Raw genomic sequence first — 60,948 nt, 5'->3', positions numbered from 1 at the left:
GTAATTATAAATAACCAAATTTTGTACAACCAAAATAAGGCTATATTAATATTTTGATATATTAATTATAGGGATGTAATCAATTGCTAACTAATTACCAATCCCAAATTGAGACCAATTTCCAACCATTAGATTAGAAGATCTTGTGGTTAATATGATGCCAAGTGTAATACTCCCTCGTCCCATTAGAAATGAAACGTTTTCCTTTTTGGTATGTCCCATTAAAAATGAAACGTTTCTAAAAATGGTAACAATACTCTCTCTACTTTTTCTTCTCTCTTACTTTACTCTCTCTTCACTAACTCACAAAACAACACTACATAAAATCCCGTGCCGAAAATCAAATGTTGCATATTTAATGGGACGGAGGGAGTATATTTTAAATTTAAATAATTATTAATTAAATTAAAAGGATATTAATGTCAAATCCTATATGTAGTATTTATAACTAACTACTTTCTCTCTCCTCATAATCATCTCAAATCTTTAAATTTACGTAACTCTCTCAATTTAAATTATTTTTTCGCAAAAAATATATCAAATTAAAGATAATTTAATAAGGATTCCAACGAGATCTCAATTGCATATGTTCCGACGATGTTCGGGTGATGAAATTTGATAAATTATATTTCAATTTTCGTACATGTTGATAAGCAGCTATTTTCAACAAATGCAACAAAAAATCTCAATATATTGTAGGCAAAATCTCAATATTATGCATGTCCAATCTCAATAAAAATGTGTTGATATTCCAATGTCATATTGTTGATATTTGTAATACACAATGTTGATATAAAAAAACACTCACGAAAATTATCATATGATAACATAATGACGATATTACCCTTTTGTTGATATTTTGTCTACTATTTATTGAGATTTGTGAGCTTTAATCTCATCCACTCATTTTAAAATCCAAGGGTGTAGATTTAGTCTTGATTTTGGATTAGGGTGCTAAAAGCATTAGAATAGGACCCATTAATTATATATTAAAATAATAAATATAGTAAGTAGACAAGTTAAAAAGACTTATTAGTCTTCAACCTTATTTTTTATTTTTATATTTGAATTTCCTTCTTATTTTTTTTAAAATTTGAATAAAAATATGCACTAGTTATATTTATAGTTCTAAACAAATAAAAAAAATTATATACAAATCATAAATATATGACCATAATATTATACACTTTCCATGTACTATATATACATTCATATACTTTAATTAAATATATAAATAATTTTCTTTTAAATAAATTAATTTTTAATTGTATAAAATTTGGTCACATAAATTTGTTGTTATAAAAAACTATATAAGTGATCCATGAATCGGGGCGCAAATAAATTAATTGTAGTTTAGTAGTAGTACAATATCGTCACATACCGGTCTGCTGAATCATACGCTTAGTGCACCAGATTCCACCACGTGGCAAACGGGCAGCCTCCTTCCATTTGATCTGCCTTTGGATAAAGAAACAGAGCAGGGTATGGATGTTTCCTTGCCGACCACACTTAACTATCTCTTTGAAAATACAAGAGATTTTAGATAATGTGGTGACGTTGACTTCTCTATACTACTGTATAACTATAAATTTATTTTTCGTCCACTAGTATTCCAACACATACATTGTTTCTTGTGGGCAAGTTCTTATGAATTTATTTAACCTATTATGGTGCATTTCTATTAGTACTATAAAAAAGGAGTATAGAGGGTGTGGAATCCAGATGCGCTAAGATAGAATTTTAGTATACTTGTAACAAAAATCTACAAGAAATAGTGGGCTTTCAAAATGGGCTTCATAGTACTTGTTTTAGATTATTTTTTATTTGAGACTATTGGGCATCTACTCACCTGATAACTACAGCGGGGTTGACCCAATTCTTATTGGGCTTAGCTTTTAAGCAGTAAGTGGATCTGTTAAAAATATGTGGGCTTGATTCGAATTGCATTTTTTAACGGGCTGGTAATTGGAAATGAAATGCAATGACAATAAAATGCAAAGACAATGAAATGCAAAGACAATAATAAAAGAAAGAAGAAAGTAACACCCTTGGCATGCATCGTAGATAAAAATTACTCTTTCTTACTTTACTCCCTCTTATTTTATTATCTCTACTTTATTCACTTTTTACTTTATTCTCTCTACCTTTTTCTTTTTCTTACTTTATTTATTTATTTATTTAATATACTCAATATTTCTTTCTTAAATTTCATGCCGAAAAGTTTTGCCTCAACTATGAAGGAATGGAGGAAGTGCTACTACTATGAAGAATTAAATAAAGCTACTAGTAAGTAATTTACCATGGCTGGACAATGGACATGGATCCAATACATTGGAGCGTTGGAGGAATTATGGTGACGAGTGATCGAACTTGAAGCACACGACATCAGTCTTGGACCAAAATAGAGCAATGGTAGTAATACCAGTGGATTGTGATTTTCATGTTACAAAATAAAGAATTTAAAAAAAAATTATTTTTAAGAGGGACTATAATTTTTAGTTTTAAGGAACGAAGAGAGGGAAGGTAGTAGTATTGATTTAAGAGATTGAAACATTGGACATTATTTATCCAAATTTTACTACTCCTATTAATTAGTAATGAGATATTATTAACAATGTTTTTTATTTTATAATCAAATAAATAATTAGACTAACATGATAAAACTAAGAAAGAATTCTCTTGTATACAAAATTATGATGGTTAAAAAATTCCCTTAAACATGAGATGACGTCATTACTAGAGGCGAAAGGCGAAATAAAAAATTATGCGTGAATTCACACACTCACACTCGCCCACACCGGAAATCATGGTGTCGTCAATTTCTGGCAAATTGGTGTTCCTCCTGGTCCTGGCCATCAATTCATTACTATGCATCCCACATTTAGCTCACTCCTCTACCTGCACAAATCCTCCAATCATCTTCAATTTCGGCGATTCCAACTCCGACACCGGCGGACTCCTCGCCGGCCTCGGTATCCCTATCAGGTTTCCCAATGGCCGTGCTTTCTTCCGCCGATCCACGGGTCGCCTCTCCGATGGACGCCTCCTAATCGATTTTCTCTGTAAGTGATGCTGAATCTGTCATTGTCGATATTTCAATGTTTCCCGGCGATTGTGCGAATTACTTGCTTAGTTTTCAGTAAAGTGCTGTTGCAAACATGTGGTACCCCACTCTACTGCCTGCTAATAATTTAATTTACTTTAATCTAATTTAGAATATGTCAATTAAAGGTAGACTATTGTCAAGACATACTCGATCTTATCGCAACGCAAATTAATGCACTTGTGTCATCCTGCTCAATTATGGGCCGAATGATTATATAATGCCAATAATCATATTATTACTACATTGTCCTAAATTGTTTCATGCCGAGTAACAGAATAAAAAATATAATGTCTAGTGAAATAATGAATTAATTATAATTTTTAAAAAAAATAGGAGTAGGAGATAAGAGTAACACGAGGGACTAAAAAGATTAATTTTCATTAAAATAGAAAATTTCTCACTTATCTTGGAACATCCAAAACATGAATAAAAATGTGTACAAAAAGAATATTTGTAATTAAAGAACATGGATAAATTGTTAAATAGATTTCCAACCCGGTTTCATTCTATAGTAGTAGTACAAAAGTATACTCCTATTGTAGTACTAGTATATTATAGTCGTCAATATGTACATATTTATTTACGAACCAAATAATTTAATTTGACGCAGTAAGTAAATAGTACTAGTAATGCAATAGTTACATCAAAAATATTTCAGGATCCGGCATAACTATAAATTTTAGAAACTTATGACATGAACACAGTGAAACCTATGGGGTTTACTAAATATTATGCAACTGCTCACTAATTATGCTGATTATAAACTTTGTTTTTGCTACTATGATTCAACCACAACTTTGAGGAGCATGCACTTTTTTCCTTGATTTCCATCTTTCAATTTTGAAGATATAATTGAAGAGGATCTAAAAGATGAAAAGCATCCATTCATTTTTTTGCTATTCTACATGGTTATTTTGGATTGGAGGTTTTCCATGTAGATAGTTAACCTATGTTTGAATCTTGATTCTCTAAACTAATTCAGTTAATTGTACTGCTTTTCTGGGCTGTGAACTCAGTACCGTCACGTTGAGTGATGAGAAAGATTCTTATTAAATTTGCAGGCCAAAGTGTAAATGCAAGCCTTTTAAGGCCATATCTGGATTCTCTAGGATCCAGCTTTTCAAATGGGGCAAACTTTGCTATTGCAGGGTCAACCACGCTACCCAGAAATGTGCCGTTTGCATTGCATGTTCAGGTCATGCAGTTCAAGCATTTTAAGGATCTCTCAGCTGAACTTGCTAGTACAGGTAGTCCAGTTAATATCCAGAGAATATACATAAATTTCACAGACTAGTATCTGCTGTCATGCTCAAGTCGATCTGTCGATGTATGCTATATGCAAAAATGGAGATGAAAGAAGTAGCTAGAATCCACTATCATACATATACACTTCCCAGTGTACATACTAGTAATACATTTTGAAGTAATTATTTTTATTTTTTTGCGTACAGGTGTCAATGGTTTGGTAAGTTATGATAAATTTAGGGATGCTCTGTACATGATTGATATTGGACAAAACGACATTGCTGATTCATTTGCTCATGGCCTGTCCTATGCACAAGTGGTTAAAAAGATTCCTTCAGTATTGGCGGAAATCAAGAACGCTATTGAGGTAAATTCACAGGACTAATCTTGCATGGAATGCAGTGGCAGAGTTAGGCCCGGAGAATACAAGGGGCAAGATTTAGTTTCATTTTGCCCCTATTTTTACACCATTAAACCATGTGGCTCTGCCACTGATAGGATGTAAGAATTCCTTTATGCTTGAGAGCGGCCTCAGTATGATGAAAATCATAGAGTACTTGCTTAATTTATACATCACTTCATTATTCGGTCACGTTTGGTATGTAAATAAAGTACAGTCACACACATACATGCACACTCTAACTGTTATTCTGCAATGCTCAGGAAATACATGATCAAGGAGGCAGAAAATTTTGGGTTCACAACACTGGTCCTTTGGGCTGTTTACCCCAAAAACTTGCTTTAGCGCAAAACATCTCACAAAATCTTGATTCCGTTGGATGTATTTCAAGTTATAATGCAGCTGCAAAGTTGTTCAATGAAGGCCTGCTTCATATGTGCACGGAGTTAAGATCAGAGATAAAAGATGCAAGCATCGTGTATGTTGATGTATTTTCCATCAAGTTTGATCTGATAGCCAATTCAACGTCGTATGGTAAGAATCATTAGCTTATAGCCCTCTTTTAGTAAAAAAAAATAGTCAGAGAGTAGGGGAAAACAAACAATAAAATATGATTTGGTTTTAATTGTTTCTGCAAAACACTCCATCCCATCCCATGAGATTGTTGTGTGTATAACATTTGTTAAATGAAAAAATCTCACATGGTCGATGACTGATACAGGTTTTTCAAACCCTGTGACGGCATGTTGTGGGGCGGGAGGGCCACCATACAACTACGAGAGGAGGGTGGGTTGTGGGTATCCAGGGTATCAAGTATGTGATGAAGGAAGTCGATTTGTGAGCTGGGACGGTGTCCACTATACTGAAGCAGCGAATTCCGTTATAGCCTCTAAGATACTCTCCACAGATTATTCAACACCACCTCTTGCCTTTGACTTCTTCTGTCAGTGATTATATATACATATACTACTACTCTTGTGCTCAGCCATAACTCTATGGTTTGCCATAACCTAGTAAGTATGGTATGTATCATGAGTTTGCCTTATCTTATCGCTCAGGCTTTGTCTTTACTACATCTATGATGTTACAGATTTAAGATGATTAAATCTAACTTTTACTTCAGAAAAACGATGATGCTTCTCTATGTATTTGAGAGTGAATTGATATATTGAAACTAGAGTTGGATTTGATTGAATTCTTACACCAGCTGTGAATTGTGATACTCCAAGTATGGATAGTAAGTGATCCCAAAATCAGTTATTGGCAAGAGAAAAATGAGTGCCAAGTTATAATAGTAAGCAGTTGAAAAAATTGAAAGTGAGGTAATGATGTAATAGTGAAGAAGGCGTGTAGTGATTAATTGAATATAGTGTTGTTGGGACTGAGTGGGAATGCAAAGTTTGTGGGAATAGCCTATCTATAGCCGACCCATCACTCAAGTCTTTTTTTAGCACAACCTTCATTTGGAATTTCATATTCCTTTTCAGATTGGACCTAGATCAGTTTGTGGATTCATGTGTTTTACTTCACAAATTACAATTCCAATAGGATTTATGATAGCAGAGAAAGTTAATGGTCTAAAGCATAAAATACTCATGCTCTCAATAGTTTTAATTTTGAAGTACAAAAAACTTGATAGCATTGTTCTCTAGGCAAATTTTTTGAAATGATATCTTTATTTTCATGCCCTCCAGCTACTTTATCGCCTACTTTGATTTTACGTTTCTGTGAAATATATACACGAATCATAGTAGATGTCACACTTTCCTTTTATGTTTATCCCACAAAAAATGTCACATTTCCTCTTTTGAAAATAGTTTCTTCTCATATCAATTATAAAATTATATTTTCTCTCATCACTTAACACACAAAATAATATCTCCTAAAATCCGGTGGCTCGTGCCATCTCCCAAGTGTGACATCTACTTGGGACAGAGGGAGTATCATTTTTTACAAAATGAGTGCGTAAAAGTGACCGGGACTCTTAATGGCAGTCGGAAGGGAAGGGAGTAATATTTTTGGGTTAGGATAATAAAATTAGGCATGTGGTGGTAGCTAGGTCATAACTTTCCGTACCACTTATTGGAGGATAAGCAGTAATTAATTAATAGTGTAGTGCGAGAATCTTATAAATGGGCCGGTCCGGTCGCATTAGAGTTAAACATAGTTTAGTTAGATTTTTAATTTACGTGAGCCTATATTACTAAAAAATGTGAGGAGCCGAGTTTTGGATTGCATTGCAATGAGTTTGATCCCATGCGATTGTAATTAATTAAATAAAAATTATGGGATGATAATAAATCAAAATTGGATGCTGAGATTGAGAATATTTAGTCAAAAGTGTAGATGCGCCCGTGCAGGTGCAAGCATCCTTTGTCATCACGCATTTTTGTTGCAGTGAGAGTGAGATTAGATTCAATGATTAGTGAAGGAAGCGCCGCCCTTTCCACTTGTTTGTCTTTGCCTTCCCTTTTTCCGCTAAAGTCTTCTCCTTTTGATTGCTACACTCAAACTTTACAAGTATTCGTTTTTAAACTGCCTTAGATTTTTAGTAAGTGGAGTATTGAATTTTGTGTGAGAACAATCTGTGACAAGTGACAACATTCATTCCGGTCACATATAAATATAAGTCAAGGACAAAATTCATTTCTATTGATGAGATCTCTTGCTATTATTCAATTCAAGAACAACCTCACTTTAGACGTAAAACAAGGGTACTTCAAACATCTTAAATGGATTATGTTTTATTTAAAACGAAAAGCGTGGATGTTTAAAAAAAACAAATTTACGTGATTCCACGTACGCTTCAAAGGTAGATATCGTATTCAATTGGCTGGTAACTGAATTAAATCCAAAATTTGTGGCATGGAATTGGGTTTTTATTCTTTGCTTCAATAATACTATTAGATACGAGAATGTCACCTACTTTGTACTTTCATATAACTTGTGATTGTAATGTTAATGTGTCCAATAATCATTCCACTAATTATAAGATACTCATGTACTGTACCTATAAAGCTTCTTATATCCATGTACATTCACGTTACAGATTAGTCAATATTCCACCAATTAATTTACTCATTCGTAAAATTCATGATGAACACAAATTGACTCTTCGCTTTCTAGTGCTCAAATTTTCAGTTATATGTATATTAATTATATGTATCATGTCATCTACATATAAATTGCAACTAATTAAGTTAGTTCTATATACTTTTTTTTAATCTTAAAGATAATCACTATTAATAGTTACTCCCTAATGTCCCATTAATTGTCTTTGTTTAGTCATTTTTGTCATATCCTTATTAATTATTCTAGTTCATGTTTACTATTTTTCATATATGTTTCCCACATTCCAATAAATGCATTCCACGTATAAAATTAATATAGTAGTATAAAAGTAGATTCAAATTTCACTACATTTTCTCTCTTATTTTTTTAATAAAGTCAAATAATTTTTTAAAATCTTCACCAATCACCTATGAGACCAATTAATAGGAATCGGAGAGTATTACAAAATGGATCGTGGGTGAAAATGTAAATAATATGACTATTTTACAGACGGTGGAACATGTCACAAGAGAGTAATGAATACAAAGTTTTGTCTGATATACAGATTGCAAGGCAAGTAAAGATTCAACATAAGACGAATATTCCTTCACTAGTAGTCCAGACCCTATTAGAAAACCGAAGTGCTGAACTAATGTTCTCCACAAATCCAATTGCTTCGTCTAAAATAATCGTCTTTTCCTTATCCAACTATGCCAATAAAGTTCACCCACTAGTATATTAAAAGTTGATTTATAAATCTCCTAATTTCAATTATGATGTTAGCAAACAAGTTACAATACTCTCAAGTCTATACCTCAAGATCTTAGTGTTAAAATCAAAATTGTAAAATTAAAAGGTGGTATTTTTTTATAATCACATTTCTGTATTACAATGATGTTTCAATTATTAATAAGAAAAATAATAAGAATTCTGAAAAAAATGTGCAATTTTTAGAAGCCTGAATCATACTTTCTACATACCTTCTCTTAGTTCTTGAGTAATGGAAAGCCAGGTAAATATAGTGTCTCTAATTCTCTATTATTGCAATCTGAGAGATATCAATTCAAGGGACATGGAGTAATAGTTAAAGCGACACTTTGTTTGTTCATTAAGGTTGCAAGACCATGATAAATACATGCATGGTTGATCACATAATGCTGCCATTCTGGTTCAACACATATATACCTTCACTCTATATAGATAAGGATGCTAACACCGATCCACGTCGTTGGTCGGCAACGTGAGCGGATTACCCTGCATCAAGCAGAAGAGCGGCGGAATGGTAAAGTCAGCGACGGCTCCATATGCATTCCAGCAGTAAGGGTCGAGCATCCTCTGCCCCTGCGCAGGAAGCAGCTCCACATCCGTCACCGTCAGATTGGTGCACGGCACCGCGTCGCTGCAGGCCAGGTGCATCGCCGGCGACCTCACGTCGTACGTGCCCTTGATGCCGCTGTACGAGACCCCGCTGATGTACACCGCCGCCGTCTGGTTGGCGCATGACTTGCTGCTGCAGTAGTACTGGTCGATCATTATCGGGTTCCTCACGCTCTCCATCACGATGTTGCTGTACCACACCTCTGACACCATCCCGTACCCTCCCTGCCACGTCTTGATCCGCACCCCGTTGTCCGAGTGCTTGATCACCGAGTCCCGCACCGTTACGTTCGTCACGCACGCCCTCGTGTTCCTCGGCCCCAGGCTGCCGATGCTGTGGAAACCATATATCTCCAAATTACTTTTCTTTTTTTTTCAGAATAAATAAAATAATAGTATATTTGATTAATTTAGTGTGGGTGAATGTACCTTATTCCATGTCCAGGACCACAGGTGATGTTCCTTATGTCTACGTTGAACGTGCCAGCGCCGATTGAGACGCAGTCGTCCCCTGCGATTAACAAATGGGACTTAGAAGAGTCAGGATCACCAATTTGTCGATATGAAACATAAAGGGGGTTTGAATGATGAGATTAAAATAATGGGGAATTAATTAAGTACCGTTAGCGATGACAGAGTTGTATATGTTGACATTGTTGGTGTTCTCGACGTGAATTCCATCGGTGTTGGGACTGGAAGAGGGTGCTTTGATGTAAAGGGAATCGATGTGGACGTGGTGGCAGCTGTCGAACCGGAAATGGAACTGCGGGCTGTTCTTTATCTTGATTCCTTTCACCATCAAGTTTGAGCTCCAGAAAAACCTTAGTGCCTACATAGTAATACTTTCAGTGATGCAGGTTCTTAGTACTCCTATAACTTAATTACCAGTATACATGTTTATTTAAATTACCACTGGGCTATCGCAGGGGCCAGGTAGAGTAGTTCCATTCACGCCCTGTGAATATCAAACAATAAGCTCCCGTTGACAAAAAAATGAATATATATTGGAGAAGTGATTTAGTTAGTTAGTTAGTTACTCTGTGAGGTTTGCATGGAAGGTCCCACCATTTCTGGCCTCTTCCATCTATGAGGCCACTGCCTTGTATCGACATTCCATCTATCCTGTAAAACACTAGCCACTGTCGCTTGCTGTTGTTTTTCGGCCAAGAATCCGGACCATCCGGCGCCAATATACTTCCGTCAATCTGTAATCACTAACACTGTCACCTTTCACGAACAACAGACAAAAACTATTGCATTCAATAAATAGTTACCTGAAAAGTAAGTTCGTTTCTACAGGGGCCAGAGAAGATGGCCGACTGGATCATGAAACTATAATGCCTGGGGACGAGGATGACAGCGGGGTCCTCGGCTTGGCAAGCGGCGTCCCAAGCCATTTTGAACGACTGTGTGTCGTCAGCCACGCCATCGCCTACCGCTCCATATGACAGCACACTGAAAACCGGAAGCAGGCTGGATGGTGCAAGAGAAGGCGGTGCGGAGATTTGAGATAGGATGCGATGTTGAGCTGAGAGAGTGAAGGAGCATAATGTGATAGAAAGAAGCAGAGCAAAATGTAGATTCGTGGAATCCATCATCTTACTATTGCTATAACTATTGCTATAAATTGGAGTTTAAATAGGAGGGGGGGATAATAAGCAAGTTGGGGCGCATGCAATGAAAATTTGAAAAAATGAGATGAATTTGAGAGTGAAGGAGAGGAGAAGGAATTTCAGGGTAGCATAGGTGTAGTAGAGTTTGAGAGTTGGGGCAGTATGTGACCACTGGATGAACAAGTTGTTTGAAATGGAGTTGAGTTATATACTGGGAATTGGGAGTGGAAGTAGCTCTGCTTTTTGTATTTCTTAGGTCGGTATTCGGTTATTATTATTATTATAGTAGCACCCCATTCAAAACCGCCCAATTCCATTTGGGGAATGTTAATGGATTTTCTGGTGAGTAGAGCTCCCACTCACAAAATCAAACCTCTCACGTCACTCATATTATTATATGCCCAAACTAAGTAGGAGTAGTAATGTGTACCAACTACCAATGTAATGAAAAGATCGATCAAGTAATTGAATCTATTCAATTATATTGTATTGAGTTTAGGACTTGTAGTTAATAAAACGGTTGTTTAAGTTTAGATCCTCTTTTTTTTTCTCTACGAAATTCCATAACGCACTATTATTAAATTTTCTATAATACAAACAATCATTCGTGTGTAAACAAACAATTTATTTTTGACACGTAGGAAAGCACCAGTGTTACGTATGCAAATTGGATCATTAGCTATTTCCAATCAACAATTAGAAAATCTGCGATTTGGGGACATGAAACTCACCATTTATTCAACTCCACAATGTTACAACAAAAACTACATAAAGAAGTACTACAAAAGTTCAAACTAGAGACAAGAGAGACAACAAACAGAAGCAGAGAAGCTTATTCAGAGAGACGGCGAGCATGTCACGATAACTGATTAGGCAGCAAGCGTGGTGGGCTCACAACCATCATGCACACAAGCTAACACATCTCTGTAGTCCCTTGAGATGGTGAAGGAGTCATACACCTCCCCATCACTGCTCCTCTTGTACTCAAAAAGAAGGGAGCTACGGTTGAACGCCGTCATCTTCACAAATCCAAAGTCTAGGTCCTTGTAGATGCTCCAGAACGTATCAATGGTAGTGAAATCCGATAGGTGGCTTCCTCCTCCTCCAACTACAACGTGGATGGTTCCATTCACCGTGCCAGAATAATGTGATTTCTCTGAGTTCACACATTGATTCTGCAAATACCAGATAAGATTTGTGTAAATAGAATACCTAGGTTTATACATATATATGGACAGCAAGGCACCTCACCTGGTAAATAGGGCAGATCCTTTCATAGTTATGCACATGACCATAGAAAGCAATGTCTACTTTGTACTTCTGCCACAGCTTCTGCAAACTCTCCCGCCCCATAGGCTCTTCGAAAGACCCTTCTAAGCCATACCAGCTGTTAGACGAGTAGCCAAGAACACGATGAGCTACGAAAATCAACCAAGGTTGTTTTTGCCTGTCTGCAGATGCCAGACATTTTTCAATGAACTTGTACTGCTCGGATCCTTCCCTCCAATCATGCTCCGAATCTGCAATGCAGAAATGGAACATGCCATAGTCCGTTTCGTACCTGCAAGGAAAAACTCCCTTGTTTAAAATCGGAGCGCTACAATGCTAAACCACCAAAGCAAGGTAGCCATTTAGTTTGCATCTATGCTCCTATACTACAGCAATGGCTCAAGTGAACGGCCACGAGAAAGTTAACTGGAATGAATTTTACCAGAACTTGGCTCTATTTTCTGCAGGAACGTAGTACATGGTCTCAGCAGGCACACCACATTCCCCACCAGAGTCGTCAGTGTCGTAAAAAGAACCTGAATTTGGCCAATCACGCTCATGATTGCCGCTGCAAGAAATATCATTTATGTTTCCGGATTTACAGTGGGGAAAACAATACACACACACACACACACACACACACGTGCGGAGAGACAAAATATTGAAAAACTGAAGATGAAGTAGGCATGGAAGACCAACCTTGCAATCATATAAGGCTTTGCCGATTGTATAGGATCCACTTGTGCAGTAAACTGATCCCACTGAGAAATGTAACCATTCGCATATGGGAGATCTCCAATGTGGAAAACTATGTCATAGTTATCAAGGTCTTCAATAAGACGATCAGTGGTATTGAGTGAGCCTGGCTGATAATCAGCATATTCATTGGAACCATCGCGCTCCGCCTGAAAGTTTGCATCATCCGGTTGTGATTCATATCGATTATTTGAATTACTTATTACAGAATGGAAAGGACATTGAAATAATTTAGTTTCCTCACAACATGGAAAATTACTACCTTTCCCATGTCACCAAATATTATAACGCGCTGCAATGATTCTTGTCCGGGATATGGTGATGACTTGAAAGAATATAATTTGCTCCAAACATATGAACCATTAGATAATATGTGACCCATCCTATAGGTGTACCTGGAGTATACAGGATTGCAAATTGAGAAAGAGTGATAGCTAAACTTAATGCTTGCGGAGGACAATAAAATTGGAGGGAAAGAGAGAAACGAACACAGTGTTAGGCCACAAATCCTTTAAGAAACTTGTGTGGAAGAAGCCTGGATCACGCCAACCAACTGTACGAGCAGGTCCACCTAAAACCAGTTTTAGAAACTCCGTGAGCTACAGTCCCGTATGCTCTTAGCGTTTGCATGGAACAAGTGCCTCATCTTTTCTCTATTCTACAGGATTCAAAGCTATTCCCACATAACATGATCAAGAGGAGCTATAAATCTATTCTACAGCAAAACATGTCAACCAGCTTCCATGTTGTGCAATGTTAACTTTTTGTTCACAAACTTGACTTGAACCACGCAGTAGAAACATGGAGTGAAGTTCACAATCATCTTTACCAACACTAGAAAGATCTGTCATTCAAAATATTACTAGGATGATAAATTTATTATTTATATGAGGGACTCTAACGTATTTGAGGAACACAAGTTGAAATATTCAGCCTGATTTACTTCACCTCTCCAATTTATACACAACAAAGTGAGCAAAATCTTTAACCATAAGCATTTTTGCTTGAACTATCCAAAAACCAATTGCATTTAATCTAGCGATAGGAACATAGAGCCTCCACAAAATTCTCTTAGTTCATGTTTGTCACAAGAAGTTGACTTAACTGGCATATTTTGATAACTTGCTAATAAGAGATTCTAGTATCATCCTTATTTTGAGGTTAGAACCAAGTAGGCTTACCGCACAAGCTTCCTCGAGAAAATGTCAGTGTCCCAGCCGGGGAACGTACTTGAGTGTGTCCCTTCCAGCCCCATTCAACAAAAGGAACGGCTTCATCAATATTGTAGCCGCTGGTCCAGGTAACTGTCATCTGCAGAAAGCAACAAAAAGAGGAATGATAATGCCAACATTTTATCAAAAATAAGACAACTGTTTAGACTATCAATAGAAGAACCAGTGCAACGGCAGGCCAGATTAGCTTACAACGTCCCAAGATTTTCCATGAGCAAGCCGTGGGTATAGAGGCGCCTTTGGATTTGCAAATGATATATGATTTGAAACTGCCACCAGTTTTGGCTGCATGCCATGAAATTCTCATCAGCAAATATAAGCGTAATCAAAATATGTCTGAGGATCTATTAGCTCTATACTGTCTAACATGAAGAATCATCAGAGGGTAAGTGTTGAAACTTGTACAACCAACCTAATGAGACAAATAAGCTTTGAGTCTTACATTATCCAGTCCACCAGTAAAGAGCGCAAAGGAGAAATCAGCGCGCTGATTGATCAATTGGAACTTCAAGGTAGTTTTTCCAGTTTTGGTGTATTTGATGTTGGAGAAATTGGCATATTTGTACTGAATCAAACGCAACAAGAGAGTATAAAATATTGGGGATTAGATCGATCGAATTAGATTATAAACAAAGAAACAACCTTGATCGGGGCTGCGCATAAATATGGAGCTTCGCCTTCATCGAGAGCACCTGGTTCCGGCTCACAGATTGATTCACTATCGCACAAATTGAATGAGAAATACTACCAGTCATATTGTAAACAGCGGAGATAAAATATGAATGCAGAGAATGAAATATACTTGAATTTAGCTGGAGAAAAAACTCCAACCCAATCATCTTCAGAGGGTTCAGCATTTTGCAGACGAACTTCCACCCATTCAGTGTCCTCGCCCTGAATCAAAACTCTATTTTGTTAACGAATGATCAAAATCTTTCCTCAGTTTACTGTTACTTTATCAGTATTAACTCATTTTTTACTTTAGGGCTGAAATTGCAGTATTAACTCATTTTCTATAAATTAAGATGTATATTAAAGAGATATTGTAGTAGTGGTAGTCGTCGTCGTCGTCTTCTCGATAGGAAAGACTAAAGAACGACTTGGGATTATTGATTGGACCTGGGTGGGTAATGTGTAATTTTGATATATGTAAGGTGCAGAAATGTAAAAAGTGGATGTATAAAGAATATTCTTCTTTTCGAATATGTATTTGAATTTTTATTGAAGCTCAAATATTGTACTTGCAAGTGTTAGGTATATTTCATTACTCAATATAGGACACATGTACAGTACTAAAGTGTCTTTAGTTTGCAAGATTCTATCTGTTTAGTTTGCAAGATTCTATCTGAGATTAAATTTGTAGTGTGTTTGGTTTATGAGATTCAATCTCACAACTCAATTTTAGATGAATAATCATGAGATAATTAGTCATAGCTAACCCCTATGACTAAAATAATCTCACAACACAATCCTAGATTGTATCTTGATATTATTTTATCTTGGAAACCGAACACCACTTAAGAGACTAAGTTAGACTATGTCACTGTATCAACGTGGGATACGTATATATAGTACTATAAGAAACTAAGTTAGACTACGTCACTATATCAACGTGGGATACTAATATACTATTCCCTCCGTCCTATAATACTCCCTCCGTCCCACTTTAAGAATCCCGATTGAGTTCGGCACGGGTTTTAAGAAATACAAAGGAAAGTTGGTGAAAAAAGATAGTGAAATGTGAGTCCTACTTTTATATATTAGTTTTATAATAAAATGTGAGTGGAAAAAAGTGAATGGAATGTAGGGCCTATTACCAATAATGGAATATTCCAACCGGGACTCCTAAAGTGGGACACCCAAAAGTAGTAAAACGGGACTCCTAAAATGAGACGGAGGGAGTAGATGTTATACTTTCCTTTTTAATTTGTCCTACAAAAAGGATGTCATATTTTCATTTTTGGAAAAAGTTCCTTCTCACATTAATATAAAAATTATATTTTTTCTCTCCATTTAACACACAAAATAAAACCTCCTAAAATGTGGTGTTATCCCACAAGTATGACATCTTTTATAGGACGGAGGAAGTACTACCTAACAGTAAGATAATACTTACATTGTACAATTAAAAATGAAATATTTTTCTTTTTAGGTTATCCCATTAAAAATGAAACGTTTCATAAAATAAAAACATCATGTTTATTATTTCTCTTACTTTATTATCTCCTTGTTAACTTACAAAACAATACTTCCTCTGTCCCATAGAAATAGGTTCTTTAGGGTTGACATGAGTTTTAACGTATAATTGGTAAATTAGGAGAGAAAGAGAAAAAGTAATTGAAATTGTGTAGAGGGTGGTGGACCATAAATGATAAAGTAAAAGAGAAAAAGAAAAAAGTTACCATGAATGGATATGGACTATTTGTATGAGACAGATAAAAACGGAAATATGACCTATTTCTTTAGGACTAAGGGAGTACTATGTAAAATCTTGTACCGAAAAATAAGTGTTTTATTTCTAGTGGGATGGAGGTAGTACATAGTTAAACAAAATAAGTGTGCAATGTGCATATTTATTTCTGCCCGTCCATCTCCGTTCAGATTTAGACACCCCATTTCCCTTTTAACAAGTTAACGCAGCCAACTTGGGTGATATAAATCCAAAAAAAAAGGATAAATAAATTAAAGAGTCATGTGATTCAAATTGCATACCAGCAGCATATACACAAAAATAAAAAATTCAATAAGGACAGCATGTGTACAAAAATGCAATTTTAACATGACTACTACCACTTAAAATAGAATAAAACAAATAACTATATACATAGAGACAGAGATATATACCTTGATTCCGAGGAGTAGCGGAGAGGCTTTAACAGCGACAGATTGGCGGAAAGCAGCAACCGTTTTGTGGATTGCTATTTTGGACAAGGGTTGCTCTCCCACCACCACCCTACCCTTCTCTTTACCATCACTGTGTTGTTTAATCACTGATGAATATGATAAAGAAGAACAACAAACAAATGCAACTGCAAAAACTATAGCTATGAGCTTCATCTTCTTCCTTTCTTAATTATTGTCTCTGCTGCAACCACAGCTCCTATTTATATTTCCAATTAGAAGCATAGAAAACGTGGGAATATACACATTTCATTTGTTTTGTTTTCTTGTGTGTGATATGAGGTGCAGTTTTAATCCGGGCTGTAAACCACATTTCACGGCCCCATGCTTATAAATGTCGATAAAATTTTATTCTATAGTACACAACTCTAGATCATATTGGATATGATTTGGTACTATTTGTTACTTTTTACCCAATAAAGCTCCTTTCGGAATGACCAATTGATAAGTCTCGTTCTAGCTAGGCCTCGGTTACTGGTCAGAATAACGCGCTTAATTGGATAATATCTGCAAAAATATCTCCACTTCACTCTCACAGCTCACTTTAGTTAGTTCTTTACTTGAAGCTTCCAGCCACCTGCCACCTGCCGGAAGAGGGAGTCCATCGTCCATTCCAGCCAGTTTGTTACCCTAGATCCAAAAGTTTCTTCAGTTCTATCGCTCTTAGGAGCTCAAAACAATCTCTACTTGCTTTATTTCATCGTTTCCTAGTTTAAGTACTTTGTTGTTTTTGCATCCGAAGTTGATTGCAATGAATGTTTATGTTAGATTTATCTTGTATTTCACTTATTGTTGAATTTCTTGCTGCCTAGTTGAATAGATCTGGTGATTTCTTAAGTATTCAATAGTTTAATCAGTTTTATTGTTGAAGAGTGCATGAGATCTGTGTTTGTTTAGTTTCCGCCACCTTGCATGTTAGCCAGGATAGGTATTTGTTGCTTTCTGCATGATTTAGTTATCGTAGCTTGATTTCTCACCTAGATCCTGATTTAGTGACTTAATCTTGAGTTAGATCGGACCTGTTTGAGTTTGACTCCAAGCATTCATCAATTGAGTTCTGAATTTCTAATCATTTTTTCGTTGCCTGGCAAAGAAGACAAGGTCACAATCTAAGTTGGGACCACTTTGTTGCTTTTACCTTTTGTCCTTTCACTTTTCAGCCTTTCTGCATGTTTAGGTAGTTAGTTAGCCATCATTGTCTGCTATTCTTTCTTACTTTTGTCTATCCATTTTAAGTAAGTTTACACTTTTTACATGTACGCAAGCAGTCCAGTATTCACATTCACGTACACACTCCATAGTATGAAGCAATCAATGACCTATTGGTCAGGATAGGCATAAGTTCCATTTCAGTTTTTCCGTCTAGTTTAACTCAACCCCAAAAGCGGGGTAGCAAACCAACCCTTCCAGAATGTCGTCGCAAGTGCATTTCGCCTACATCCATCTTTGTGGGATCGATCGTTTACTCCTTTATACTAGCCAATAGAGTGGGTTGAGGTTTTTTTATAGAAAAAAAGGATACAGATCCAACGACATAATTAAGTCTAGGTACCAACCTAGCCAGTTGGCACACACACAAGTCTAATCCTAGCATCTGAATCCAGTAACCCTCATCACCAATCAACTGAGATTTTATTATTGATGCAATGCAAGGTATATATGGAAAATTCATACGGAGCATATATTATACTCCCTCTAACTCATGCTATACATCACACTTTCTTTCTTAGTTTATCCTCAAAAGATGTCATATTATTGGAATGGCCATTTCATAGATAAATGGATGAAATGTCTATTTCTTTTTTTTCTTTTTTTTGGTTTGATCATAGGTGTTTCGAATCCACCTTCGGCGGAATCGGATTAATCCTGCTCGACCGGGCTTGCGGATTAAGGCCGAAAGTCTCCCAGCAGGTATGGGGTTTGAACCCGGGGTTCTAAAAGAATAGTGATTTCTAAGCAAAAAATATACCAAGCGTCTTGTGTTGTTAATGTTTTTATTACCTCGTTGAAAGTAGGTGTTTCTTCCTTAGTGCGTACAGAAGGAAATAACAGGTTCCCTAGGTCCAAGCAAATCCACTAGATCACGCGGTCTAGGAACTCGTTGGTCGCAGGAAATCCTGGTCGTCGGACACACAAAACACTTCTTTCAAAAAACCCTCAACCACTTTACTAAACCTAGTATAGGGAAGTAGGGATCGATCCCACAGAGAAGGATGCGTAATACTCATGTTCAAGGATTTGGATTTGTTTTTGGTGTTGGCTGCTGCCACGCATTTTTCTTGGGTTGAGGAAACAAATTAAACTTGACTTGGGAATCTTAAAACTCCTAAGCTAATAGCTAGACCTAGGCGAAATAATAGGAGAACGTTGCGAGAAAATTAACTGCTCGATCACCAGATCTAAGAAAACTACTCCAATTACCTAGACCTAGGAAATAAACTGACTGTGGGGACCATGACTGAAAAAGCAGAGTACGGACGAAAAGCTGGCAGAATAACTAACTCTAGTACTAACTAACAGCGACATCATCTTCTACAACCAAATTGCGCAAAAACTCATAAGAAAATCAACATGAACGAAATCAAAGCAGAGCAAACTAATTCTAATTCAAATTTATGCATAATCAACGAAGAACTAAACAGATCTGCAGACGCTAGACGAAGTAAAACAGAAAACAAGAAGAAAACTCAAATCCATCTAACAACTTCCTTTTCTCACTTCGGATCCAACCTCAGACGCTAAATCCACTCCGGATCCAAGCGTCCAACACAAACTCCAACCAACAGAAACACTTCATCACTTCAGATTCGAACAACAACCTCCAATCAGTCAATAAACCACAGATCTATCACCAAATTCCCATATCATACACCACAACATCAAAATAAAACAGAGATCGACATAATACTTGTAAAAATAAACTTCCAGCAGCGAGATCTATGTAAATCAACTCAAAATATCACAATTAAACACAAATCAACAAAGCGGAAAGATAACGAGTATCATCAACAGCCAAGTCGACTCCCAAAAGTGAAGTTCGACCGCAAAAGTGCAGAACAAACGGAATTAAAAGAGATTGTATCTTCGTCCACACGCGGACGGTGTTGCAACTGCGAAACTTCTAAGAAAAGAACCCTTGTACCCGACTACCCCAGATCTCCCATTCCCAAGTGTGTGTTATGTGTGTGAGCTAAAAGAGAGTGAAAAAGTGATATGATGTGCGTTGCTTGCTCTTCTATATATAGGCATTGGAGTGGGGCCCAGCGAGGTATAGATAGACTTTGATGCCCTCAGCTATTGACTTCCTCTGTCACGCCTTCTTTTCTTTTAAATCCTGCTCACTTCACTTCATTCCTTCGCTAGACCATCTCCTTCAGCATTTCCTCGATCTAACGATTTTTCTTCACACACCTGGCTTAGGAAACGTGTTAGACCCAGCAAATTATAACGCTTTTCACCATATAACCGATGCACGAAATTAGCCTTATCACTCGTCCATTAATAAACTTGTGAACTCTAGGTATTTGAGAGTAGCTCTGTATGTTTATTTAATTCCATTTTTTGATATCCAAGAATTATACTCCATAAAGAATTATTCAAGAATTATATCCAAGAATTATACTCCATAAAGTTCCCTCCGTCCTATAGAAATAGGGCATTTGGGGTTGGCACAAGTTTTAATGTGTAACTGGTAAAGTAAGTGAGAAAGAAAAAAATAATAGTTGAAATTGTGTAGTGTACGGTGGACTCCATAAATGATAAAGTAAAAGTGAAAGAGAAAAAAGTTGCCATAATTGATATGGACTATTTCTATGGGACGGAAGAAAAAGGAAATTGTAAAACCACATATCTTTTTTTTAAAAAGAAGCTATTATATTTTTGGGTATTTAAAAAAATTGAAATTATTTAATTGGCAATTAATTAATTGTAAAAGTTTGGAACTAATGAGCTTGATTTCCAAATGTTTTACAGGTTGTCCTACTTGACTGAAGACGCGCCCTTGCAAATTAAACAAGGTTTAAGTGTTTGTATTTGATTTAATGGTGAAATTAGTAAATATAAGAAATTTGAAAGGAAATTAGAAAAATAGAGATTTTGATTAATGTCATTCATAATTCTAATTGTGCTCTTATTATATGTTAGTTTTACACTTGATAGATTGATTGAGATTTAATAATTGCTACATGTTTGAGCAATATAAATATTTGTATGATTTTATTTTATAGTCATAATAAGAAAAAGAAAATAGAAGGATATGAGAAATATCTACACTAAGGGCATCCTTAAAACCCCGTACCAGATTTGGGCCGCAAGTCCCCTCCACGTCATCATTCCCTCAAATTAGGGGTTCTAGGCCACAACTCCATTAACTCCGCTGGCCACAACTCAAGCCACAACTATTCATTTGCACTATTCACAACTACAACATATTTTAATCGTAAAATAGAATACGTTGAACAATTAAAACCGGGAAAATTCATTGTTCAATCGAAAAATAGAAAATTACAACATTGAAATTTAAAATTTTCAAATTTTTTTTTTTTAAAACATAAGTCAATTGCGGTTCCAAATTTCTTCAATTAGATCCGCTTGGAGGCGTATGTGTAGTTCTTCTTGGCGCATCGCGCTGAACGGGCCATGACATTGCACACGTCGGGAGGAACACCTTGCACGGGCTGGTCGGTGACAGTGTAGCTACTGCTGGTGCTGGCGAGCGGATCATCGCTCCAGAAAGTGACGTTTTCTTCCTCTTCCTTAACGATCATGTTATGCATTATGATACATGCATACATGATGTCTGCGATTATTGGAAGGTGCCAACCACGGGCCGCACCCTTCACTATAGCCCAACGTGATTGGAGGACTCCGAATGCGCACTCCACATCTTTCCGAGCCGCCTCTTGCTTTTTGGCAAACAACTTCCTCATATCCGTTGTCGGACATGTGATGGTCTTCACGAACACGGGTCATCGAGGGTAGATCCCGTCTGCCAGATAGTACCCCATAGTGTATCGACGGTGGTTGGCTGTGAACTCTACGGTAGGCGCTCGCCCGACACACAAGCCGTTGAACAATGGAGACTCGTTCAACACATTGAGGTCGTTGTTCGACCCAGCGACTCCAAAGTAGGCATGCCAGATCCACAACCGTTGGTCGGCAACGGCCTCCAACACAATCGTTGGATGTGTGCCCTTGTGCCTGCTAGTGTGTGCTCCTCTCCAAGCCATTGGACAATTCTTCCACTGCCAGTGCATACAGTCGATGCTGCCCAGCATCCCCGGGAAGCCGTGGGTGTCCTTGTGCATCCACACCAATCTGCGAACATCGTCGGTCGTTGGCTTTCTCAAGTATGTGTCCTTGAATGCTTCGACCACTTCCCGGCAGAATCTAGCTAGGCAATCGTGTCCACTATGCTTGCTCACATGGAGGTACTCATCAAACATATCTGCAGTTGTTCCGTAAGCGAGTTGCCGTAGGGCGGATGTGCATTTCTGCAAAGTTGATATACTTTGTCGCCCGACAGCATCGACGGTCTGCATGAAGTACGAGTCACGAGCTACAACTGCGTTGACAATGCGCAGGAACACATGCCTCCGCATCCGGAACCGGCGACGGAACATCTGATCACTCCATCAAGGATCTGCAGCGAAATAATCCATGAAAAGCCGCAAACCAGCTTGTTCACGATCTCGATGGATATACATCCGAGTACGTGGTACTCGGACGTGTTGCTCGTTCCACGCTTGAATAGCAGCTTGAGAGCGTTCCACCTTGTTGTTGATTTCTGCTTGGATTGCGGGCATCCCCGTCTCTAACATTCGAGCCATTTGAGCTACGATTGCTCGTTGACCTTCACGGCGAGGAGTCATTTTTCGAATTTTACTGTGAGAGTGAGAGAAATGAAGTTGAAGTAATATGAAAATGGATGGAAGAGTGGTATTTCTATATAAATTTTCAAGTTTTATAAAAAAAATAAAAATAAATAAATTATGAAGTAGAGTCCCGGTCCGGCCCGAACCCCAAATAACGCCGGGCCGGGACTCTCCGCGGCACGGCCCAACACGTTTAACCCTAGGCCGGGACGGGACTCGGGAACGGCCCAGGGACGCAACTGCGTCCTTGGGACCGTCCCGGGCCGTGACTCTCCGTCCTCCAACGCTAAATTCGGGCCGGGACTTGCGAGTTGCGGCCCGGCCCGCCTGCGTTAAGGATGCTCTAAGAACCCACCATACACACGTGCTACAGTCTAGCACCGACTGACACACACTCTAAATATCTCTCTAGCTTTACACCTACTAAACATACACATTACACCAAATATATATTCCCTCCGTCCGTGAATATGAGTCTCGTTTTTCCATTTTCTTGCGTCCGTGAATAGGAGTCCAGGTTCACTTTTACTATAAATGATAATAGGGTACCACCTTCCACTAACACATTCCACTCACATTTCATTTAAAACTAATACTCCCTCCGTTTTTTAAAAATAACAACTATTTTCATTCTGGTTCGTTCCTTAAAAATAGAAACTTTATTCACTAACTCTACTTAGTACTTTTTCACTTAATTTCTCTTATCTAACTCATTTTTCTTTTCATCTCTCTTACTTTACCAATTTTTCTCACTTACTTTACTAATTATGCATTAAAACCTGTGTCGTTTCAAATGTTTTTATTTTTTGAATATAGAGGGAGTATATATAAGTGGGATCCTTATTCCACTAACTTTTTTCCATCCACTTTTTTAACATTTTAAAAAAACCCGTGTAACCCATAAATGAGACTCCTAATGAAGGACGGAGGGAGTACTAGACAATTACCCACAACGACAGATTCATACACATAGCCAGTGGCCAAGCCACGTTAGGGGGGGGGGGGGGGGGGGGGGATGGTCCCCCAACAATTTTAGTAGTATGAAGTATGAACTATATACTCCCTCCGTCCCAAGATATTAGACCCTTTTTTTTTTTGCACAGGAATTTAGGAGATGTTGTTTTGTGGTGTAAGTGGAGTTGGTAATGAAGTAAATTTTTAGCATAAATAGAAATGGCTCAAGTATGTTGGGACACCCCAAAATAGTATATGGGTCTAATATTTTGGGACGGAGGGAGTATTATATATAGATATTAGGTTTAATATAAAATAAAGAGGTAGAGTCCACCCGACTGCTGAAGTTTTGTTTTGACTTGTTACTCTAATTTTTTGTTTCTTCCATGAAATTACCGTATTCAATGCAAATTAATTGTAAAAAATAATTTTCAGATTGTTTTGACTTGTTACTCTAATTTTTTGTTTCTTCCATGAAATTACCATGTTCAATACAATTTAATTGTAAAAAATAATTTTCAGATTGTTTTGACTTGTTACTCTAATTTTTGTTTCTTCCATGAAATTACCGTATTCAATACAATTTAATTGTAAAAAATAATTTTCAAATTGTTTTGACTTGTTACTCTAATTTTTTGTTTTTTGTTTCTTCCATTAAATTACCGTATTCAATGCAATTTAATTGTAAAAAATAATTTTCAGATTGTTTTGTCTTGTTACTCTAATTTTTTGTTTCTTCCATGAAATTACTGTATTCAATGCAATTTAATTGTAAAAAATAATTTTCAGATTTGTAAATGAGTAAATATTCATCATATGTATCACTAGTTTCTATTGATCATGCTCTAGTTACTCTAATTTTTTGTTTCTTCCATAAAATTACCTTATTCAATGCAATTTAATTGTAAAAAATAATTTTCTGATTTGTAAATGAGTAAATATTCATCATATGTATAACTAGTTTCTATTGATCATGCTCTAGTTATTTCACTTATATACTCATGCAACTTCCGGCGACGGCACCATTGAAATACCAATTACCGTTAACACTAATTTGGGCCCCGAGTATTTTTCTGGCTTCGCCACTGCACATCACCCTTCACTCCTCTGTTTGATGGTTTTTCTAGCCACCAGAAATCGCCGGCTGCTACCCGCCGGTGCTGTGGCTTCCGGCTAGCCTCCCTCCACTCAGCTTATTCATCCTCAGCTTCCATAATATCCATTAAAGTCGGAATCAAGGTTTGAATCTTTCTCAATTTCAATTTCATTTTTTTATGATTTAGAGTAAAATGTGAAATTACTCCTTGATTGTATGACATCCCATGTTGTGTTTATGTTCTTTTTAATTGAAAGTTATATGTGCAATAATATGTGTGAGTGGAGAGAATTGATTTTTGTGTCTTTGCTTGCTTGGCTATTATATTTGTTTGTTGGAGATGATTATTTTGTGGTTTTGAAACTTTGAATTGGTTAGTAGGATTATTGAATACTAGAGCTAAAAGAAAGCTTTTTTTTTTTTTGTTGTTGGTGCAATTAATTCTCTATTTCACTTTAGAAATAAAGAAATGAACTTTGGAGTGAAGTCTTTGAATGTCAACAAATACACAGTTTCAAAGCAGTGGGTTTCGGGGCTTATTTGACAGACCAAAAGATTTTGGTTCCAGCTCATATTTTACTAGAATGTATCCTTAGATGTCTTTTACATTTTCGCCAAAATTCAGCTTCGACCGACTTCATATGGATTTATGATGAATTTTTCTAAAAGGACTGCCATTCATAACAGGTTCCGGGAAAATATTTACAAATCCTAAACGGATAAGAATTTCAAGATCAAAATAAATCCTTATAAACTGGACTTTTCTTCTTATCTTTTGCATTTTAGTTTCGTCGGTTTTCGACTTATGAGTCGAACGGAATGATTTTTCAAAGTTAGTGGAGTCCACTGTGAATAGTAACTGATAATAGTAAAAGTGACTTTGTTAGTTTTATTTGAGTAATCTATTGGTGTGAGAGGATTATGAACTTGAGATATCATGTAAATAATGATGTAGGAAGATGTGTGATTATTCTTGGAAATCGTTTAAAAACCGTTTTGCATTGTTTTTTAGAATTACAATTGTAGACCATATGAGTAGTAAGTGTGACAATTTTTATACCTTGATAATTTGATATGGTTGAGTGATAGGTTTTTATATTTTGAAACATATGGTGAATGTATTATGTGCTTATGTGTTGACAGATCCTTTGACTGAGATTCATTTATTTAACCGTCTTGTGTGTTGTAACTTGTTAGTTAGTGGAATTCGATAGATTCTATAGATGAAAGAAGATTATGGGTAGTCTGTTTGATGTTCGAGTGCTTTAAGTTTGTTCTAATGATGGAATGAGTTCAAGTTCCTAGTTTAAAGTTTAAAGTTTAAATTTAGGATTGTATAAACTGAGCTAAAATGCTTATGTGCTAGGAGTGGCACATCCAAGGCTCGAGGACGAACAACCGAACCAAGTTTAAGGAGGTTATATTGAATTGCGTCTTGCCAGGTGGGGTTACTTTATCTGTAAGCATAGTGGTTACATGGTTATAATCATTGTTGTGTCGTGCGTCATTCAGATGAGCCTATGGGCCCACGAGGGGTCAGATCCACGAGGGATCATATGGGTCGCTGACAGGCCACCAATAGCCCACGAGGGGTCAGGTCCACGAGTGATCGAGACTAGTCTCATATAGATGTCAGCAAAGTTGAGATGGTTCATTATGTTATATGATTCATTACACAATTGATTATAACTGCTTGCAGCGTATTCCCCACTGAGTGTGCTTGCATACTCACACCCTATTGTTTCATGTGTTTTTTCAGGTTAAGGAATCGGTGACGGGACAACAGTCAACGAGGTCTATGATCTCCCAGTCAGCTATTTTGACTTTTAGTCATTTGGGGATTTTGGATAAATATGAATAGTTTGAATATTATTGTGCTTTGAAATTGTGTGGTTGATAATATTGATTTTTTGTTGGTTGTGACCCAAAGATATGACTTTTGATAACTTAAGGGGGTTTTTTAAGGGATGTGACATGAATAGGAAGAGTAATTTGATTTTGGTGACTTATCCGTTAAAGAATATACAATTATTAAGAATATTTTGTGGGGTTAATATTTCTTTTATTTAAAAAGAAAATGTTAGTGATGTTTGCCCTTTCCAAATTATTAACCGTTTTCACTTCCTCCTATTTTATGGGGTTAATATTTCTTTTATTTAGAAAGAAATTGTCAGTGATGTTTGCCCTATCCAAATTATTAACCGTTTTTACTTCCTCCTATTTCCCATTAAATTTTTATACTTTAAAGTAAAAGATATTAGTATATTATTAGAATTTTAGTATTTTGGTAGCGTCCCTCGTTTTAAAGAGTTTGGGGCGTTACATAAATATGACATATTTCTATGGGCCGGAGGGAGTATTTACTACGTTCAATCTTGTTAGATAATACTTCTAGTGACACAACCCATGGTATGATTTAATGGCATGTGGGGGAATCAAGAGAGGATCTAGTGTTAGATTAGGATTGATGACACTATAGCCAATATCTAAAAAAAATAAACTTGAAAGTGAAGGCTTTATAGAGGTCTAATTAATTTGTTTGAAGTTATTGGATAAGATTGACAACCATAATGCTAGTAATCAACGCTATTCGGTGAACGTCAATAATTAGGTGACTCGCCATATTATCTCTGAAGTCGTTGTTTGGATATCATAACTGTGTTTTACTCCCTCCGTCCGCGAATAAGAGTCTCATTTTTCCATTTTAGTCCGTCCGAAAATATGAGTCCCGGTTCACTTTTACCATACATGGTAATAGAGTCTCACCTTCCACTAACTCATTCTACTCACATTTCATTTAAAACTAATATATACAAGTGGGACCCCTATTCCACTAACTTTTTATCCATCTACTTTTCTTAACATTTCTTAAAACTCGTGTCGCCAAAAAATGGAACTCCTAATGACGGACGGAGGGAGTAATAGACAAAAGTAGTGAAATTTTATCTCTAGAATTCCCTTGTCTATATTGTTTTCTCATCAAATCTGATTATTTGCTTTTGCTTTAATTGCTTTGTTTACCTGCTTAATTGCTTTAGTTTAGTTAAATCACTTAAAACCTCGTTTCTCCAAATAACATATGAAGCAAGTATTTGATAGTCAATTTGTGAAACTATTACTCTCTCTGTCCTTAAATAGGAGTCTCATTTCTTTTTGGTACGAGTTTTAAGAAATGTTAAAAAAAGTAGGTGGAAAAAAGTGAGTGGTATATGAGTCCTACTTGAATATAAATTAAATGGAATATGAGTTGAATGAGTTAGTGGAACTGGAATGTGTGACCTATTACTACTCCCTTCGTCCCATAATAGATGATACACTTGGGGATTGACACAGGATTTTAGGTGATGTTGTTTTGTGTGTTAGGTGGAGAGAGAAAATAGTATATTTATTTTAATGTGAGAGAGAGCTTTTTCCAAAAAAAGGAAATGTGGCATCTTTTGTGGGACAAACTAAAAAGGAAAGTGTGACATTTATTATGGGACGGAGGGAGTACCATTTATAGTAAAAATGAATCGGGACTCCTATTTGTGGACGGACCAAAATGAAAAAATGGGACTCCCATTCGCGGACATAGGGAGTATCTGTGTTTGATCCCATGTGCTTACTTTTACTATGCTATTTATGTCTTGTATACTTGTAATTAGTTGAAGTGATAATAAATTGTGCATCACATATATTGTCTATTGCTCCATTTGTTTGACACTTTATTGACAATTTTTATAATATAAATAACTAAACAAAAAATAACCTTTAATTTTATTTTTAAATTGAAGGTTACTAATATAATACTTTCTCGTCCCATAAAAATATAGATTTTTTTAATTTTGGTACGTTCCATAAAAATAGTGAACTTCTATTTTTAGTTACTTTTTTCTCTCTAATGAGATGTGCCATATTTTCTATTAACATGCTCCAATATTTTTTTTCTCTCTCTCGTACTTTACTCATTATGTACTAAAACATGTGTTGTCCCAAATGTCTCTAATTTTATGGTATGGGGAGTAATAATAATAAATTGGAAAATTCACTACAATAAATATTTTAATTTTTAAAACATGCTTTTAAATTTTTGAAAATACATTTATATTTTATATTATTTATACTAATATTAAATTAATATTTAATTATAATTAAATATTTTACATCTTATAACTAATTTTCATTATTACGTATTGGATTGATCACATGTAAATTTTATCGAGAGCCACTCGCTAAGTCTATTGGTCTAGCCCGAAATCCAAACCCTGATAGCTAGGGTTGAATATTTATAACCTAATAAAAATACAATTTGATTAGACAGCACCAATTAACCTGCAACACACTTAGACTGACCTGATTACATCTCTATACAAAATTAAATCTCTCAAGTCACTTGCACTAATATATGTCCAAATTAGGGATGTTAGTTAAACCCGAACCTGCTGGATTGACCCAATTAGCCCGCTAAAATTAAAGGGCTGATGTTAACAAAATTACAACTAGATTAGAAAATCGGCATATCGAGTTTAGCCCCATCGGACTGGCGAGTTAGGCGGGTCAGCCGGCTAGGCTGCGCAAAAATAATATTTTTGTTTACATATTTTCATCTGTCATGTGTCACGTCCTTTTATTCGAACTATTCCTCCACATTTTCTTCTTTTTTTCTTTCTGAAAAATATACGTCCTTGTATAAAAGTTTAGACGAAAATTCATAATTGTCCTAAATTATAAAAGAAAAAAGATAAATACAAATATTCTACTGTATAAATAAGTGCTTAAGAAATAACTATATTTCCTTATTTTCTTACAAATCGTATATTTTTTTTATATCCACCTTATATTTTATTTTTTAATTCTAATTTATGATAAATATTTTTGTATTATAATATTTATTTTGCTAATGATGTAAATGTATATATTATCTATAAGAAATTTAGAATTTTTATGATTAATAAATAAAAAAGATAATATTAATTATTATTTTGTAGTCCGATTAGCCCACAAGGCTACCCCAAATGGGCTAATCCCCAAAATCCGATCGTTTAAGGTTAGGATGGTAAATGTTAATTCCAATCAAATTCTAGCTCGATGAGCTCGTACAGGATTAGCATGTAACCCTAATAGAGTTAGACCAAAACCCGATAGAATGACCCGATTAAGATCCCTAGCCCAAACTAATAAATAATGCATTCCAGTATTATGCCTTACCCAAGAGACCAGAGTTTATTGTCATCATGTCATGTATATAATCTAGAGTAAATGCCTACCAGTTAATTAGTAGTTAATTGTTGTTCAAGATTATATCATTTCTTCTTTCTCTTTGAATAAATCATCCATTCAGTAAAGTTCCTTAGTAATTAACATGAAACTCACCATTTATTCAACTCCGCATAGTAACAACTTAGTGACTTACAATACATAAAGAGCTTCAACAAACAGAAGCAGAGAAGCTTATTCAAAGAGACGGTGAGCATGTAACGGAAACTGGTTAGGTAGGAAGCGTGGTAGGTTCACAACCATCATGCACACAAGCTAAGACATCTCTGTAGTCCCTTGAGATGGTGAAGGAGTCATACACCTCCCCATCACTACTCTTCTTGTACTCGAACAGAAGGGAGCTACGGTTGAATGCTGTCATCTTCACAAACCCAAAGTCAAGGTCCTTGTAGATGCTCCACACCGTATCAATGGTAGTGAAATCCGATAGGTGGCTTCCTCCTCCTCCAACTACAACGTGGATGGTCCCGTTCACCGTGCCAGAATAATGTGATTTCTCTGAGTTTACACATTGATTCTGCAAATACCGGATAAGATATGTGAATAGCTAACCTACGTTTATATATATATATGGACAGCAAGGCACCTCACCTGGTAAATAGGGCAGATCCTTTCATAGTTATGCACATGACCGTAGAAAGCAATGTCTACTTTGTACTTCTGCCACAGCTTCTGCAAACTCTCCCTTCCCATAGGCTCTTCGAAAGACCCTTCTAAGCCGTACCAACTATTGGATGAGTAGCCAAGAACACGATGAGCTACAAAAATCAACCAAGGTTGTTTTTGCCTGTCTGCAGATGCCAGACATTTTTCAATGAACTTGTACTGTTCGGATCCTTCCCTCCAGTCATGCTCCGAATCTGCAATGCAGAAATGGAACATACCATAGTCCGTTTCGTACCTGCAAGCAAAAAATCCCTCGTTTGAAATCGGAGAGTACAATGCTAACCTCTGAGGCAAGGAAGCATTGAGAGCTACAATTCTAGGTTCTGACATTCCAACTTAACGTATGTTTCATTATTGTATCTATGCTCAGCAATGCTCAAGTGAACGGCCACGAGAAAGTTGCTAACTGGAATGAACTTTACCAGAACTTGGCTCTATTTTCTGCAGGAACATAGTACATAGTCTCAGCAAGCACCCCACATTCACCACCAGAGTCGTTAGTGTCATAAAAAGAACCTGAATTTGGCCAATCGCGCTCATGATTGCCGCTGCAAAGAGAAAACATTTATGTTATCTACACTAAGGAAAACAAAACACACACACACACGTGCGGAGAGACCAAAAGATTGAAAAACTGAAGATGAAATAGGCATGGAAGACCAACCTTGCAATCATATAAGCCTTTGCCGATTGTATAGGATCCACTTGTGCAGTAAACTGATCCCACTGAGAGATATAACCATTTGCATATGGGAGATCTCCAATGTGGAAAACTATGTCGTAGTTATCAAGGTCTTCAATAAGACGATCAGTGGTATTGAGTGAGCCTGGCTGATAATCAGCATATTCATTGGAACCATCGCGCTCCGCCTGAAAGTTTGCATCATCCGGTTGTGATTCATATCGATTATTTGAATTACTTATTACAGAATGGAAAGGACATTGAAATAATTTAGTTTCCTCACAACATGGAAAATTACTACCTTTCCCATGTCACCAAATATTATAACGCGCTGCAATGATTCTTGTCCGGGATATGGTGATGACTTGAAAGAATATAATTTGCTCCAAACATATGAACCATTAGATAATATGTGACCCATCCTATAGGTGTACCTGGAATATCAAGGATTGCATATTGAGAAAGAGTGATAGCTAAACGCAATGCTTGACGAGGAAAATAAGATTGGAGGGAAGGAGAGAAACGAACACAGTGTTAGGCCACAAATCCTTTAAGAAACTTGTGTGGAAGAAGCCCGGATCACGCCAGCCGACTGTTCGAGCAGGTCCACCTAAAACCAGTTTTAGAAACTCCGTCAGCTACAGTCCCGTATGCTCTTAATGTTTAAATGGAACAAACAAGTGCCTCATCTTTTCTATATTCTATAGGATTCAAAGCTATGCCCACATAACATGATCAAGAGCAGCAATAAATCTGTTGATTCTATTCTACCGCAAAACTTGTGAACCAGCTCCATGTTGTGCACTGTTGAATTTTTGTTCACAAACTTGACATGAACAACCCAGTAAAAACATGGAATGAAGTTCAAAGTTATCTTTGGCAACAGTGCAACACTTCATATTACTAAGATGATACATTTATTATTTAGAAGAGGGACTCTAACGTATAAGGTATTTGGGGAACACAAGTTGAAATATCAGCATGATTTGCTTCACCTCTCCAATTTAGTCTCAACAAAGTGAGTAAAATCTTTAACCATAAGCATTTTTGCTTGAACTTACCAAAATTCAATTGCAGTTAATCTAGCGATAGGAACATAGACTCAGAGAGCCTCCACGAGATTTTCTTAGTTCATGTTTGTCACAGGAAGTTGACTTCAATGGGACTTTTTGATAACTTGCCAATAAGAGATTCTACTAGTGAAAACAATTCAGAGGGGTCACCCTTATTTTGAAGTAGGTGCACTGAAATTTGAGGTTAGAACCAAATGGGCTTACCACACATGCTTCCTCGAGAAAATGTCAGAGTCCCAGCCGGGGAGTATATTTGAGTGTATCCCTTCCAGCCCCATTCAACAAAAGGGACGGCTTCATCAATACTGTAGCCGCTGGTCCAGGTAACTGTCATCTACAGAGAGCACAAAAAGAGGAATGATAATGCCAATATTTTATCAAAATTAAAACAACTGTTTAGACTATGAGTAACTAAACAGAGGAAAAGCAACGGAAGAACCAGTGTAATGGTAGGCCAGATTAACTTACAATGTCCCAAGATTTGCCTTGAGCAAGCCGTGGGTATAGAGGCGCCTTCGGATTTGCAAATGATATATGATTTGAAACCGCCACCAGTTTTGGCTGCATGTCATGAAATTCTCATCACGACACAAATATAGCAAATATAAGCGTTGTAAAAAAATGTGAGGATCACTCAGCTCTATACTGTCTAACAAAATATTAAAAGCTACTATAACTCATCATCAGAGGATATATTAGCATTGAAACTTCTACTGCCAACCTAGTGAGAAATAACTTGAGTACTTGAATCACGTTTCTGTATAATTACTGAATAGTTTTTTATTAGGGCGAAGTAAGAATGAATGTTGTCTTACATTATCCAGTCCACCAGTAAAGAGCGCAAAGGAGAAATCAGCGCGCTGATTGATCAATTGGAACTTCAAGGTGGTTTTTCCAGTGTTGGTGTAGTTGAGGTTGGAGAAATTCGCATATTTATACTGAATCAAACGCAACAATGAGTATAAATAGTGGATTAGATGGACAGAATTAGATTATAAACAAAAATCACAAGGAAACCAACCTTGATCGGGGCTGTGCATAAATATGGAGTTTCGCCTTCATCGAGAGCACCTGGTTCCGGCTCACAGATTGATTCACTGTGGTACAATTGAATGAGAAATACGAGTCAATTTTGTAAACTGCGGAGAGAAAATATGAATGCAGAGAATGAAATTTACTTGAATTTAGCTGGAGAAAAAACTCCAACCCAATCATCTTCAGAGGGTTGAGCATTTTGAAGACGGACTTCCACCCATTCAGTGTCCTCGCCCTTAATCAAAACTCTATTTTGTTAAACGAATCATCAAAATCTTTGAATTGTAGAGAAAATAAATTTGTATTCATCATTTTCGAACGAGAGAATTCAATTGTGAATTTAATAATCAAACTATATTTATTTAAAAGAAACCTGTACAATTATAAAAAAAGCATTTTGCAAATTATAATAAAACAATATAGTAGTACTAAATTAATAATTCTGTTTAATGCGTAAATCTCTTTTCTCTGTATTATTACCACTTTTTACTTGTTAACGAAAAAGCTATGATGATGAATTAACTTTCATAAAAGGTATACTCCATAATAATCACAAGAAAATGTATTTTTACATGAATTAAATATTTAATTAAATTGCTGATAAATAAAATTTCTAATCATAATCAGGACAAGGGTATGACTAAACAGTACCTATCACTCTAATTTTTACATTTTCAACGTGATTTAATTTTCCATTTTTTGAGTTCATTATTTACTTTTTGTTGGGTCTAGTCTAATATTTTAGTTTTTTTGTTAGTATGATGGGTGTGTTGTTTATACTGCGTTGTTTTAGCCGTAAACACTTATGGCAGTGGCAGATCCAGGATTTTGAAATTGGGGATGAAAAAAAATATTGTTGTAACCTAAAATTATGATAATAAAGACTAATGTCAAAAATGCAATGATTAAAAAATGCTACTCATATATCACCCTAAAACTGCAATGCTAGGAATCGAACCCTGGCCTGTTACTCTAAAGACCAACCCTTCAACGACTAAGTCACTTATAGGGCTGGGTAAATATACCGAAAAACGGTATATCGATCGTATCGTATTGAAAAATATCGAAATATATCGAATTTTCGGTATACCGAAACTTTCGGTACGATACAATACCGTATCGAAAGTTTTCGGTATGATAACGATATAAATTTTCTTATACCGCGATATACCGTTTTATATCGAATATATGGTATATATCGATATTATCGGTATTACCGAAATATATCGAAAATCAATACGTATCGAGTTATCGATACATATCGTTTATACTATTTATATCGATAATAATAATAATAATAATAATAATAATAATACTAATAATAATAATAATAATAATAATATAATTTATTTTTTTAAGATCAGAAGTTTAAATCATAAATATATCCATATAACTAAATTATATATTTTTTATTATGAAGATGTGGACAATGTTTATTTTATTAAGTTAAAATTATATTAATTTTGGTTTTATTTTTTAGTTTTGAAATTATAATTTTTGGTATAAAGGTATTCGAAATGGTATAAAATTTCAGTATATCGTACGAAATATCGATATACCATTCAGAACGGTATACCGAAGTTCGTTACGATATACCGAAATTTTGAAACGGTAACGGTATAGTTTTTTTCCATACCGAAATTCCGGTATACCGAAATTCGGTATACCGAAACTTTCGAAACAATAACGATATAAAATTCTTTCATATCGATATTTTCGGTATGATAACGAAACAAAATTTTTGATACGGTATATCGTATCGACCCAGCCCTAGTCACTTATGCTACAGCAGCAGGATATCGATATTATTAATTAAGACCGTATATTTTGGGGGTACAGTTGTACCCCTTTTATAAGCTGCATACGCCACTGCTTATGGCATGTTCAAGAATCATGTATTTAATGTTTCTAGTAAGATGTGTATAAAGAGAAATACTACTACTAGTCATGGTTGGTCAAGCTGAAGAACGACTTGGAATTATTATTTGAAACTGGGTATAATGTGTAATTTTGAGAAATGTAAGGCGCACAAACACAAAAAGTGGATGTATAAAGAATATTCTTTGAATTTAATTGTTGTTAGATGGAGTATGAAGATGCACAAGTGTATATATTTATTTCTCACTGTCCATCTCAGTTGAGATTTTATATAGAAAGAGTAATCCCCATAACTCAAATAAAATATGTTTTCCATAAATTGCAAGGATTGATATAAGCATTTATCCATTTAACGGGAGCCAACATGGGTGAAACAAAACCAAAAAAACTAAAAATAAATCAATTTAAGATATGTGATTTAAATTCCAAATTACATTCCAGCAGCATATACACACAAAACTGAAATAATGACAACGGGTGCACAAAAATGCAATTTAAACAGAATACTATACTTCTAACTGAAAAACAAACAAATAAATAGATAAATAAATATATAGGATGTGATTAAAAAAATAACTAAATTCTAATATAGAACTAATAAATATCTCAACTCCGTATATTAAAAATATTAAAACAATAATATAAGTTTACTAACACAATTTTATGTTGATAAACTTATATCTTTTTGTTTACAATGACATAAGTTTATCAACACAATACTACGTACATGGGTTCCGAGGAGTCGTGGAGAGGCTTTAATAGAGGCAGAACGGCGGAGAGCAGCAACAGTTTTGTGGATTGCTATTTTGGACAAGGGTTGCTCTCCCACCACCACCCTACCCTTTTCTTTACCATCACTGTGTTTTCTAATAACTGATGAATATGATGATGAAGATGAAGAAACAAAAGTAACAATTACTGCAAAAACTAGAGCTATGAACTTCATCTTCCTTGCTTAATTGGCTTTGCTGCAACCACATCTCCTATTTATAGACTTATAGTTACATTTTTTCAAACGTACTCCAGCAACTATTCACATTTGATTTTTTTGCTTTCTGTTATATCATATTTTATTCTGTGCTATAAACCACGTGTATTGGCTTAAACAAGTTTCTTTCTCAATGCATTATTGTTTTTCCAATAAATGATATTATCCGCTGTAGTGTAGACAAATTTTAGATCATATGGGATATGATTTGTTATATGATTAGTGACTACTTTCACCCAATAAAATAAATACCTTTGTTACTTTTTATTTTTACCCAATAAAGACCCTTTTTGTTACGGAATATATTCATGCACAACATTATGTAAACTCTACTACCTCCCTTCATCCTATCAGTTTTTTAAGACTATTTTATTAGAGTTAACTCTTTTTTCTAAAGTAAGAGTACAATTTATTTATTGCTTTTATTTTATTCCCCCATATTTTCACTCCTTTTATCTTATTCTTTCTTAACTCTCCTATTTTATTCTCACGTGCTTTATTCATACTCCATTTAACTTATAAAATATTTATTCCTTAATCTCCGTACCTAAAAGGATTCCTACAACAATAATGGGACAAATTAAGGAGTATCTGGCTAAGGGATGATAATTTTCGACAATACAAACAGACACAAAACTAATGGGTTTGAGTACAACCTTATTCAGTTTTTGTCCTTGTCAGATTGATTAGTTAGGAGCCCGATTATTTCGATTTTGATTCAGATAATTTGCTAAAAATTAATATTATTATTTAATTATTTAATTATTTTTATTATTAAAGAATGAAGCACACATGTGACGATGCAGGTTCAACAACAGTGTGTCACCGTATTTTTGTGGTATACCTGACTATCAAAATCAATGAAATTAGATCATTTGTGTTTTTAGAATATTATTTATATTTTATAATTTAAAAAATATATTTTATTCATAATTATATTTATATTTCACGATAGATTATATAATTTCAAAATATATAAAATATATTTTATAAGTAATATAGTTATATTCATGACTCTTACGGTATGTACCTTAGTTTACAGTGTATACCGAATTTCGTACATAGGCGGTATATCGCGGTATATGAAAGTTCATACCGTTATATCATACCCTACCGCAAATCACGGTATACCGAAAATTTGATATTTTCGGTACAATAAGATCGGTATTTCAGTATTTTTTCCAGCCCTAGTACTCCATTGTTCCGCATTAATAGAGTTGTATTCCTCTGTGTGGCATTCCAACATAATAGTGTTACTATTTTTTATTATATTTTCACCCCTCCTACTTTATTCTATTTTCACCTCTCCTACTTTACTCCCTCCTCTCTCCGAGCATCACCAACAACATCCCTTAACAAGCCCGGACCCATCTTATCGGGACAAGATGGTTAAGAGATGTCGTTGTGGGTGCCCCGCCCCGTCGGGCTTCTTGGTGTGGAGGGTTGTCCCGTCCCATCCATTAGTTTTTTTTTTTATAAATTAGAAACAAATTAAATTTAATAAAAAATTCCCTTCTCCGAACATCAGTTTTTCCTTTTTATGTTTTTTCATATTTTTATCTTCCAATTCATCCCAAAATCATCTATAAAATATCACATTCATCACATTCTTACCCAAAACTATTTCTCACACTCATTTTTCTCTCTAAAAATTTTCATTTGCTTTCTAAAAATTAAATTATGCAATTTTTATTTTTAGGAATTTGTAATATAATTTTCAATTTTTTTAATAAAATTTTATACTATATAAAATGTTGTTTTATTAATTGATTTTTAAATTGAAGAAATGAAATAGTGCAAATAAAACGGTTGGGGGCGAATGGTTTAAGATGATGTCTTTTAAATAAGGCACGAAGTAAAAATATTGTGCATGCATAATCTTCTTAATTAGTGAAGGGGAGTACTCCATTTTTATTAATTTTACTTGTAGAATTTTCTTTGTTTCAATTGCATAATTATATTTACGCTTATCAATAGTCAATCAACAACAACTCGCAAAGGGCGAAGATCGTACTAGCAAGCATTTTGGAATTGTTCTCTCTTTAATTGTACCTTCTTCCAATCAAACCCTAATCAGGTTACCTCCTCTCTCCTCTCGATTCCGCAGTTGTGCATTGTATTCACGTATCAATTCATCTTGAGATCTGTTACCTGGTTTGCCGGTGATGTTTTTTTCAATTTTTATTTGTCTTTTAATATCTTCTCTGTTTTTTTTTTCTGATGGATCATTATGTTCGTTTTGCCAGTCGAAGGCGTCATGTTAGGTGCTTTAAGACGGAAAGCCGCTTCCGGCGCCTCATCTGCTTCGGTAAATTCTTACTTTTACGTGCATGTAAATATCTCAGTATGCAATTTCTCAGTGATATTCTGTTTTGCTTAATGGAAAAAGATGCTCGTGGGAACTCACTTGTGCACTTCGTGGATTAGGTTTGTGGAAAATCATTTTACAAGCTTAAGCCTGCAGGATCTGCCCCTCGGGTGAGCTCTCCAGTGGTGGAGGAGGTAATGTGATGGTTTCATTTAAATGCTAAAGAATCAGTTGTTATCATAAAAATGTGAAAATCATGCATTTATAGTCTGCTTTGATCTGTTACTCGAGTTTTGGTGTAAAAGACATTGTGTCGGATTGTTGTGAAGTGTGCTATTCAATTGGATTTAATTTTTGATTGAGATGTATTCGACTATATGTGGCAGTCACTTATATTTAAGATGTTGAACAGATAAATTGCATAAGGGGATTTGGCAATGTTCGAACTTTTTGTCACCTTCCTTCCGCTGGTATGAGTAGTTTCATTTCCTTTGCCCTCACATGGCCCAAATTACTCATTAGATGGGTTTTCACTAATTATTCATGAATCGTATTTATACAGGGCAGAGAATGTATTTGATGCCAAAAAGGTTAGTAATCCAATATTTATATACATTTACAAGATTTTCATACATTGTGTAGATTTTACTATATGATGAATGCTAAGATAAAAATGGGTTTGGCATAATAAGGCCAACTATTGAGATTAATTATAGTTTAAAATCAAACTTAAGTTTGTTTAGGCTTATTAGGTAGTATGATCGTAGAAAATTGAGTTTAGGAACCAAATGTATATTTTAGACCACAATTGTGTTGGACTTGTGAAAGCAAAGATGTCATAAATTCTAATTGCAGAACAAGCCTCAATAAACTATACTATTAACTTGATGATGGAAATTAGTTATATCATAGAGAGTGCCAGTATCCTGAAATGTATCCTCAAGATCAAGTGGTACAGTTGTCACTTGACTTCACGTCCATTGGATTTTCTGGAAAAGGCATACATTTTACGTCCTACTGAAATATTTAGGAGGAATATGTATGTTAACTTGTTTGGGAAACTTGCCTCAGATGGATATGATTTTTTGTTTTATTTGCAGGGAAGCACTAAACAGTTCCCTCAAGAATGTCAATTTGCAGAATTGGAGTAGGCCATTCAGTTCTGACAGTGGTATGGTGTTTACTTGGATGACCTTTACAGTTGCCAGTGATTATGGACAAGCTTATCATGTTTCAGATGTATGCCCTTTTCTTAGGTTTGCGGCCCAATTAGATTTGTATGAATATCAAAAGTAGGTTTTCAAACAATTATGAATTTAAGGACATAAATAATTTATCTGGGGCTAGCAAAACTAAGAATTAGAAAGGCAGGGAACTTAATGTAAATTAGTTTTGGATAAGTTATATCCTTCTATTAGTTTCTCTAGGACTCAGGCTCTGCCTTTTTAGTGGAGTTTAAGGTGTTCCCTTGGTTAGCTCATCTTTACATGCTAGATGACATTTGCTGGCTTCTTCTGCAGTGCCGGTTTCATTATATTATTTGCATTATGGCCTTTAATTTTTTGGTATCTTGTTTGCTGTTTGTATTTTTGGCCACCAAATTCCATCTATTGACTTGTATATAATTTCAGAATTAAGATTGGTTATCGCCATGTAGATTGCTGGGAGTCACATTCAATGCATTTATTTATTGTTTTATTCATTTCATGATCATGCTTGTAACTTGCTCCTTATTGATGCATAAGCAGATGGTGATGTTTTTGAAGCTGTTGTCCCTTTTATGGGTGAATCTATAACTGATGGCACTTTGGCAACATTCTTGAAAAGTATGTTTCTCTATAAATATTTATGACATCACTTTTTTTCACAAAAGTTATTGTCATCTGATGGTGAAATTTTAACTGGTTGATGTTCTGAGCAGAGCCTGGGGATAGAGTGGAAGTTGACGAGCCAATAGCTCAGATTGAAACAGACAAGGTACTCACTAATAGTGAACTCATAATAGTTCTCTACCATTTCCTGCAGCAGAATCATCATCTGCTGTCACTCCCTGGCCCCTGCTATTGATGATTCTGGATGGTAGCGTGAGTGCGTGACATTTGTTTGCATATTTATATTGTGTTGCGTATCCAGAACTAAGAGAAGCAACTTTTTATATGTGATTCTTCTCCAAGGTTCTTATCTCATATTTTCCATTTGTTTGCTCATCATTCCAGGTCACCATTGATGTCAATAGTCCTGAAGCTGGTGTGATCAAGGAGGTGCAGTTTCAAAATTTTGAATAGCACTTTATTCTCATTATCTGTTTTGTTACTTTGGGTGTTGATTATTTTTCTTATTGTCTGCTAATAGTTTGTAGCTAAGGAAGGAGACACCGTAGAACCTGGTACCAAGGTTGCTATAATATCAAAATCCGGTGAGGGTGCGACTCATGTTGCACCTTCCGATGAGAAACCATCCGAAAAATCTCCTTCTTCCCCATCACCTCCTGCGGAAGAGATAAAGGAGAAGCAAGCACCTAAAGTTGAGACAAAACCTGCTGTAGCAAAGCCCAAAGGACCTCCTCCCAAACACTCTGCTAGTGAGCCCCAGCTGCCTCCTAAAGAAAGGGAAAGACGTGTATGTCCAAAGTTTTCACGTATTTGTATGAAGCCATTATAAATTTGTGATAAGTGGAGTTTGTAACGTTATCTGCTCTGGTGCAGGTGCCTATGACGAGGCTTAGGAAACGAGTTGCCACACGATTGAAGGATTCTCAAAATACATTTGCATTGCTGACAACATTCAATGAAGTTGACATGTGAGTTTACTCAGCTCCAGGTGGTTTTAATTTCCTAAAGAAGGATATGGGTCTGTTCATATACTTGTAATTTCTGCGACCGTTGTGGTTTAGTCAATCATATTGTCCTGTTCTAGCTAAAACAAAAGTAGGTATTTTTTTTATGCTCAGCAAGAGAAATGCCCATATGAATATATGATGATGTGGCCATTACCAGTTATTTATCCTGCTGGTTACATGCTTTGTTTCAGTTTGTATCTGGACTTTGTCCAATTTTCTTATTTGTGCAAGTTTTAGTGTTTGTATTGATTTCTGAGTTCATCTTGACATTTGTATAAGCTGTTTCACCACTATCAATAGGGCTGCAATGGCTGCTCAACAATATTTGGAATATTTATCCCAGTTGCTTGATTACCCTTTTCTGGAATCTAGATTTTTTATACTACCATATACTCCAATGTCCATGCAACATATTTGACCACTAGACATTTGATTTGTTTTATATCAGGACTAATTTGATGAAACTTCGTTCTGACTACAAGGACGTATTTGCTGAAAAACATGGTGTGAAGCTGGGTTTAATGTCTGGATTTGTTAAAGTATGCTGGAATTAATATAAGTATTTATTCTTATGCATGTTTCATGTTAATTGAACTTTTTATTGTTTGTATTTCAGGCAGCAATAAGTGCTTTGCAGAAGCAGCCAATAGTGAACGCTGTTATTGATGGAGATGATATCATTTACAGAGATTATGTAGATATTAGCATAGCTGTTGGTACCCCCAAGGCAAGATACAATTTACTTAGAGATGAAACTTTGATATATTTAAATTTTGAAGTACACTGCTTGGAGTGTAACATAAATATCTATTTGCATGATGTGCATTTGAAGTAGGATTAATGGTAATATCACTTCCATGGATAGATATAGGGTTGTGGATAGACAATGCATCCTTTTCAAGTTGGATATGCCTCTCTATATTTTTACACATAATCTTGCTAGGAAGTTTTTGTTTTATGAAGCATACGAGAAAAGCCAACTTAATAGATTTGGCTTTACCTTCCCTCATATGCCTTTTGGTTACTCATGAATTTATAGGTTTTCTCAATCACTTGTTCTGAGAAATTTATATGTCATCAGGGTCTTGTTGTTCCAGTTCTTCGGAATGCTGAAAATATGAATTTTGTGGAGGTCGAGAAGGAGATTAATAACCTCGCCAAGAAAGCAAATGATGGCAGTATATCAATTGATGAGATGGCTGGGGGAACGCTTACCATATCAAATGGTGGTGTCTATGGAAGTCTTCTTAGTACTCCCATCATCAACCCTCCTCAGGTTTGTACCTCTTCTGTCTTTTAACATGTTGGTCTTCTCTAAAGTATAAGCACATATTCATTAAGTAATCGATTGTTGAAATTGTAGTCTGCTATCCTGGGGATGCACTCGATAGTGAGCCGCCCTATGGTGGTTGGAGGCAACATTGTTCCAAGACCCATGATGTACATTGCACTCACATACGACCATAGACTGATTGACGGGAGAGAGGCTGTATTCTTCTTGAGAAGAATCAAAGATGTGGTGGAAGACCCGCGTAGACTGCTGTTGGATGTATGATGCAGCTGTGGACATTGATGCATCAATGAGTTTGAGATGGGCAAAAATAAATGCACAATGTTGAAAGTTTTGCAGTTTTTGCTTATTGCTTCGTCTTTGAACAAAGATTGTCTTTCCATGTGGCCTCCCGTCTCCAAATTGGAAAAGAGATTCTCCGAACACAACCATTCACGTTTCTCCTCACTTTCGAAACCGCCATGTATACGGTGCTTGATTATTGAAAATTGGCTAAGTTGAAACATCACAATTTATTAGTACTGAAAATTGCTTAAGTTAAAAACTTCACTTTGGAAACGCCATGCACATGTTGGTGTTAGTGTATTTTTTTCACACAATTAGTGTGATGTTTAGCAATTGCCTAATTTAAATGGAACTAATAGCTAAATGAGGAAACATAAAATAAAATTATATATACATGTTGGACTTTACTAAATAACAATAATCTCTTAACAGGGGCCATAATATTAAGAAAAATGGGTATACATTACTTAGATGTAAATCGTAAAAAATAATTTCTATTTGAAAAACTAATTCTAAATTGTCTCATTTGTCTATCCAATGGAAATGCAAACTTGCAAAAGACCGTAACATAAATCATTTAGACGATAAAGAATTTATGTGTATAAGAGTAGTCAGTAAACTAATAGCAAAATAAAATAGAGTACAATCTTATAAAATGAAAACAAAAAACAGAGTATAATCATGATTTCATAAGAGCAAAGCACAGCAATTTATTTCGTATCGATATTGAAAGATCGTATTGCTAATCCTTCAAAGAGTCATACACAAATATTTACCACAAAATAAAATAACTCCTGAGTTTACCAAGTAAACTGCCAATATCATCCATATCATATCATAAGATTAAAATTAATCCTTGTTAAGATGGACCAATCAAACACAATGCACACAACAAATTAATTAATTCCGGTAATATGTTTTAGCATGCATGCTTTGAAGTGGGAGATATATATATACTTATTTATATGAAGATGTTTTGGTCAAAAGTGCATTAAATCTTAAGAAATTTTTTATAATTAATTAAGTTAGATGGGGGAATGAGTCCGAATGAGAATGGGTCATAGATACATAGAATTATGGAAATGGTCCCAAATAAGTGAAATATATATAGAAGACAAATAAAATTATGAGAAGAAAGGCCGTTGAAGATGGATGACACCATCCTTTAAAAGCATGGGGTCTTCTCTTTCAAAATTGTCTCTCGGGTTATCTTCATTGGCAGTCTCAAAGTACCTAACTTTGTATCAAATCTCACCATTTTGTTTTTGTATCCTTTTGTATCCGATGCATGGGAATGATATTGACTCCTAAACTCCATCATACTTCTTACACACACCTCCACATACATATGAAGACCTTTAAATAAAAACGATTTTCCTCTACTTGATTGAGAAGATTCATAATAGATGCATTTTCCTTGCTAACTAGATAAATACATGACCAATGTTCGCAATGTAGTTAATCTAATTGTAAATCAGTAAGGTGGTATTCGGTTTCCAAGATAAAATAATATCAAGATATAATTTAGGATTGAGTTGTGAGATTATTTTAGTCATATGGGGTTAGCTATGACTAATTATCCCATGATTTTTCATCTATGATTGAGTTGTGAGGTTGAATCTCATAAACCAAACGCACCATAAATTAATCTCGGATGCAATCTTACAAACCGAACACCCTTTAAATGTATCGCCTGTAGTGGCTGATCCAGACCACAAAATAGAGGGAGCGGAATAGTAAATGTCCCAAGATATATTCTGGAAAACATGTTTTATGTTGCTTGTATTATAAAAATTTAATTTTCACGCATTTATGAGTAGAAATTTATTTATAATATGATTTGTGATTATTATTTTAATTAATTCATAGATAATACTCCATCCGTCTGCGAATAAGAGTCTCATTTTTTTCCAACATAGTTTTTAAGAAATGTTAAGAAAGTGGGTAGAAGAAAGTTAGTGGAATATGAGTCTAACTTGTATAGTATTAGTTTTAAATGAGACGTGAGTGAAATGAGTAAGTGGAACGTAGAGCCTCTTTACCATTTATATTAATTATGAACTGAGATTCCTATTCGCGGACGGACCAAAATGAAAAAACGAGACTCCTATTCACGGACGGAGGGAATATTAAATAATTGAACAAACAGTATTTCTTCTATATTATAGACTGATGGATAGCCTCATGGTTACATAAGATCTTTCAGCCGATACGTTGTAGAAATAAGTTATCGACATTCTCAAACTAGATAGATGTTGACAATCTGTTGCAAACAGTTGTTGGTATTGATCTGAAGTCACTTCCTATCTTGGATGACTAATAATACTGAATGGATCACTAAATACTTCTTGATGGTTAAAGTACGAGGTGTGCGATTATTTTATTTCTTAATCTATATCTGCAACATTGAATATACAGTGTTGGTCATACACCTTTTAGACTTGTTAATATGTGCGGATTTGTTCGTAACCCAGTATTCATGCCATTTTAGGTAGCTTGACCAGCATACGAGAATGACTAATATTTTTCACTTATAGAATCATATCTGCTCCAGAGTTGAATGCTAAATCAATATTAACCACGATAGTAACACAAATTAGTACTCCTTAAAGACTTTAATTTAATTGGGTAAATTAAATTAACCAATCACTATTGAGATAAGATTTGTCCAAATCTTCCTCGATCCCTAGCCAAGCCTAAAAGATGGTCTTGAAAATGAGAAGAGAATCTGATCACAATATGATTGTATTGTGATTTTAAAAAATTTCGGAAATCTTGAGAATGAGAAATTTAGAATTCTCTCTCTCGTGATATTTTCTCTACTCCATGTTTAGAGGTTTGATAATTTATTGCCCATACAATAATCAAACTTTTGAGTAAGAATAAATTACTAGAAGATTTGAGGTCAAATCCAATTGGTGGACTGACGGCAGTAGCAAGCCCTCGTCTACAAAGAAAAGATCGGCATAACAAAGGTAATCTTTGATCCATAGGAGTATGCATGACTGCTTATCAAATTACGTTCTAAATTAGATACGGAGTATTAATTTTGTAAATGAATTTTCAGAAATGATCATATGAGATCCTCATGACAAGGATCTTCGAGTATCCCGAGAAAAATTACCGTGAAAAAATATATGGAATAGTATTATTTTACTTATGTCGTAAGTCCTCAATTAACAACATTTGTCAAATCTATTAAAGACCCACAACGAGGAAGCATTGATTGTTTTCTCAACATCAAGAGTCTGCACGAATATATTTTGAGCAAGCTTTTGGCATTTTGCAAGCTCGTTTACGTTTTATCAAATGCATGTGTCTTACCTAGGATCGTGATATTGTGAAAAAATAATGATTGGTTGCATAATCATGCACAATATGATAATGGTGGATGAAAGAAACACATACATAATCGTGTTCTAACAGAATCTATACAAGATTGTCTGGGATAAAATAATCGACAAAGTGAAGATGAAGAACTAATGATTTCGTATACTCCATGAATAAGATTGCAAATCTGACTTTTTTATAGTACTCCAATGAAAAAAGCACAACTTCTCGGTAGAGAAACTTACAAAACGTTGTTAGATGACTTAGTTGAGCATATATGAAAAAATCGATAATTGTAACTTAATTTTTAATTTCCGTATGTTGTTTCAGTTTCGAGTTTCGTATAATTTAGTTATCGTAATTAATATTTTTTGTTTGTTTATTTACATTTTTTAGTTTGTCATTTTTTGTATTTTTTAAAAATAATTTTGTAGTAATAAAATGTTTTAATTGTCTTTATTATAAGTAATTATATTATTATTAAAAATAATATAATAAGATATACTATAATAATTTGGTTAGAAGATTATTAATAAATCATTAAAAAATACTACTGTATATGATTAAGTTGGAAGAACAAGAGATAATATTTACAACTTGTAAATATTATCTAAGAGTACTTAATCCAAATCCAAGGGTAGCAATAGAATATTGTATGCAATAAGATAAGGAGCAACAAAATCACGAGAAAACTACTTTTGTGGCCAACTTCGAATTTCCAACCAATTTTTATTTTTAACCTCTTCTGAGGATGCCCTACACCTATTGAATTTATCTACCTCGGCTTTGCCCTTATTGCATCCCATTCATAAGTCATGAAATTTTTTTATTCAAATCAAATTAATTTACATTCCGCGGCTTTTCTTACTTCGTATATGAGAGAATTCATTCAATAAATTTCACATGTATTACCAATGTAAAAAAATCTGACATGCATTGCCTTAAACAATCAATATGGAATACCGGAGTTCAGAACAATTGATCATCCATAAAAACCAACGTCCCCATTAACCATGACTATGTTGGATCATAGGACTGTAGAATCCGTAACATTCGATCTTTCTTGAGGACCAAATGACCAACGATGTCATTACTCCAAGTCACCTTACGCAATAACAAGTGATGTAAGACACTACTCGAATTACGTAAATAACAAGTCCATCCGTCCCAAGATATTAGACCCACTTTTTTTGGGCACATGAATTTAGGAGGTGTAAGTGAAGTTGATAATAAAGTAAATTTTTATCATAAATAGAAATGGGTCAAATATGTTGGGACATCCCAAAATGGTATATGAGTCTAATATCTTAGGACGTAGTGATTACGATAGATTGAGATATTTAATAAAGTATTTCAGCAAAATAACATAAACCCTGACAAATTGGCCTGTTTCTAAAATCTGCGCATTTATATTGTAATATAATCTCCAATTTTAAAATACTTTCTGGATATTTCTTTCTTTTTCCAATAGTTTTAGAATTAAATCAAATAAAACGTACACGCCTTTGAATATTTTTTTGGAACTATACCTCCAATCAATGTACTAGTTGGTTTCAAACTCACTGAAATTCACCCATTTGTACATACACTTATTTATCTTGATACACTCATCAATCACTATGGTGAACCGGAATAAAATCTACTACAAAATCAAGGTCGAAAATAACATGTAAGTTTGAAATATCAAAAAAAATCACAAGCAATATAGATAATGTTTAAGAAACGTATTAAATATAATCAAAATCCATTGAACAAAAAGAGCATAACGTGTAAGTAAATAATGCCACACACACTTGAAATCATTGCATCCAAAATCCACCTCTCCCCTTTTTCTAGATTCCCGTGAGAAAGGTTTGTCCACATCAGCAGTCACAATCCCGGCAGCCAATGGCAGCGCTCCACCTCATCAGATAATATATCCCATGATAGAATTAATTGAGTGAATTAGATTTGGGGTTTGGGATTATGCTGCTAATTACATAATTGCCCTTTGCTACTGAACTCTAATCATTAAAAGCAAGGGCCTTTTTGGTAAAGCAAAGGAAAATAATTTGTAGTAGTACTAGAAAATAAGACATTGTGGTCCATCAGCATTCACAGAAGCCATGCTACCTTCTAATCCGGTCATCCCCATTCGCCATAAGAGGGGTGTTTTGTTGTGGACTGTAATTACAGATAACAGTCTTCCTTCATTTCTCCTTTTTTTTCAATCCCACCTCTCCCGTGACTTACTACTAAATATAAATACTCTTTAGATATTTCATTCAACTCAACTACACCACCTTTTCTCAAAGCAAACAAGTTTTGTGAATTTGAAATTGATGAGGTGAAAGCAGAGGTGTTTAGACAAGAATGTCGTCGTCTTGTTTGAGCAGAGCATACAGATTAGAGGCGCTGGACCTTGACATTATAAAATCCCCTTCTTCAACTTGTTGGATTTCCAGCTCTTCTTCGCCGTCATCAACGCTATCGGAGTCCAGCAACGCCATCTCCACGAGGAAGCCGCGCACGCCGAGGAAGAGGCCGAACCAGACCTACAATGAGGCGGCGGCAATTCTGTCCACGGCGTACCCCAAGATTTTCCCGGCTGCCAAGGCGGGGAACTCCCACGGCGGCGCATTCATGTTCGAGCCTTCGGAGCTGCTCATGCCGCTCCGCCAAGTGGACACGTTGCGGATGCTTCTCGACCTCGATCTCGAGAAGCCGGTTGACATCAAGGGGCTGAGGAAGGCGTGCTGGAGCACCCCCGAGATATCGAACTCGTCGCAGTGTGAAGACGAGGAGGAGGAGTTCGACGCGGAGTCGATTTTGGATGAGGAGATTGGGGGTGGGATTGAGAGCATAATGGGGAATCTTGAAATGGAGAATAAGGAAAATGATGCTCCTGTGAATAACACGTTTTGCTATGGATATCCGGTGGGATTGGGATTGGAATCGAGGGCGATGAGGGGAGCTGATGAGTGGTGGAAGTTCCCTTGTGTTAATGTGTTTGATGTGAATCCGAATGTTGTTGGTGGAAAGAAAAAGAAGAAAGTGGAAATCAAGAAAGTGGAAGAAACAGAGGACTCTGTTTCCCCTGAGCCGAATGCTGGGATGCTCGGCCTCAAATTGAACTATGACTGCGTCGCGCACGCTTGGTCGGATAAGCCTTGGCCATTCCCCGATGAGTCCCCGGAGTCCGACGTTCGGGTAAGTTAATGTCAATCACTTTCTGGTTTTGGTTAATATCTTAGTACACCCTTTTTTTTTCATTCATTTTGAGAAAATCGTAATAAATAATTAAAGTAGATAAATATTGTTAGTAGAGTAGTGAATAGTCTTTTCTATGGTAGTATTTGAATTTTCTGAAAAATGAAAGAATGATAATGCAGGCAAGATTAGCACAGATAGAGCTGTTTTCGGAGAAGGGGGGAGTGAGAGAGGCGAGCGTGCAGCGCTACAAGGAGAAAAGGCGGACGCGCCTCTTCTCGAAGAAAATACGATACCAAGTCCGCAAAGTCAATGCCGATCGTCGCCCTAGAATGAAGGGACGCTTTGTTAGAACGCCCACTTCATCTGATGATTAGACCTCTTTTTTCTTTCTTTTTTCTCTAATAATTATTTACAGTGGAATTGCATATATGAGTTGCAATGCCTAGTGAAGGAGTAGATGAAATTACTAGTCTTAGTTTTTCTGCTTTTTCTAAAAATTTTGGCCCCCAACTTTAGTTTGTATTCCCATTTACTACCTTAAACAAGTGTTATTCAACCAAGACATAGATTGCATTTTTCACTTATTTATGGAGTATAACATTATTCTCTTATCTTTCATTATGAGTATTCATTATTTACAGATTAGGTTAATTTGTGTTGAGGCTTTAAATTAAATAAAACTATACTCCGAAATTAAGTGTATCATCTTTCTTTTTTATCCACTATTTAATCTTATTATCCATTTATGAGTCTACAGCAGTGGTCCGAAATAACACAACTTTTTAGGGGTGGGTCATTTAGACATTCCTATATTGTCAAATTAAAATGGTTACATCTTCAATTGAAATATACGATGATGTAGTCGACCATTTTTAACATGCTACACACAACATACCCTAAAATGAGACTGATGTGAAAATTGAAAACGAACTTCATGTTTATAGTTCAGTATTAAAAAATGTAGGATGAATCAAAATTTGATTAATTTGGCAATGTGATCTTAGACATTTATTAATAGATGTATTATTGCCATATTTGAAAGAGCATGTTTTGTGGCAATTTTAGACATTATACATTTTCAACCTTGTCACTCAAACATAGAAAATAAAAAGAAACATTAATAGTCCAAAACAACGTGAGCTTGAGCTATGTAGTCAATCACTTTCTGGTAGTACAAATTCGTGATGTCGGGAGCATCTCGACCATCCAATTTCCAAATTAAGCATTAGTTTTGTTTCTTCATCACAAATTCTCATGCTCAGATGGAGCCGAGTGTGTGTAACTTTGTTCACCTATCGTTTATTTATAGCTATCTCACTTTATCATTCTTTTTTCTAGAATGACAACTTTAATGATTTTTTCTAAAATGACCAACCCTATCGTTTATATTTCCTATTTTCCACACTTGAATATATTTTGATGAAATAATACACGTCTGATTACAGTAATTAACATCATTATTCAAGTTGCTTTGTTTTCGTTCAAGGTAATAGTATATTGTAAACAATTAAACTGCTATTTTCCAAAAATGGGATACTTCTTGAAAATTTATTACAGGTCACTGGGCATAATAAACTGTAGACTGGTTAGCGGTTACCCAGAAGACAAAGATCTAGATATGGACAATAATAGTTATATAAATATGCCTAAAGCTGTAAGCTTTATAGGTGAACATCAAATATTCAGCCAACATAGTAGGGTGTAACAAAAGAATTAGAAATAACAAGATTGCCCACTATAACTAAAAAACTTCATCTGTTACTATATTAACTCATTGCTGATTTTCATCTGATAATACATGGCCGGACTCAAATATCTACAACTACAGCACAAGTCTTGAGATGCTATCTATTCACCAAAAGCAAATGACTCTTTATCTCTCTAATTGCAGAGAAACAGGCATATTGCAGAAAAATGTAATGCAAAAAAGTGTCTAATAATAATTTCAAAAAAAAGTTAAAAAAATATGGTCACATTTTCTCCTTTAATTCTGCTATTGGTACAAAAAGAACAGAGCAGTCACCTGAGTTATTACCCTTGGCTTTACCTAATCTCGAGCATGGAAGTTCAAGGAGACGTCGATGCAGTATCTCTATCCTACTCTTGATTTCACAGAGCCTTTTCATCTTGGTTTCTGATTCCAGCATACAACCCCTGCTTTTGCTATTCAGCTTCTTCTTGGCTTCTTTCGCTTTGTCTCGTAGATGCTTCAGGCTCACATCATCACCAGGATCCACACTCATCTGACAGCAGCAAATTTCAATGAAAAAGATGCCCGTGTATACTTTGGTGCAAGTCAGCATTTTATATCCATGAAAATTATATTCCATAGATGATACAGCAGAACAAGAATCAGAGATGCAGTTGTACTTTTTAGGAATAATACCTGGTTTCTGCCTGATTGTAACAATGGTTTCCGTCGCTGCTTTATCTTATTAGAATGGTTCAGCAAGTGGGTATTCCTTCTTTGAAGAATTCCTTTTGAAACCTTAGTCTTTGCTGATGCAGTATTGTTCCTCGATTGGATTTGATCCCAGACACCCTCCTTAGTATCTGATGAGGATTCCTTTTGAATACCAGGGCTAACTGGAACTTCTGCACTTCCGGTCTGTTCAAAGACATTGCTTATCAATTATTACAACTTCAGATCTAAATATGCATGCTTAATACACGTATAATGATTTCACTTAAGACATGACATATAACTGCTATTCCTTTATTAGAAAAAAACAGAAGATAAAATGGTTGTTATTTGGTTTGTATTATATCCAGTTAGACCACCTACACTAGAAGACTCAATGATTTGGCAGCCCAAATAAAGGAAAAAATTTAAGAAAGTTCAATAGAAAAAATTTTATAAACTGGGAGCTTAAACAGATACTTACTTGCTTTCTCGCTTTCAACGCCAGGTACCGTGCATTCTTGAACCATTTGTTCACCTACAAGTACAAATGCAAAAAAAAAAGCAATTATGGATCATGCATAGCCAACAGTAAATACTCTGTGCATCTACATATGTCTATTCTGATGGATCAATGTCTGGCATGTCAGTATATTGGTTGGCATAAGGATTAGTAGTCTCTTTTGCCCCTTCTTTGTGGATACTCTTATTTCCTTACAGGTATAATTTGTGACTGGCACGCAATAATACACACAATAACATAACAATTCACACATATTCAATAGTGCGATTAATTATCTTATTTCATATTTCAGACTACTTAGCAAGCTGTGATGAACTTCATGTTAGCTAGCATAAATGCATTGAAAAAATGATGAAGTCAGCAAATTTAAACAATTTTGGCAATAGATGTTGTTTATGAACGTCTGAAATTTGTATTATCTCCCTTTCATCTGTTCAAATCTAAATCTTTCCAAATATAACAAGGCATTACCTTCTCAAATTCTAGGCCTAGCTGCTTCGAAAGACTCACTCTCAAAGCTCTTTCTGGAAGTTCATTCTCAGCAAAAACAAGTCTAAGCTTCTGAAGAAAATAATAACAAACAATGAGCATACCTGGTGAATTGATCATACTTACCAAGAAAACAGAAGCAATGTTACCTCGACTGCATCATGCGGGAGTCTGAAAATTGGTCTTTTCATCTTCTCGGTCAACTGTTTCTCTTTCAAATCTGAAAGAGCTTCCACACAAAATTTGTTATCAGTTTCACCTAGAGTTATCAAAGTGCTGGCAGCATTAGTCTCCGTTGTTTTCCGCTTCTTTTTGGTGGGACCCCAGTCTTCATCTTCACTGATTTGTTCACTTTCAGTAGCATTCTTTCCGAACATTTCCTAAAGACAATGGGGCAAAATCACATGCCTGACAATATGGTTTCTGGATTTCTATATATTTATGGGAGGTAGATGAAAAATATCAAGATTTCAAATAATGTTCTCACTCATGCATGTGCTTAATGGTTGAAGACATAGATTTCAACTTGTGATTCTTCCTATCTCAATAAATAAGCAAAAGAAAATCATTCAAGAATTCAGAAAACAAACCCACATCCCCTTCAAAGAATTCAGTGAATAAATTAGTCTTCCTTATCCTCGAGATAGCAGATTTTCAGAAGATCTTGGAACTTTTTAGGTAAAAGTACATTAAGCAAGCACAAATCAATCATTATTCACCAAGAAGTATAGCTGTGTAGAGTAAATCTTGATTCCTTACATTGTATAGCTTGATATAGTCGACAGCTGCTCTCTGTCTAGGATGGGATACAACTTCACCATTCTGGATCTCATCAGAATCTCCTCCAATTAACTCCAGAGTTTCATCAAAAGATCTATTGCTTCTAACTTCAAATCTTCCATCTTCATCCTCAAGCGAGCCCAGGAAACTGGAACTACACCGAGAAGCATCAGATTCAGATGTAGACATATTGCCACTGCAACTGCATTCATTTCTATCTGGATCATAGTCATCATCTTCAGAATCATCGGATGGCCATTCCTCTTCTTGAAATAACACAGAATTTGCACCATCAGGTAATGCAGCTTCGTCCTTGAAAACATCCTGTTATAATTCAAGATGGCACTGTATCAAACTATGGACAATGCTTGTGTAAATATCTATGCGACTAGTTATAGAACATCCTACTTGCCAACTACTATCCAGGGGAAAATGAGTCCCAAGGTGAGCATTTGTTGCTTCCAGTATCTCTGTCTTCTTCTTACAAAATTTGCAAAACCACCCTTCATCCCCTGGAGGAACTGGCAACATGGCTAACTTCACATGTAGTTCACAAAGAAATAGAGTTTTGGCATATGCTACTGTAAAGGTACAAAATCCAACCTATTGATTAATCTACATTAAACAATAAAAATATAGCTCACTATTTTCTGTAGACAATGGAGGATCCATGCACTCTTGGTGAAAAGCACGGTTGCATGTCCCATCACAAAGAATAATGTCATTATCTGGGAGCTCTTCACGCAACTTACATTTGGCACAGATTATCTGAGCATAAAAAAATAAGAAAGCCATGAATCTTGTGAAAGAAAAATGCTATGTAGGAACACATATAAAGGATTTTGCTAAAGAGATTATTTACTTCCAAATATGACAAAGAGTAACTATATATGCTTAATGGATTATGGTTCGGCAGTCAAGAGATCAGTTGCTAAACACATATGAACATCATATATCCCGTCAAATTATATGAAGAGAGAAAAGGGGGAGCTGACATGTTCATGGTGCATAGATCCATCAGGAGCAACTGCTGCATCATTTATACGCCCATCCGAACTTAGCAAATCCAATTGATGAATGGCTTCACGAATCCCAAGTTTGCACTTCAATATCTGCTGTTCAGCTCTTTGTAGTTCTTTCTCTGGTTTAATCTTTTCTCGGCTGGAAGGAAAAGGTCACTTCATGTAAGTAGAATGCAGCACGTTCCAATGAGAACAATATGAGATAAAAAAAATATAGTCTGATGGAATTGATCCTGAACAAATTTAAGCCGCAGCTGACTTTTCCCACGAAGGAAACCAATTTTACATCCAAATCAATACAAAAACAATGTTTAAGCAGTACACTATCCACTCTTGAACTATCACCCAAACCTTCTCCAACTTAAAACTACTCACCCTAAGGCTAACATAATAGTTTGATTGCAGGATATACAGCAACACATAAAGAACTGCATCCACAAGTAGGCAGCTTAGATAAAAAACAAAGGGGCGTGATTATATACCTCTGACCTTTCCAACCTTCTGCTGAGTATGCATCAATTAGGTTCTGCTCCAGTTTCACTTTTATTAATAGGTATCTTGTCCGCCTTTGCAAGCGAGAAGCTTCGTCAAGCTCCACATTGTTTTTTTTCTTCTTTTTCCTTCTCTTTGACTTCCGTGAGTTCGCATCTTTATCATTGGCCTTATTAGCATTAGTAGATTTATCTTTCAGACCACCGAAAGATGGTTGCTTCTTGAAGGTTTTGGTCCTATTGAAAATGGTTTTCTTGACAACCTTTCTCCTCTTGAAGCTCACATTTCCATCATCTTTTCCTGAGCTCTTGCTTTTACACTTAGATAAGGATGAGTGAACCTTGATGCCGGATTTTATTTCTCGTGCTTTTCTTTTAGATTTTGAGGAGTGGCCCTTGTTTTGGGGTTTTAGTTCTCGTTTCAAGCTTTCCAAAGTTCTTTCATCATCTTCTACATTCGACTTCTTACGAGTTGTTTTGGCCGCCCCGGGCATACTGAATATACGATATGAAGTATCAGCATCAAACCTGAGAATATATACAAAGATAAACAGACATGAGCAAGATCAATCAAACAAGTAGACTTCACCTTCAGTTAATCGTACCAAAGGAAAAACAGACATGAGTAAGATCGATATAAACTTCATCATCAGAATACAGGAAGCAGAAAACTATTTTACAATAAATATATCCAATTCTTGGCAAAAACCCCATTACCCCCAATTCAGTAGCTACAACACGATCACTTAGACAATGACCTACTCTGGATTAACAATCAAATTCTAATAATTTGATCAGGCACACAGAATTTAAATCACCTTCGATATCATCATACAGAGAAAGAAACGCACAGCAATTCAACAAACTCCGAAAAAAATTATTCTAGATTTCCATCCAAAATGCTCAAGATAATAAATAGTCATGTTCAAACAGCTAGTGGAGCAGGAAATAATAGGTCACCTCAGAAAAAAACCAGAGAATGAGAGATCTGCAAAAGCGAGCGGAGGCTCATGCAATGACCGGTGCCGGTAACATACAATTCAACCAATACTGGATAACTATTGAGAGACGACTACGAGAAATCTTAAATCATAGAATTGATAAACTGATTGATTTGATGTGCATTAGGGAAAGTGTATTGAAATATTTGAATATAGTTGAATCTGGTGCAGAGAAAACAAGTCGCCGGCGCTATGAAAGTTCACGGCCAGCCAACCGTCTTTTATTTTGCGTGTTCAAACGAAGCTTTTTATCAAGTTAAAGTGTAACATTACTACTTAATTAAGTATCATAACAGAGAATTGAAGGGTTAATGGATTTCAAATAATCCACTAAATAGAATTAGGGCAGTAGTCAAATTTGTTACTAGGATAGGACAGATCTCTCTGCGCATTATATTTCTTTGCAACATTTTAAGAGATCTAATTATTTAATTTTTAAAACAATAGAATAAATATATAATTTTTAAAATTTTAAAAAAATTTTAAAAAATTCGGGTAATTTGGCTGTACCCGACGATAACCCAAAAATTCTATACCCGCACCTGGTCCCGAAACCCAAAAAATTGGGTATTAGGTATCCAATTACCCGATAATTCGAGTTTGGATATCGAGTATCCAATATCCGATATCCATTTTGACAGCCCTAGATCCACTAACAAGGTTGATCTGCCCCTACTCATCATCATAAATTTAAATCGGCAATCTTTTACTATTCGTGACTCTGAACACAATACCATGCGATTGTCCCTAACTAATGACATATCTATTCAAAATTAATTCAAAGTGAGTAAGGGATTGATCAACATTTTTTTACCAAGCAAGGATTGATCTTGCCTTTTGTTAATTATTATTGTATATAATAGAATCAAAGAAAATTGTCGACGTTCAAATCTAAATGACAACCTTCCCTTGGATCAGAAGGGTATTAATGACATCCGAGAAATCAACACTTATGACCTTGATTATCACTACTCGAGACTTTGAATTCCAAAACCCTATCACCTAAATGTAACAACTAACAAGCAATCATGTGCTATTGCACAATCCATTAGCATTGGTTTATGTTTATTAACAACGTCACAAGAGTACCCTTGATACGATCGTGGAAGTCGTGCATCAAAGTTTTCACTCAAGACGTGAACCAGGGATAGATTGAGGCCCCAAGAACAGGGCAAAGCCATGCAAGGAGGTAAGTTGTAGCTGGAGCAAAATACAAATAGTAATCGGTATGACATCCAAACAGACCAAAGTCTCTAGAAAGACTACAATCGTCTTCATCTTCGAAAAAGCTTCGCGCGAGTACCTCGTCGCCTCAATTGGAATCCAATGAAGATAGTTATGACCGTTCTACGAAAGTCGCACATTTAAGCGTCCGATTTACGAGATGGATGAGTCCTACTCCAAGGAGACCGAGCTACCTGGGTGGCTATCTTGTCAATGCCACATGATCCGGGTGAGAAGCTGAGAAAAACGCACCAAGTCCAGAATGCCTGAGTAGGGCGGGTGGCTCCCCTGTCAAGTCCACCCTGTCCAGGTGAGTTGTGCTAGATGGCCATTTTTTCCAACTTATGTTATTTTTAATTCTTTGTTTAAGGGTTAATATAAACAGACCCCTTAATTATTTTGCAAATTAGACAATGATGAATTATTAAATTGTGAATTCCTTGTGAGGTTTCTTCCCTTTGGAAATTTATTCAATTCTTATAGGATGCTTGTTTTTTCCTGTGATTGAATCAAACAGAGGTATGCACACATGGCTTGTGTATCCATGGAGCAGTGGATTCATAGTGGTCTAGCATTGTGAAAGTTACCTAGGAGATCACATGCTTGATTTCAACTCATACACTTCTTCACTTTTTAATCACCCATAAAATAGTAATTTTATTTCAACCATCTATACCAAATTCAAAAGTAAAAGAATATTCTATATCAACTTCCTTTTTATCAATGTTTTAAAAACCGGACCGGTGAGTGAATCGGCGGAGCTACTAGTTCATGGTTCAATCAGTTTGGTTGAACCGTTTTACTGTTACAAATTATATATATAATATAAAAAATATTTTCAATTTAATAGATGATAAAATAAACTCTATGTATAACAAAATACTTTAAATATATAAATATTAAAAAATAGTAGATAATAAAATCTAATTAATTTTTATCAATAAATATAGTTAAATATACAAGTTAGTGTGGATAAAAATTTTACTATTTTAGATATAAAAATAGATAAGTTCATATTATTTAAAAATATATATATGGCAATATATATATATATAATATATAAGTAAATATGAAGTATTAGTTAGTTTTAATAGAAAGGTATATAGTAAATAATTTAGTAAACCTTAGGTATAACTACTACCTATATTATAAAATACTAACAATTAAATCTAGTATAGAGTAAAATTTAGTAAATGATAAATATATTATCATATTAATAACTACTTATTGGAATATAAATTTAAACATGAATGATTAGTTTGAGTGATAAAAAGTGTTTTGTTTTAATATAAGAATAACTAATGTTGAAGTTATTACCAAGAAATGCTTTTATTGGAGTGGTAATAGACTTGGTTTCTTGACCAAGAGGTCATGAGTTCAATCCCCACCAAATTCATAGCATTTTACAAAAAAAATTTAAGAGGTAAAAAAAAACGGTTCCCGGTTTCCGGGCGGTTCACAACGGCTAAACGTGTAACTGTTTTTATAGAGCAAACCGGACCGGACTATGCATCGGTTTGCAGTTGGACTGGTCGAACCGACCGGCCAGTCCGGTCCGATTTTTAAAACACTGCTTTTTATACTCACAAAATCTAAAAAAGTTACTTAGATTCATTAAAGTTACGTGGATTCATTTTAATGCAAATTCAAAAATAGATACTATATTTTATCCAAAAACCTAAAATAGAATGTGTTTTGTAGTACTATTATCTACTCCATTTTGAATTTTAAATTTTAAATTTTAAATTGTAGAGTACTATTGCACAGTTCCTATATAAGAAACGAATAAAAGATGATTTGCTAATAATAAACAAAAGTAATCCAAACTTCTCATGTATGTAACTCCCTCCATTAGTATCTTATTCTACATTACAGATAATATATTTCAATTTTTAGAAAAAGACTTTTCTTAAAATGAAATCTTTTAAAATTTTATACTCCTTCCATCTTACTTTAGAAGTCTCATTTGAGTTCGATATGCATTTTTAAAAATGTAAAAAAAAATTAGTGAAAAGAATAATGAAATGTAAATCCTACTTTTATATATTATTTTATAATAAATATGAGTATACAAAAGTTAGACGATATGAGACTTATATTATTTATGAATTATTTAAATAGGAATTTCTAAAGTAAAATATTCAAAAATGATAAACTGAGACGTGGACAAATGGAGTATCATCTAAGCCTAAACATTGTAAAATGGAGTGAATACATTTTAATAAAGGTCAATAATAATTTCTAGCATAAGATTTAATTACGTACTTATATTTTAGGTAAGGTTTGATACTTTGATTATTATTCCCTTGGCATCACCTAGACACCAACCTCTCTTCTTCTTCTTCTTCCCCATCCCTTTTCACTTTTCATCTATCATCTGATGGCTATGTCTCGAATTCTCTCCCAATCCCAGTCCCAATCCCTCACCCGCGCTTCTCTCCGTCCCTCAAACGCCCTAATCACCCACCACCGCCACCGCTCCACTAAACCCGCCCACGCTCAACTCATCGAGCTCGACCTCGACACCGCCTCTCCATCGCAGCCCTCCATCAAAAGCCTCGGGGACGCCATCCACAGCATCATCGTCCGCCGCGCCGCTCCCGATTGGCTCCCCTTCCTCCCCGGCCACTCCTATTGGGTCCCCTCCGCCGGCATGATTCAAGCCCTTCACAGACTAACTTCATCCGAGGCGGAGCCCGCCACATTGCACCATGAATTGTTGTCCGAGGACGAGCAGATGTCCCTTTTATCCGCCAAGGGTTGGCCTTCCTCCACTTATTTTATTGGAGGTAATCAAATTAATCATCAATTGCTTTCACTTCTGTCATTGTTTACATGGAAGTTGCTATTTCGATTGAACTTAATTAATTCCAATCTAGACTGCTAAAAAGGTTAATTCCTCCTGCTATCAAACTAGAATTCGAATAAGAGTGGGTAAAACGTGAACTTTGAGAATTTGAACTCCTTATCCACTGGTATTGTGCATAATCACTGTTATTCAGAAACGTGTCTGCTTTGATTATTTGTGTCTCTGCCTAACTTAATTTTCTAGGATGATCCTACAAGGCCTTTTTGTGTCTGATTAAACTTAGAGGTCAGGTCCCAATTCTCATTTTCTTTACACATCTGTTGTATTTTATCTAGAGCATCCATACACGCAGATAAGATGTAGTATTTTCCAGTTTGGTTAAGCTTATATGGGAGGTTGTAAGATGTTTCTTTAAGAAAGTAAGCCAACATTTTCAGGGGGATTGTAAAACCCAAAACATCTCATCATATGTTTTTAGGACTTTACATAAGTTAGTAGCATATTTTAGTTTG

At 35.5% G+C, this 60,948-nt stretch overlaps 9 protein-coding genes across 17 annotated transcripts in view; 4 read left to right on the top strand and 5 right to left on the bottom strand.

The window, feature by feature from the left end:
• Positions 1-2,733: 2,733 nt before the first annotated feature.
• Positions 2,734-5,946, top strand: LOC125207196 (GDSL esterase/lipase At1g09390-like). 2 transcript variants are annotated; one of them, XM_048106440.1, is made up of 5 exons: positions 2,734-3,062; positions 4,255-4,353; positions 4,558-4,718; positions 5,015-5,285; positions 5,473-5,946. In XM_048106440.1, the coding sequence occupies exons 1-5, from the start codon at positions 2,765-2,767 to the stop codon at positions 5,700-5,702; spliced, it is 1,059 nt and encodes a 352-aa protein (XP_047962397.1). In that variant the 5' UTR covers positions 2,734-2,764; the 3' UTR covers positions 5,703-5,946. The 2 variants fall into 2 exon arrangements, with proteins under 2 accessions (XP_047962397.1, XP_047962396.1); XM_048106439.1 differs by having other exon boundaries at positions 4,168-4,353.
• A 2,934-nt stretch (positions 5,947-8,880) lies between these two features.
• LOC125204723 (polygalacturonase At1g48100-like) lies at positions 8,881-10,954 on the bottom strand. Its single transcript, XM_048103436.1, has 6 exons — positions 10,454-10,954; positions 10,217-10,384; positions 10,090-10,134; positions 9,801-10,008; positions 9,609-9,690; positions 8,881-9,513 (listed from the first exon to the last, which is right to left on the bottom strand). Exons 1-6 carry the CDS (start codon positions 10,775-10,777, stop codon positions 9,012-9,014), a joined length of 1,329 nt encoding a protein of 442 aa, XP_047959393.1. The 5' UTR covers positions 10,778-10,954; the 3' UTR covers positions 8,881-9,011.
• Positions 10,955-11,503: 549 nt separating this feature from the next.
• LOC125205330 (nucleotide pyrophosphatase/phosphodiesterase-like) lies at positions 11,504-17,010 on the bottom strand. The gene is made up of 12 exons (XM_048104196.1): positions 16,894-17,010; positions 14,881-14,943; positions 14,692-14,767; positions 14,492-14,614; positions 14,242-14,334; positions 13,999-14,128; positions 13,307-13,388; positions 13,080-13,212; positions 12,761-12,966; positions 12,504-12,629; positions 12,044-12,353; positions 11,504-11,967 (listed from the first exon to the last, which is right to left on the bottom strand). The coding sequence occupies exons 2-12, from the start codon at positions 14,904-14,906 to the stop codon at positions 11,662-11,664; spliced, it is 1,611 nt and encodes a 536-aa protein (XP_047960153.1). The 5' UTR covers positions 14,907-14,943; positions 16,894-17,010; the 3' UTR covers positions 11,504-11,661.
• Positions 17,011-21,917: 4,907 nt separating this feature from the next.
• On the bottom strand, positions 21,918-22,550 carry LOC125206226. The gene has a single exon (XM_048105511.1). It carries the CDS (start codon positions 22,548-22,550, stop codon positions 21,918-21,920), a length of 633 nt encoding a protein of 210 aa, XP_047961468.1.
• A 7,652-nt stretch (positions 22,551-30,202) lies between these two features.
• On the bottom strand, positions 30,203-36,409 carry LOC125205332 (nucleotide pyrophosphatase/phosphodiesterase-like). The gene is made up of 12 exons (XM_048104199.1): positions 36,191-36,409; positions 33,729-33,820; positions 33,572-33,647; positions 33,366-33,488; positions 33,019-33,111; positions 32,755-32,884; positions 32,006-32,087; positions 31,779-31,911; positions 31,460-31,665; positions 31,218-31,343; positions 30,721-31,030; positions 30,203-30,646 (listed from the first exon to the last, which is right to left on the bottom strand). Exons 1-12 carry the CDS (start codon positions 36,407-36,409, stop codon positions 30,341-30,343), a joined length of 1,896 nt encoding a protein of 631 aa, XP_047960156.1. The 3' UTR covers positions 30,203-30,340.
• A 1,991-nt stretch (positions 36,410-38,400) lies between these two features.
• LOC125205331 (dihydrolipoyllysine-residue succinyltransferase component of 2-oxoglutarate dehydrogenase complex 2, mitochondrial-like) lies at positions 38,401-43,447 on the top strand. Of its 2 annotated transcripts, none has more exons than XM_048104197.1 (15): positions 38,401-38,528; positions 38,698-38,759; positions 38,879-38,953; positions 39,172-39,229; positions 39,322-39,349; positions 39,860-39,930; positions 40,508-40,585; positions 40,681-40,736; positions 40,976-41,020; positions 41,112-41,378; positions 41,465-41,559; positions 42,047-42,137; positions 42,215-42,325; positions 42,680-42,874; positions 42,962-43,447. In XM_048104197.1, exons 2-15 carry the CDS (start codon positions 38,709-38,711, stop codon positions 43,151-43,153), a joined length of 1,413 nt encoding a protein of 470 aa, XP_047960154.1. In that variant the 5' UTR covers positions 38,401-38,528; positions 38,698-38,708; the 3' UTR covers positions 43,154-43,447. The 2 variants fall into 2 exon arrangements, with proteins under 2 accessions (XP_047960154.1, XP_047960155.1); XM_048104198.1 differs by having other exon boundaries at positions 38,484-38,613.
• Positions 43,448-48,665: 5,218 nt separating this feature from the next.
• On the top strand, positions 48,666-50,307 carry LOC125204373 (protein CHLOROPLAST IMPORT APPARATUS 2-like). The gene is made up of 2 exons (XM_048103024.1): positions 48,666-49,693; positions 49,876-50,307. The coding sequence occupies exons 1-2, from the start codon at positions 48,857-48,859 to the stop codon at positions 50,068-50,070; spliced, it is 1,032 nt and encodes a 343-aa protein (XP_047958981.1). The 5' UTR covers positions 48,666-48,856; the 3' UTR covers positions 50,071-50,307.
• A 1,125-nt stretch (positions 50,308-51,432) lies between these two features.
• LOC125208086 (pathogenesis-related homeodomain protein-like) lies at positions 51,433-56,658 on the bottom strand. Of its 2 annotated transcripts, none has more exons than XM_048107644.1 (11): positions 56,363-56,658; positions 55,394-55,930; positions 54,885-55,050; positions 54,534-54,657; positions 54,298-54,410; positions 53,869-54,213; positions 53,259-53,489; positions 53,092-53,181; positions 52,582-52,635; positions 52,083-52,304; positions 51,433-51,939 (listed from the first exon to the last, which is right to left on the bottom strand). In XM_048107644.1, the coding sequence occupies exons 2-11, from the start codon at positions 55,894-55,896 to the stop codon at positions 51,667-51,669; spliced, it is 2,121 nt and encodes a 706-aa protein (XP_047963601.1). In that variant the 5' UTR covers positions 55,897-55,930; positions 56,363-56,658; the 3' UTR covers positions 51,433-51,666. The 2 variants fall into 2 exon arrangements, with proteins under 2 accessions (XP_047963601.1, XP_047963602.1); XM_048107645.1 differs by having other exon boundaries at positions 54,298-54,401.
• A 3,257-nt stretch (positions 56,659-59,915) lies between these two features.
• LOC125203786 overlaps positions 59,916-60,948 on the top strand; it is a 1,968-nt gene continuing 935 nt past the window's right edge. For 5 of the 6 annotated variants that reach the window (XR_007173439.1, XR_007173438.1, XM_048102230.1 and 2 more), the window contains exon 1: positions 59,916-60,416. Coding sequence is in view for 4 of the 6 variants with exons in the window: in XM_048102230.1 (XP_047958187.1) it covers positions 60,008-60,416 (409 nt within the window). In the remaining 2 variants the exon portion in view is untranslated. The remainder of the gene's footprint in view (positions 60,417-60,948) is intronic. The other variant, XM_048102231.1, reaches the window with a different exon arrangement.

The sequence above is a fragment of the Salvia hispanica genome, chromosome 2 (assembly GCF_023119035.1).
Source record: "Salvia hispanica cultivar TCC Black 2014 chromosome 2, UniMelb_Shisp_WGS_1.0, whole genome shotgun sequence".
Lineage (NCBI taxonomy): Eukaryota > Viridiplantae > Streptophyta > Magnoliopsida > Lamiales > Lamiaceae > Salvia > Salvia hispanica.
The sequence above is the reverse complement of the archived record's forward strand: the minus strand, read 5'-3'. Positions and strand labels throughout refer to the sequence as shown.

Coding starts and splice junctions, on each gene's coding strand:
- LOC125207196 (XM_048106439.1), top strand. CDS start 2,765: ATGCGTGAATTCACACACTCACACTCGCCCACACCGGAAATCATGGTG. Junction 3,063..4,167: donor CCTCCTAATCGATTTTCTCT/GTAAGTGATGCT, acceptor TTAAATTTGCAG/GCCAAAGTGTAAATGCAAGC. Junction 5,286..5,472: donor AGCCAATTCAACGTCGTATG/GTAAGAATCATT, acceptor TGACTGATACAG/GTTTTTCAAACCCTGTGACG.
- LOC125204723 (XM_048103436.1), bottom strand. CDS start 10,777: ATGATGGATTCCACGAATCTACATTTTGCTCTGCTTCTTTCTATCACA. Junction 10,135..10,216: donor TTCCATGCAAACCTCACAGA/GTAACTAACTAA, acceptor TGATATTCACAG/GGCGTGAATGGAACTACTCT. Junction 9,691..9,800: donor CAACTCTGTCATCGCTAACG/GTACTTAATTAA, acceptor TGTTAATCGCAG/GGGACGACTGCGTCTCAATC.
- LOC125205330 (XM_048104196.1), bottom strand. CDS start 14,906: ATGCTGAACCCTCTGAAGATGATTGG. Junction 13,213..13,306: donor GATTTGTGGCCTAACACTGT/GTTCGTTTCTCT, acceptor TGTATACTCCAG/GTACACCTATAGGATGGGTC. Junction 11,968..12,043: donor GGATCTGCCCTATTTACCAG/GTGAGGTGCCTT, acceptor TGGTATTTGCAG/AATCAATGTGTGAACTCAGA.
- LOC125206226 (XM_048105511.1), bottom strand. CDS start 22,550: ATGCGGAGGCATGTGTTCCTGCGCATTGTCAACGCAGTTGTAGCTCGT.
- LOC125205332 (XM_048104199.1), bottom strand. CDS start 36,409: ATGAAGTTCATAGCTCTAGTTTTTGCAGTAATTGTTACTTTTGTTTCT. Junction 33,648..33,728: donor TTTTCTCCAGCTAAATTCAA/GTAAATTTCATT, acceptor ATTGTACCACAG/TGAATCAATCTGTGAGCCGG. Junction 33,112..33,365: donor TTACTGGTGGACTGGATAAT/GTAAGACAACAT, acceptor CATGACATGCAG/CCAAAACTGGTGGCGGTTTC.
- LOC125205331 (XM_048104197.1), top strand. CDS start 38,709: ATGTTAGGTGCTTTAAGACGGAAAGCCGCTTCCGGCGCCTCATCTGCT. Junction 39,230..39,321: donor TTGTCACCTTCCTTCCGCTG/GTATGAGTAGTT, acceptor GTATTTATACAG/GGCAGAGAATGTATTTGATG. Junction 40,586..40,680: donor TTTGGCAACATTCTTGAAAA/GTATGTTTCTCT, acceptor TGTTCTGAGCAG/AGCCTGGGGATAGAGTGGAA.
- LOC125204373 (XM_048103024.1), top strand. CDS start 48,857: ATGTCGTCGTCTTGTTTGAGCAGAGCATACAGATTAGAGGCGCTGGAC. Junction 49,694..49,875: donor CCCCGGAGTCCGACGTTCGG/GTAAGTTAATGT, acceptor ATGATAATGCAG/GCAAGATTAGCACAGATAGA.
- LOC125208086 (XM_048107644.1), bottom strand. CDS start 55,896: ATGCCCGGGGCGGCCAAAACAACTCGTAAGAAGTCGAATGTAGAAGAT. Junction 54,658..54,884: donor GATCTATGCACCATGAACAT/GTCAGCTCCCCC, acceptor TTTTATGCTCAG/ATAATCTGTGCCAAATGTAA. Junction 54,214..54,297: donor CCCTGGATAGTAGTTGGCAA/GTAGGATGTTCT, acceptor GAATTATAACAG/GATGTTTTCAAGGACGAAGC.